The sequence below is a fragment of the Ixodes scapularis genome, unplaced genomic scaffold (assembly GCF_016920785.2).
Source record: "Ixodes scapularis isolate PalLabHiFi unplaced genomic scaffold, ASM1692078v2 PGA_scaffold11__112_contigs__length_91849675, whole genome shotgun sequence".
NCBI lineage: Eukaryota > Metazoa > Arthropoda > Arachnida > Ixodida > Ixodidae > Ixodes > Ixodes scapularis.
The window spans coordinates 50,195,702-50,267,790 of record NW_024609837.1 but is presented as its reverse complement, the minus strand read 5'-3'; the positions used below and the strand labels follow the sequence as shown (position 1 = coordinate 50,267,790).

General features: G+C 43.4%; 1 protein-coding gene across 2 annotated transcripts; it reads right to left on the bottom strand.

Annotated features, from left to right (window-relative positions):
* Positions 1 to 17,036: 17,036 nt before the first annotated feature.
* Positions 17,037 to 49,047, bottom strand: LOC115318864 (endothelial lipase). 2 transcript variants are annotated; one of them, XM_029978573.4, is made up of 6 exons: positions 48,984 to 49,047; positions 40,645 to 40,713; positions 40,103 to 40,584; positions 33,340 to 33,586; positions 20,800 to 20,976; positions 17,038 to 17,771 (listed from the first exon to the last, which is right to left on the bottom strand). In XM_029978573.4, exons 2-6 carry the CDS (start codon positions 40,679 to 40,681, stop codon positions 17,551 to 17,553), a joined length of 1,164 nt encoding a protein of 387 aa, XP_029834433.2. In that variant the 5' UTR covers positions 40,682 to 40,713; positions 48,984 to 49,047; the 3' UTR covers positions 17,038 to 17,550. The 2 variants fall into 2 exon arrangements, with proteins under 2 accessions (XP_029834432.2, XP_029834433.2); XM_029978572.4 differs by having other exon boundaries at positions 17,037 to 17,771; positions 40,103 to 40,713.
* Between the last annotated feature and the right edge of the window lie 23,042 nt (positions 49,048 to 72,089).

Below are 72,089 nucleotides of genomic sequence, written 5' to 3'. Positions count from 1 at the left end.
CACCAGCTCGCCTACACTATGACTATTTTTCCGTTAATAGTAAATGTGCACGCGAGGTTGTGTGACGTAATCACGCCATAGACGGTACTCAAGTAAAGAATACCATGATAAATCTTTCCGTCCTTCAGGCGTGCGCTATAGACATTCGCGTCTTGCCATGTGAAAAGAGAAGAAAAAACAGATAAAAATATCAGCCGCTGGCAAAAACTTTAAAGCGTGCGAAACGAATTTATGCTTCACGGAGACAGAACTCTGATGAAATGCCGTGGCAACCAACCGTGAACTCCTTTGTTTGCTGGGCTCACTTTGTCGAAGGTTCGTAAACCTGCTGAATTTAAAGAGAGATTGTTTCTAACGTACATTTCCTTACATTTTGTTGGTACAGGCGAGCCTTTGCGACATCAAGACCGCCCGGATTTCACACCGCCCTAGTTTGTTTACACATTCCCGAATACGGTGATGCTCGTGCGTTCGCGCGGTACACAGGACGGCTAAGTGACGGACGCAATAAGCTCGAATAACTTAAGTGATCAAGGGGAGAAAAATCAGCTGTTTGTAGTGGCCAGGCCTTATAAACGGGGCTCACAAGCTCCGCACAGGGTAGATGGTTGGGTCGGTATCGAAACTGGTCACCATTACTTTCTTTACAAAACACTCTGCGACTCTGCCTTGAAAACGAACCCCTCTTTTACTAGACAATTGCAAGACGCGATACAGAAGTGACGATTAAGTGGCTCCGAGTCGATGGTAGAAACTGACGCAGCGTCGGATGTCTATGCACCCTTGAAGGTATAAAAACGAACGAGGTCCTCTGTATCGTAGACAGTAGCTTTTGTTAATCCTCCAGGTCGTCCTCAGCCATATCGAAGAAAATATGCACGCCAAACGAAGTCGGAAAGACACGTTCAGAGTGGGGAAAGGCAGAACAACGCCACCAGAGAAAATACGTAAACACATGGACCGGGAGGCACGCCAGGCCTGGCGCAGACGACGGAGAGACGGTGCCAGAGCCACCAAAAGTGTTTCGAGCGATTCCCGCGAGGGCGCGCCACGATCGTGGCCGTACTATGAAAAAGGTCAATTGCGTGCGCATGCAGAGTCTTTGCGCTCCTCCAAGGTGGATTCGTAAAGAGAAATTGCCAAGACAACCAGCGTTAAAAAAATGGCGGCTCCCAGACCCATGGGTGCGGCCGCTTTGGCGGCGTCGTAAGCGCGACGTCGGCGGCATCTTCGCGACTGCAATATTCAATACGGGACGATATTTCACTCGGTTTGGAAAACCCAGTAATGAGGGCAACGATAACCGGCAACTTGACGCGTGCGACGCGCGAACATTTCTCGGCGAAGGTATGGTGTGCCAGGTCAGTACTCGAGACCTCTCTTGCCGAGGCGACGCAGGCAGACACGACCGGACGACCGCTCGCGTCGTATTCTCATGTTTAAACATGATCTAGTTCCTTGGACCAAAAAAGCTTGTTTTTTTTTGTTTTTTTTTCTCAAGTTTTAGCATTTCTTGTGTTAAATGAAAATGGTGACTATCTTAGTGGCGTTGCAAGCGCGAGATGCTTGGGCTTTTCCGTCGCGGTGTTGAAGCGCTGTTCTAAAACTGCCTTGCGTATCGTGAGCTAACGCCACCGCTAAATCTAGCACTAGCGTGCGCTAAAACTACGTACGTTATTAAAAAAAAACTATTATTTTCTCTCACGAATTGTTCGGTCGCGAACTCCAAACACCGTTTGCAAACACCGAACCAAATACCTTCGGCCGAACAACGAACGCCGTAACGCCGGACGCCGGCGTCAGGCGTTCGATTTCGAAGAGTTAAGCGCGAGACACATGCGCGTCAAAGCTGTCCGATCCGGCGTGCGAACTGTCGGGAAGATGGCTGCTCCGAATCGCCGAACCGGACGGTTCGCGACACATGGTTTCCGACGCGTCGTTGCGTCGCTCCGTTATGCTCCGCCCAGTTTTGGGTGTCCCTTTACTAAATGGATGGATAGATGGATGGATGCTAATGGCTATATTTATAACGGGCGGTAGCTCGCGCCACCTAGCCTAGAAAACTAAAATACTTCCTTGCCCATCTTAGTTTTTTTTACTTTAAAACAAACATAATATTTTTATTACATTCTATTAAAGTGTGCGTGTGTGAAGATTTTCCGTGAGGCTATTTTTCTGCTCAATATCACTTAATCGCGAAGGACCACAGCGGACCTTAGAGCCATCCCAGCGAAACGAGCACTGTGTACAAATCACGTGACTACGTACCGCGCGCATTGCTGCGTCCCTCCCGAAGCTCACATTGGAATGGTTCGTAACATACGCTACGAACCCCCCACCCCTCCTCTTTTTCCCCTCGTAACCCAGAGTAGACGTAAAAAGTTTTGCGTCGCCCAATTCCGAATTGTGACTCCATAAAAAAAGAATTCGCTAAAAAGAGGTTCTTCGCCATTTTCTTTACACTGGGTTTCCCTATCTAAATTTTGATAAACGGGGGTCTCTAAACTGGCGTTTGCTAAAATGAGCTTCATAAGATGAACGCCTCCGTTTGTCAAAGGCTTCGAGTGTGAAGCGTGCAGACAATGACAATGCCTGTCTGCGTCAGACCTCGGTTCACTATGGGGCTAGGTTCGTAGCAGACGATGAACTTTTTATCTGGTCTGTTAGCAGACGACTAACGTGGTTTGGTTTTTTTTTTTTTTGCCTATTTGTTTCGTCCGCTAATGATTTTTCGCAGAACACGAGCCGCATTCTTCGCTAGCGTAAGTAGACGAACTGTCTACGAACGCTATCTTAGCTCGCTACGCGAGAGGACGATTAGATCTCGTTCTCGCTTTCGCTTTCGCGGTAACTAAAATCAGACCCCTTGGACGTATCCCCATCTTGAAATTTTACCGTGTCCACAAACGTAGTCGCTCAAACATAACGCAATTACAAAAAAAAAAAAAAAAAAAACTTTAGCGAGCTTAAAAGCATTGTTTCCGCGCGTAGAGAGACATACGGCTTGAATTCATCAACATGGCGACCAGCGAGATTTCTAGCCCGGAAGTACGTCATCTAAAACCGGCCTTTAATTTCTTCACAACCGACAATAGTTTCTAAAAAATGTGACCACTGGATAACAAATTTCAATTAATGTCCAGTCGAGACTATATATAAGATAATTATACATATATAGTCTGATTACTTCAGTGCAAACAGAGTTGTCTAGGAATGCGGATATTATTTCTGAAGGTAATAAAAAATTTTCTTTGCTTGCAGGCAAGGAAAGGCATTTCGTTTTACGAATTTTTCAACAGTTTTTGTCTTCCACTTCTTGTTTCTGCGTTGCTTTCCGTTGAGTTTGGCACATGCTGAAAATGACCGAAGCTATTTTTCCGGGTGTCCAGCTTTGTCACTCCAATAGACCCTTTTTAAAAGTCAGAGCCACCTTGTGGCAGTCTCAAAGGCTCCAATATTGCCGCTCTAATGGCGGTTAGAGGAAATCATGCTCAGCTAAATCAAGCACCCTTGATTTCGTGAATCGAAGGTGACGTCACCAAACGAACATCTTTTCCCCTTTCTGCCCAACGCTTTCGAAGACGTTCGAAAGCGGAAAGCGTGTGGAGAAGTTGTGTAGCGCCGTCATTAGAGCGTCGGGTTTGGCTCTGCACAGGGTGGGTAGATTAACTTTCGGAAAGGGTCCATTGTACTTGTTTCCGCGCCTATGGGATTCTTAATTGTCACTCAAACAGGAAATCGTGTGCACGCTTGAGTACGGCTCACATCAATAGGTTCACAATTTCTCGAATGAATGCAAGAAGTGGTGGTTTCATGCATGGGGGCCAGTGTACCTGAGCGTGAGGAAGGCTCATTGCGCCCTTGAGAAGGTGTATTCCTTCTGGCTTCACTATTTTGATGATCATTTTCGCAGAGCAATAATTGCACTTTGTACAAAATATACGTTTGTCTGTGTATGAAACTCTTCCAAGCATCCCCTGGAAATTAGTTCACAATACGTTGAAGAGGAGACAGAATATCTTGACGACTTCATTCTAGAGCATCTTCGTTCCCTCCCATGATTTTTTTTTTTCTGCCTAAAATAAACTATATGATCTCCCACATGAAAACGTAAAACCAGAATATGAACTTTAATTTTATTTCCAAGCAGAACTTTTTTTTCTTCTGGTTGATTAATAATGTCGTGTTCCTTCTCAAATTAAAAGCTAGCTTGAGCGTTTTCGAATTGAATATGATGTTGAGAAGAACTTGAGCAAGTCGAAGTTCGGCTTTAGATCAAGTCACATCAATCAATTCGGGGATTAGAGTGAAACGGAGTTTGCTTATCATGAAGATCTTGTGTTTTCGGCACTCTTTTTTTCGAATTTAGGGTATTTATTTTGGGTTTGTTTATCTAACACATGTGGTGTTTTTGGTGTCATTTTTTGACGTCTGATATAAACATCGATGTTTCCGATAATTATGTGGGTTTAAATTTAAAAAAAAAATAAGCAAGAGAGCGGCATGGAATTTCCCAACATCAAGAAAACGTCCACGTGATCCTAGTACTTGGAATGCGTTCCGGTACCGATAATAGGGGGTAACGGGAAAATGGCCGAAGGTTAGGAAAACTTGAAAATATTTATGGATTATGGAAGCGGGAGAATGGTACTTGACGCATAGACCCTTTTACTCATAATCCAGATGAAAACAAGCTCGTGTTGTATAATCAAGCTTGACCAGTTAAATTTAAAAAAAAAAGAAGGAAGCACTTAGATGTGTTGGCTAGAGGCTTGCTGAAATTGTTTCGCCATCGTCTTTGTTGGGGTGCTTTGTTCCTATAGTACACCATCCAATAGAACTCATGGGCCTCAGATTTTGTTCATGTGAACAGGCTGGATAAGTGCATAGGCCAATTAAAAGGCTTTGTGAATCATGGAAGCATGCTCGACCCGTGGAGTCAGCGACAAGCTGTTCTCCTTCATTGTCATCTTGCAGTCGTTATACGTAGGCGAGGTTCCAAATGACGTTATATACTGATTAAAAGAAACAACTCCACTTGTTTTCTCTGCAATAAAGTCGGTAAAGCTACAACTTCCTACGGTTTGTAGTAGTGTTTAGTTTAGCAGGTGCTTTGCTTTGTCCAAATTTTGCATAAACAAATCAAATCTACAGTTGCGGAATGCATTTATCGTCATGCGATCTTAAGACATGTGGAAGTACTCTTTATCTGAACGCTTCTTAGAGCTACCTTCGGTAATTCAAACCGAGGTGCCAAGGAATCTCATCTGATGTGTCCGTAATATTATAAAAGTTTAGTGCGTAGTAATTAGTGTGGGTTATATTCAGAACTTTTCAGCGTTTATACCTAAATTAGCACCTCTTTTGGGACGTCCCAGACCCTGTCGTTGAGTATAGAAAAAGACATTAAACATTTCTTTTTTTTTTGACAATTTAAGTTACTGGGTGCATGGTTAGAAATTAGAATGCATAACTCCTAGCATGGTCACAATGTTTTCCTTGCTGTTGACAGCCTAAAGAACTTTCCAAACAGGATAAGTAAATGCAGTCATGGCAAGCAAAAACAAAACACTTCCTCAACAAAGAAGTGAAAGTTGTGACGCGCGATTCCGTTTTAAGTTTGGACACCAACCACGCAGACACCACGATTTTCCTCCTCACTTTTCTTGTCGTCGGGAGATCGTTGACCCGAAACAGCCACGGAGGCCTTGGTGATATTTAGCAGAGCATGTGGGTGGCTTTCCGAACCTCTGTGGCGGGCGTGCTCTAAATGAAAATTACATTGGTAAACCTGGAATGGTTTTTAAAATCTGCTATTAAGGCGAAAACACGCTTCATGTGACATGCGCATTTTTGAAGCGGCCCGCCGCAGACTGTTTGATGTTCAAAATGGCCGCTACTCAAGCTCGCCTGAGCTCGAACTTCATAAGCCGATTGGACTCCCCGAAGAGCAATTACTACTGTCCCCGTCCAGCTACGGAAGCAACACGTGACACGGGTCGGGTGCTTTATCTTGAGTTCATGTAGCAATTAGAGGGGAAGAGGTCGGCCTTTGCCACTGTCCCATGCGTTTCGGCACCATCGGAACGTTGGTGAAACACAGCGATCGCTATCGATTGCTGATAAGGCTTTGATAAACAGAAAGCGGTAGCAAACCATAGCTTGCACGGTCGCTGACCTGTATAAATAATTTTAATTGTGTTGTGTGAATGTTTAGCCAGCCGGACAACCTCAATTGACGCCTCTCAGCTCTGGATTAAAAGTTTAGCCAGTGCAGTATACAACCGCTAGCATATGGTCTTTAACGTGCGCCACGCAGTAGTGGTGCTCGACCGCATGCCAGTGCGCGTATTGCAACTTACGGAATAGAATCATAGAGCCAACCCAGCAGGAGACGAAGGTGACGATTTCGCGCTTGCTGTTTTTTATTTGAGATTAAAAAAATGGCTCTCACGGAGGACGGCAGCGCGGACGCCCTTTTCGAAGATGCACTGGTGGACGGCAGTGTTGCGGAATGGACGCCCCCATTCCATTCTAATTCCATTCCGGAGAATTAGAGTTTCCAACCATTCCATTCCTTTTAAACTCTCGGAATGCAGTCACTGGGCCCATTCCCACTCCTGGAATGGCTAAATTCCACCATTTCATTCATCTAAATCCTAAACGTAAAAAAAGGGCCATTGACAGCCGCGTTTTGTTACTAAAAAAAAAAAAAACCAGCGTAAAGCTGCTGACACCAAACGCGGAGACGAAAGCAAAAGTGTTCAAAAGCTTCATTAAAGCGCTCATTCTACTAAGCCCAAGAGTAGTCGCACAAAGCGCTCCGTGCCACTTCGTGTCAGTGCAAACTTCGATCGCGCGATCAAGTGTAAAAAGCTTGCGAGTCGCAACAAAAGCTGAAAATTAAAAGCACAGTTTTCTTCGCACACAGACCGCATACCATCCGCAAATAGAGGGTTAGCGTGTTGTTCGTTTGATAAGTCCTTAAAATGTCTTGTTCACGCGTGGCGCAAGAATCTAGCAATTACTCTCGGCTTCGAGTACTTGCAGAGCAGCGCCTCTAGTGCGCTGTTAAAAGCGACGCAGACTGTACCTTTACTAAATCTCCATGCACTACGGCAAGCACAGAAAACCGCTGGCAAAGTGCAATCGGTACACTGCACCAGCACAAGCGACTGTAGCGCCATATTATGGAGCCTGCCAATAGAACGTAAACTTTTACGTTTGTTGAACCATTCTGGTGAATTTTTTTAACATATTCATTCTAATTCTTTATTTCCTTTTCCACGCAAACACTAAAAGATCGGCTGGTTTAAAAGCACGGAGTCAAACCAGTCACTGTTCCGGTCCAGATAGGGTTCTGGTTCAGTATCTTTTCATTTTCTTCCGGTCCGCTTCTGGTTTATAAATGCTTTTGAAATAACGGTTTGGTTACCGGTTCCAGCAAGCGCGAACTAGTTAAACCGGTTTTTAAAGAAATAGTTCCAAGCTCTCAGGCATTAACAAGAACAGGAGAGTTTAGTAGGGCACGTCGTTGGGCTAGTTGGTTCATCTTAGTAAAACATAAAATAGCGCAACAGAAAGACAAGGACAAGATGTATACAAGAAGTATAAGTCCTGTATACTTCTTGTCCTTGTCTTTCTGTTGCGCTATTATATATGTTTTACTAAAAGGAGAGTTCAACGCGGCCTCATGTCCATTAAAAAAAAAAGATTCGTTCTTCACAAGTCGTGCTGCCGAAACAAGGACAGTAAAACAAATCTGTGCTTAATTTCGTTTTAGAATCTTAAATTGTTCACGCGAACATCGTTTTATGAGTTTTACGTGGTTACACAAGATCTTGGTAACTATCAAACTACTGTACTCACATGCGAAGTCAATCAGCCAACACGCACAGTGACACCGTGACAGTAGTACGCACCGTTCTTGCAAACTACTCACAAAAGACAAATTAGTTGTTAGTTGTTTAGACGGCACGAGTTTAGTCTGCAGAGTATGGCGACATTGATACCCACAGTAGATGAGAAATTTAGTCAGTGCAGTACGACTGCTAGTCTGGGGGCTTTACGGGCTCACGCAGTATTGAGACACGATCGCACGCCGGTACGATGATCATCCACATCAAAAAGGCAAACTACCCACGCCGCACGCCCAAATGACTTGCTTGAACGACTGAGTTGAAAAGGTTGAAGAGGAGAACGACTTCGAGCGCCCATCGAAAAATGATTAATACAAAACAAACAAAAAAAGGACAACACTACAACGGTCGGCTTGATGTTTCTAGAAAAAGAACACACACAAAACCAAAAAGTCTTCAAGCAGCGGCCAAGGCACTGGGTAACTGGCGACCGGCGACGCAGTGTCGCACTTGTTGCGGTTTCGTCAGAGGCTTCGCCTCTTGGCGCCTCCAGATTTCGTCACATCGGAGCAAACGCGCCGACAACGTTCGCCTTCGTTGTTTTTGTTTTGATATTTATGTTCGCTTTCTGTTCCCTTGAGGAATATTCAGTAGCAGCAAGAAAAGCAAACATACACACGAACGCGCACACGCACACACACATACAAAAATATATCTTAAGACTTTCGGCATAGTCAGATATATTCCGTTTCACTGCGACTGACGCTACGAACAACACGAGCCAATTCATAGTTCACAGCTTGTCTCGTGATTTCGCGTTCCCTGCGTCTCTCCATTCAACCGGAAGGACACGTGACACCCTCCGAGCGATGGATTGGCTCCGGTGGCTCGTAGCGTCCTTTGCGGTCCATCGTAAAGCGAGACAAAGTGCAGAAATGTAAGCCTCCTCGCCAACGCCAAAATGTCCTGCACATTGAGCTGTCTTCATGGCGTCGCTGTCGTTTGTTTAGTAAAAACTTAGCCGCTGACTCCAGCCTCGCGAATATTTAATTGGCTTCGCGCCACCACCCACGAGAAGGCGCGGCTTACATTTTATTATGCCAAACCGTTTCTAATGAAGCGGAAACCGTCACATGAAATTACGAGTCGTTTCCGGTTCGGGTTCAATATAAAAGTCTTGATTTCGGTTAGAGTTTTGTTCCGGTTCAGTTAAAAATAAAGGTTTTGCTCCGGTTTCCTCTTGGGGTTCGGTTCTACACCCTGGTTAAAAGCTACAGCTAATCGCGCATAATTACAACAGCCGCTTTGTAGTGCGAAGCCAGAATTTTTTTCAGTGTGTGTTTGTGTGTGTGTGGGAAGGGGGGGGGAGGTGGAGTTGAGGCGGCTGCGATTTACATGACTTGCTATGCAAAGCGGGAAGCGGGGTGGGAGGGGGGGGGGGGGAAAGGAGGGGTTAAAATGCATGTTTATATTATAGGGTCGGCTGGATTTCGGGAGGGGTGGTGGGGGCTGAAGCCCTATAAGCCTCCACTCTGGCTACGCCACTGCCACTTCGCCGAGTCTAGCGGAGCCAGAAACAACACCTTGATTGTCTAGAACTATTCAGTTTTGGTTGCTTCACTGAGAGGCAGAGTGCGCCATTTTCATCCTCGAAGGAAGATAAGTGAGCGAGAAATCAAGCCGCCAGGCCACCTCCAGTGCAATAATGCTGTTTCAAGAGCCACTTACCATTCGCTAGCGGATTGCGCCATCGGCCTGTAGGCCCTGGATGATAATCGACACAGCTCGCATAAGAACCGAGCCCACTCCATTTACACTTCAGTCCGAGCAAAATAAACCTAATTCCATTCCCATTCCATCCCGGAGCCGCGAAAATGTGAAATGATTCCGGAATCATTCCGATACCGGAGTGGCAGCTCTGCAACAGTGGTGGACTGCGATGTGCATCACTAATGTCCGTGTTAACCGCGACCCAGTGATACATTCCACCGAGTGAAGAATCAACTACATTGATTCTGCCAACCTCCGGCAAGCTCCGTTGATTTCTGTGAAGCCACTTCGGCGGGGTTGGAAGCGCTCCAAGGGACTGCCGCCTGCACAAATCTACGAGCGGATGACCGAATTCAGGCGTATCTGCGAGCGAAAGATATGCGCTCCAAAAGGGGTACTTTTGGCACGCTCCAAATCTGCAAGCAAAATTCACCATAAGCGTCTGACCAAGGTTGCAAATGGAAAAAACTTTCCCTCAGGCAAAGGAAAAATGGCAGGCACAAATGGGTCGGAACCTTTACTTCCGGTACAACAGATGTTGTGGCCGCAGATAACGCATCCTATTTGGAACGGCGTTTCATTGACAGATAGTTTTGTCGATATTGTGAAGTTTCATCCTCAGTTTGTTGCGTCGAAAGGCTTGCTACGTTCGTTACATCCACACACCTGGCAACATATAGCCGAACACTTCCTAATTATTTTCTTTTGTCTCCTTTGTTTACGGGTGGAGAGACGGAAAGGAGAGGGGGGCGATATTTATGTAAACAAGCTTCATTGAGTTACAGTTTCTAAAATAAAATATGTTGTTGACAAAACGTCGCAGGAGCATGTGTCCACGAAACGCCGTAGTGTCGACGAAGTGTGTGTCGATGAAAAGGTGTCAAAAAAAGTGTTTTCACAAAAGGCGTTTCACCGAAACAATATGGACTCCTCCCAAACCTTTGTCAATCGGACTCCTTGAATCTTTCTGTACAGGAGATTCTTCAGGGCATATCAGAAAACAAAGTTTTGGAAATAAAGACCGAACACAAAATTGTGCCGAGGTCATACGGGTACGAAGGAGGGTGCACAAAAGAAGGAGTTAAAAGATGGGAAAAACGTTTATTTGATAATACGAGCAGGGAGAAATTATAGCACGAAGTAGGTGAACAAGTAAAACGATGAGAGTGGCACTGCCGAAATATCGACTCCTGCCCACTAAGCCCTCTTTTTCATTTTTCCAGTAATGATTTGCAGTAATTTCTTGCATGTAAACTTTATAAATTTATATATTCCTTTACGGGGGTTCGAAGTTTTTAGCTTTTTTATGCTTTTCAAGCTTTTTTTTTTTTACTCTTGCATTCTTGAACTGCTGCTTCCGTGCCACTGATCTGTATGTCTATTTGCTGGATCGCGTTTGACCATCTCCGCCTATGAACGGGAATGCGGCCGCGGTCGGCCATCTTTTTGGTAGAGTTATATTTAGGGGTGTGCAAATACTGGAATATAGAGTTGAAGTCGATTAGAAAGTTCCCGTATAACTCGATTCGCGAATCGAATTCCTTGTATTCGGTCGCTCGAATATCCTATATATTCGGCCAAAGACGCGCGGTCGGCGCGGGGCTGACAAAGAAGGAGTTTTTTCTCCCGGTGTAAGCGCCGTGATGTTAGGCAAACCATGCGAGAAACACTTCTTGGTCCTACCATTCCACAAAAATCTAACGCGCACGTTCGAAAAAAAGAAAATTAACGAACGCCACAAACTTTATGGCACGCACATTTACTCACGATCGTGACACAATCGACCTTGAATCACAACCGAAACATCCCGTTTGTGCCGCTTCCAGAGAGAATTGGTTGGGAAGCCGGAAATCCACGCCATGCCTAATTCTTTTTACGAGTAAAGCCCCTCGTTTCAAATTTAAGCGCCGATGTGGAACACACTTGCCGCATTCACAGAATTCGGCGACTGCACAATCACACAAAGAAAACTACGTTAACCACGCCGATGAAACCAGCCGAGTTATCGTCATATAGTCGTCAATCTTTTGGATCCGCAAGCGCCACAAACTGCAAATTCTGATTCGGAACGAACCGAAAAGGAAAAATAGTGTGCCTAGATTTGAGAGGGTTTCCGACCATTCGGTTGCCGCGTTTGAATTACGAACTGCGAGAAGATGACGAAAAGACGAAAGCGTCGATCGGGATCAGGCAGGTAGGGCAGAGGTCGTCCCCCTTCTGTTTGCTAGCCTTGTTTCCACGCGACAACACATCAGATGCGCACTTACGACCAATCTGCGCTGGAGCCGTCTCCGTAATTTCAGTTTCGCTTGCTCCCTCTTTTAAATCAAAGCTTTCTAAAACAGGATAGGTAGGCGGAAAAAATAGATGCATAGCGGCAGTTTGACGGTGACTTGCACCACCTTACCAGGCTCGTTTTTCTTACTTTAGATTATATTGTTCAAGCTTGTTTACTCAGATTTAACACCTATCTGTTTATTTATGTGAAATGAAATCCCTGGTGTCCTTTTTCTTCCTTAAAATGGAGACTAAATACCGCCAAATGCCCCTTTTCTAAGATATACAACTATTTAAAAAAATGTCGCGATGTTAGGTTGTGCTTTTAACGAGAAAAAAAAAAAGGCACGCGTGGCTGTAACTTTGTTTTTTCCGTGACGGTTAGGGTAGATAGATTGTGTTTGCGCCATAAAATTCGATCTTTAGTGCCCAACGTCCAACAGCAACTGTTTTTTTTCACCAGTACCTTTTTACATCTTAGCTTTTGTTCCGTACAAGATGCATATTCTGCACGAGGCGCATACTCTGCACATATATTAATCTCATTCGCAGCACCACTTTGTAAAATTCCTACAAATCAAATCGCCATTCGATTCGATATTCGGCTTTTTTTTTATTCGATTCGGTATTCGATTCGAAAACTTCTATTCGGTACTCGCACCACCCCTAGTATATTATCTCTAGCCATCATAATAATATGGCGGACAGCGCTGTCGTGGCAGGCTGCCATAAAAGTAGCCGTGGGTCTAATACACTGTTTCGTGGGTGATATTTCGTGCTTGATTGAAGTTTTTCGACGAAGCAGATTCTTGAAACCCGGCATGAACGGTAGCCGCCCATCTTTGAAGACCCGGCGAAAGTTTTACGAAAGGGCTGCACCGGGGAAAGCAGCGCAGCTCGCATCGAGAGCAGACGCCGCACCTTGGAATGGGCCCCTCCGCGGTTCGACATTGTTGACAGGTGGTGGTGTGATTTCGTTGGTGGTGAGGTCTTGTGCTCCCGAACGCTTGGATATGGACCAAGACACGCCGTGGATGTGCTCGCGATCATTTGGAGAATCCTCGCGAGTGTATAATATTCCCCGGGGTCTCTCCACAAACTTGTGTGCCGATGTGCCCGTGAGTGATTCATATATATTTTTGTCCCCTATATTCGCCTGCGACGTTTTACATAAAATGCATTTAAACGAAGCGAATTGATGTCTTTTCTCGATCATACTGGTCAAAGCCAGAGGCCCAGAACGCCCTCAGCTCGATCGTTCGACCGATCGCGACCGATCGAGACGGATCGACCGAAAGCGCAAGAGTGCTATAAGACATAGGAGCCAGAGATCCGCAAAAGCGTGTGTGCGCCCCGCCATCGCCAAAATCCGCTTTCGACGCGAGCTGCGCTGCTTTTCCCCGGTGCTGGGATTTCATTAAACTTTCGACTGGTCCTTAAAGATCGGGCTACCGTTCACGCCGGGTTTCGACAATATGTTTCGTCGAACAATATCAATCAAGCACGATATATCACCCACGGATATTTTTATGGCAGCCTGCCACCATAACTGCCGCAACGCTGTCGGCCATGAATGGATGATAGTGGCTGCACCAGGTATACCCTACTAACGGGTGGTAGACTGCGCCACCATAATACTATGATGTGGCGAGGGGTAATATAACTCTACCAAAAAGATGGCCGCCAGTGGCCGCATTCGCGGAGCGGGGAAACGCGACCCAGCAAATAGACATAGAGATGAGTGGTCTTTGCACACTGCTTCGTACCCATATATTTATCGAGAGCATCTACATGTATACCTTTTGCCCGTTACTCATATATACCGGGCGTTGCAGCGAAGATTCACCAAATTGCCTAATATTAGTGTATTCGAGGTAAAAATACCGTTTTCTCGGGACCCCATTACTGGTAATGGCTGACGTCAGAAAATGCGTGATGCTTACTAATTAGTTCGCTAATTAATTAAAACATCTACATATCTTTAAGTAGTGAAAATGGACATATGGTTCCAATTAGAAACTTGCTGAGCGTCATCGAAAACCACTAACTGAGCAATTTTCAGAAAGCGTTTGAGCGCGTGAGCGTGTGAGAAGTGTAGTAGTGCTCTAAAGTTACCATTCGTGGAGCAGGTACAAGGCTGGGGCTCTGCTAAGAGACGGAAAAATCCCGCGGGCGCCTTATCGCAACCGCTAACTTTGTACCTGCTCCGCGAGTGGTAACTTTAGCGCACGAAGTACTACGTTTCTCACGCGCTCAACGTCTGTCTGAAAATTACTGAGTTAATGGTTTCCGATGACGCCCAGCAAGATTCTAACTGGAACCATAAGTCTATTTTTCTTAATTCAAGACTACATTAGTCATTTTTATTTATTTAACGAAAAAATTAGCAAGTATCGCCGGTTTTCACTTCGAATACACCAATTTTAGAAATTTTTGTCGCTCTTCGCTGAAAAATTTGGTATACATATATAGGTGAAGTAGGGTAAATATATTATAATGGACCGGGAAAAGTTAATAAGTCGAAGATTTGTGCTGTCGGAGTGACTAATACGAAGTAGTTTTACGATGTTTCAAGCGGGGACCGCTTTTTATCAGGTCACCGCTCAAAGCGCCCTAAAAAACTTCGTATTAGTAACTCCGACAGTACGAATCTGTGACATATATATATATATATATATATATATATATATATATATATATATATATATATATATATATATATATATATATATATATATATATGTAGAGTGTTTCACAAAAGGTGGACAAATTCGATATTGCAAATATTACGTGTCGCAACAAAAAAAGGCTTGTGTCGTTTTGTCCAGGGGCCTATTTAGGAAAATTAATAAAGTCCGGGATAATTAGATTGTTAATTATTTTTGCGTAATTGACTTTTTCATATTGTGTTTAAGGGCATGGCTTGAATTACAAAATTGCTCAGCATCATCAAAAAACACTAAATCAACAAATTACAGAACGATAGAAGGCACGCGAAGTTATTTACAGCTTTCTGAAAAACCGCAAAAATTCGACAGGTTTTTCCCAATGGGGGGCCCCCTCTAGTCTGGGAAGCCCTGGTCCGCGCTGGCTTTCCGGGCTCTCTCCACCAGGCTACGCTGGGCTGAGAGGTCGGAACTGGTCAGCTGGTCCACCCATTGCTCGTAGGTTGCGTGAGGGTTGGGGGCAAGGGATGGGGTTTTCTGACACTCCCAGACCATGTGGTACAGGGTGCCAGGCTGGGAGCAAAAGTTGCAGGCAGCAGGATATAGGGTGGGGTACATGGCGTGCAGTAGAGTGCCGTGGGAATACGAGTTAGTTTGTAGCCGACGAAAAGCGGTGGCTTCGGCTCTGGATAGGGGGATGAATATCTTGTGCTTTTAAATGTCTCGGGTTCCTATTGTATTGCCAATACTGTTTTGAGCATTCTATCCATCTTCATTTCAGCATCCGATGGCCTTAATTGTACCCATTAAGTGGCCGTAAACAGTTCCCTCTAGTTTTTAAACCTAAAACTAACGTTCACTGACCAGACATCTGCTGGTCATACCATCCCAGGACTAAAAGTGGTCTGTTGCCCTGGGACAGTGCCCACTGAAAGCTTGTTAAGAGAGTCATCATTATGTCTAGCTGTACCCCAGCCTTAGAAATACCAGTGTACATAAAATGGCGGCCAGTTTCCGCGGCCAGTGCGAGCGCCTTGCTGCTGCAGGGTACTCACAACACATAGTTTCTGCTGTGTGTGAGCTCCTTCTACGGGAGCTAGAAACCGATTCCAAAGAGCAGCGGCGCAAAGAAAAATTGCTTGTACAAGCCATTTTGTATCATCATGGCCTGCCCCAAAAATAAAAAAAGTGGCGGCCAGATACAGTGTCTAGCTCGCCTTTTCGGGCGTTTTGTACACTCAATAAAGTGTGCCCTGTGAAGAAGCCAAAAGCGAGCACACCAGAATGCAAAAAGGGGCACAGCAATCGATACACGGAGTGCGCTTCAGGTGATATTTATGAAGTACCGCTTTCTTGCGGGAGAATGTATTTTTTGCGAGACTGGGCGATGTTTCAACCTGAGGAAACGAAAACACTTTCTGTCCATAAAAAAAAAAAAAAAATTAGGCGGCCATCTGCCACTGCATTGTAATAGGTGCGGTAGCTACCCTGATTTGCCAAAGACACCCGTTCTCGCAAAAGCAAAAAAAGTTGGCGAAAGAAAACCCGTTAATGAATTCATTAAAAAGAAAGGTCACGATTGCATGAGCATGCCATCAGTTTCATTATCAAAAAAGAAATAACTTTTTGGATCGTCATGCTTAATGTCTCCATTTATCATCGCGAGCTGATTACTGCTGCTTATGTATTTTTCTATACATGAACCAACTAGCCCGCCAAAAATATGTTACTTCTAGCTCCCACTGGTGCTAGGCCAAGGCGCGCAACGTACGTTCGCCAAATCTGACTCGAATAAAAATGTATTTTTGCATTAAAGGTTATCACGTCGCTACGGCAAGGGGATGGTCGGTGGCCAGCAATAAAGAAACAAAAATAGTTCACCGGGTGGGATAGCGCACAGCAGCTTGGAACACCTGGAGCGAAAGCTCGTGATGCCGAAAAGAACCAAGGTATCTAGGGTTCAATCCCCGTCCCTCTCCGTTTTAATCTAGATGAGCATCGTACCGGCGTGTGATAGTGTATCGCTACTGCTCGCGTTAAAATCCTAAAGGCAAGCACTCGTGCTGCGGTGGATGGGTTTCTCATCTACAACTGAAACACCAGACGCCCAATGGATCTGACTAACCTATGACTGTCTATACACACATAAAAATGATTACAATTTTCGCTGATCATACAAAATATAATGTGGCACAACGTACCCGGCTAGCATCGAAAAGTACCCGATAAATGTTTAAGTAATTAGAGACTGCAACGCTGCTCTGTCAGGGCCTCCTATAGGGTAAAAGCCTGCGCCTTCGAGACCAGAACCGCCGCCATAACTGGCAGAAACAGAACTACAATACATAGTAGAAAAAGGATATAAGACTGATGGCGCCCTCAGAGACACGTAAGCACTTTCCAGAACTTTCCCATCTGTTTTTTATTGTTTTAGAGCGCAGCTCTTAGGCGCCTCGTTCCGGCTTGAGCGGCGTCGCCGTCGGCGTGACGGTAAGGTCACGTGCCCCCAGGTCACGTGACCCCCCCCCAGGTCACGTGACCCCTCAGTACCGTTCCTTTCAGTACCCTGCCGTCAGTACCCTTCCCTCCTCCTGCTCAAGAGCTGCGCTCCAAATCGGCGTTACAGGGAGCTGTAAACGGCTTTTATTCTATTTATTTTTTCTGAACGTACGCTTTTTTCCCCAATTGATCTAAACTCACGACTAATCCTATTTTCCCATTCCCTCAGCGCATCATCTTATCCTCTGTAAAAAAAGGGTAAGCAGCCGGTTGCAGTTTCTATTTTTTTTTCCTTCCCCGCAAAATACAAAACAAAGAGCGGAGTAGCTTGCCCAGCGACACCAGTGTGATGCGGCAATCCAGATGCTTGCGTTCATGGATTACCGCTACTCATCTCTTTTTTAGCGTTACCCGACTGTTTATTGTTCTGGCTCCAAAAGCGCAGGGCCCCCACTCCCAATACAAGAGGCTCTATGGCTCTACGAACCGCAATGCGGGGAGTCCGAATCAATTTCCAAATAGTGCACTCCGCGTAGATCACTGCTTGCGTGATGGCCCATTCTTCCGCCGGAAGATTCCCAACGCCTACATCTCATCTTGAACCAGGAAATGTATGCGCCAGTACGACACCATCGAGATGGATACAGGCATCTAGTGATGGAGTTGAGGTAGTAGATCTTGGCCCTCTTGTGAGAGCAACCTAAAAGAAAAAAGAATAGAAAAATAACTGAAGCTTTTTTTTTTATTGCAACACTCTTCAAACTTCAACAACATCTTCAAAACTAAAACCTTTTTTTTGTCGTTTTTTTTTTTGGCCGGCGTGAACGAGCGACTTATCGCACGAATGAGAGAATAGAAATAGAGAATGCGAAAGTTTGAAACCATTACGTTAATGAGATCAAAGGGGCCCAAAATATTTTTATGAGCCAGTTTTCACCTAAGCCTAATATCGTTAAAACAAAAACTTTATGCACGCACGTGGCATTTATATCAGTGTGAAGAAATTACGGCAAAATACCAGGCTATTGTGTTGAATACGTGAAACGTTATTCCACCACAAACGTGTAGCGATACTCTGTGTTTTCAGACGCCAGACGCTGACGGCGCTCTTCTCTTTTTGTTTTAACAATATTAGGCCTAGGTGGACGTCGGCCCAGATAAAAATAGCACATATTTTTCATCCAGGTAACAAAAGTTCTTGAACTTTCGCATCCAATTCCTAGAGCTAGCGTCGCATCCTCAGGGAATTTCAGATTCCCGCTATGCGTAGTTTATTCACGCTTGCCGATGAACACGCTTCTCTTGGCTAAAAAACACCCGGTATTTAAAAAGTGCGAAAGCCGTTGATTGTACATTAATGAACATAAGATGTACCGTATCTGCTGGATTGTAATTCGCGGACAATACATGTAGAAAAGTTGAATTTTACGGGGTTGCGGATGACCTACAGGTGCTGACTATACAAGGATTTGTTCTTTAGAGCGCAGCTCTTCGGCGCCCGTTTCCGCATACAGTGGCCTCGGCGCCGCCCTCAGTGTAACCGCTATATACGGGAACGGTCGCTTAAGCTTTCCATGATGCAACACAGCGTGCGTTCCATGATGGGACGACACACACTTATACATCAATTCACCTACCCCGCTAAATTTATTGGAGAAACTGAATTGGTGGGTACGTCTGTGACGTCCCCTAAAGCAATAGTGCGCGTGCTGCATTATGGGTACCCTATGTACCCTGCTAGTCCTGTCTGGCCTACCTCCAAAGAAAAACGAAACACGACCAAAATTTTAAACACAATATATGTATCTCAGATTCTTTATCACGGTGCATAGCAAATTCAAAACACCTCAAAAGCTGCGCCCTAATTTCGCCTTACAGAGAAGCATGAACGTCTGTAAGTTTTACATGTCAATCAATCTGATCAGACATAAAAAAATAATTGTGAATTACAGAGTGCGTTAATAAAAATATTTGGATAATCCAAGCTTTTTTCAGGCCGCACTGGTTATACCACGTGGAAAACAGGATGTTTGGCGACTTGCTCATTGCGCGAAGTAGTCCTTGCAGAATTTGGTTGTCGAAGGAAGAAAATGCTTTTGGCGTTTGAATTGTGTGCGCGTTCATGAAATAACATAAAGTTAATTTATGTTGTATCTATGTATACCTTAATTAAACATATGAAGGTGGAAAATAGTTACCCTCTGTGAAGAGCCGGTTTTGACTACGGTTCCTGAAGTGTACACAAGTATTCACGTTTGCAAGTACAAACTCTGGGCGCCGCCATCTTGCTGCTGGGGTACCGACCTTAGCAAGGCGTCGTAATCGAATTTGGCGGCGCCCAAGCGCACCCCACGGGAGCAAGATGGCGGCTTCCGGAGCTCGTACTTGGAACCCTGTACAGAGAAGCGGGCAGTTGTCGAGGTGTGCTAATTATAGACTATCACCTCGCAGAACCACGTCGCTGAAATTGATGTCACGAGACTCGATGTAACACGACGTTGTCACGTTGTCAATTTGCCTTCTAAATTTAGTAGGCCTCTTGACATCACCTGACACGAGGTCGCATGACGTAGTGACTCGGAGTCAATTTCACGACTACATTCAGCGAGGAAATGGACGCAACAGCTCCTCGAGACGGCTATTCTAGCCAAATACGGCTGATAAAACACTTTCTGCGATAAAACCTTGCGGAAGAAATGGCTTTTATCTGACGCTGTTCGTTGCGCTTCACATGTGCACTTTGCTTTCAGCCTTAAATCAAAGACTAGTGTTGGTTGAAAACGTTTTCCGTGTTTCTCGGCCTACGGATGCTGCCAGCTTCCTGCGCGAATTGCACTGGTCATTTATAAAGTGTGAGGCGAAGCCTCGCACGTTTGGAGGTTAGTGTTACTGTTGATATTACCTTTCGTTTCAAGTTAACTTCGACCGGATTCAACGCTATGATCAGATAGAGCCAATATATCAGCGCCAAAAGTTCGTTGTCACAACACTCGCCTTTTTTGTCCGGCTGCTTTCGATATTAAGCCAATTACTTACAAAAAGAACAAAGCGCGGGATCAAGCCGCATTCACTGTGCGCGATTGTAATAGCCGCTCATAGCCAACCTATATAGACAATGAGCGCCATGACAATGCACTTTTTGGGCTGCCTGGTTGACTCGGTCCGATCGTGGCTTTCACTTCGATCGGAGTTAACGTGAAACGAAGCGGAAAGATGTTGAGAATCCGCCGAAATTAAGGTATAGCCTGGTTAGACTTTTTTCTCTAACTTCTATGGCGAGGTTGAACAAATTTTGACTCAAGCCTAATTGTTATCCGCGCGCGCAAAAATTTCTAACAAACTGCATGACGCCAAAAGGCGAACTCAGATATATATTTTACTGGTTCACGTCAATAAACGAACTAAAGAATTACGAGTGTATTTGTTGATCTTTATAATGCATAGACATTGGCAATAATTTTATTAAATATAAAATAAACTACATCACAGTTTTCCTAAAAACTCTGATTTTTTTTTGTGTAAAATGTCGGACAACACTCTTCGTAAGTTAAACCTCGGCTAGTTTTTGCTGGGTGGCGCAAGTGACCGCCGCTATAAAGGCTAGAGTCGTTATCATCCATCCATTCCTTCGTATACAGTCTCCGTTTGATAAATGCGGGAATGTTCGCCGAACTAAATTGAACCCAGGGTTCGAAAAAAGTTCTTGACATTCGACAATTTCCACGTACCAAAGATATAGCATCCCGATTGGCGACCTCCTCCATCTGGATAGAAGTCGACATGGCCGATAGTTTCGCGCATTCCAAGTTTGACAACGCCGTTGCTGGTGTGAATGATGTCCACGAAGTCGGCATCGTCCGTGTCCAAATGCTCGCCTTCAAAATCTTTGCTGGCTGGATCTAGGCCTGGACAAAATTTTCACGGAGATTACAAGTGTATGCGTCGCACTAAATCTAGTTTGTCTAAATCACAAAGTCCTTCCAACTGCTCGATCATAATCACGTGGTATGCGAGCCGCGTTTGCCATACGAACTGCAAGGAAGTGGGGAAAGCGTTGATTGGCTGCAAACGTCTTCACCCTTTTGCTTGCTTACCTTCTCGCAACGCAAAACGAAGCGAAAGCACACTTCCGACTAATTTCCATGAGAGAGGTCCGTCATTGAATTGCAAACGCTCGTCATAGTCTGACATCATCCCTCACTACAATCCAGACTCTCACTAAATCAAGCTAAACTAGCTCCATCTAGTGCACTGGCGTGCGGCTAGAAAAATTCCGACTGTTATGGTGTTTCATTCCGGTACATCTCCAGAACCAGCGGAGACCATCAACAACAGCACTGTTCAGTGCTGTCGGTTTATGCGCAGCAGAAAAGTTAAACGAATTGCGTCCAAACCTAAAATAAAGAGATCCGAAGGGTCCGGGGCGGACATTATTGAATGGAGACAATAATTTAGGAAATATCCTCGAGATACAATATGTTTACTAAATTCAGAATCTCTTTATTTATCAAGTTCGTTAGGTATCCATAAGCGCAGGGATATGCAGTATTTCAAATACAAGTATTTGAAATACGTATTTCAAATACTTTGTGTATTTTGCATTTCTATTTAATTACAAATTGGGTAATGTATTTGACGTCTGCATTTAAATACTAAAACGTGCGAATTTCAAATACAATTGCAATTAAGTACAATTTTGTGGGCTAAATTACATCCCTCAAATTTATTGTCATGACTCAATTCCTAAGACGTGTCCAGAGCAGGAAGAAAACAACGTTCTGCACCGAATGCAGTGTCTCTCAATCAAGCAAAAGCGTTTAGTGACTTAGTCATTACAGAGCTAGTCCAGGGCAAGAATAGTGACGAAATCGACGTTCACAGGCAAACTGGCTAAATAAGTGCCTGTGACAACTTGTGATGCTTTCCAGCCTGATTTCTATCCATACTTTTGCCTGGAACATTCTAAATGCGCGGGTCGTCCAGATTTTCGTAACTGGTGCGAGTTGCGACAATAAAAAATTCTCCAGTTAGTGCTCCGCGTCTTGGTCGTCTCGGTTCTTTGTTGGTCTATACCAAAATGTAATCGAAAAAAAAAGCTTCTTGAAGCTCTGTACTTTTTTCACCTATTACGTCCAAGCTGATTCCATTTTTTGTGATTATATTTCTATTACGTTACTAGAGCGTCGCATACCAACTCCAGAGTTTGCGATGCAAAATTAAAATGAGATACCCAGAAACCCGTTGCAGGTGCCCTGAAGTCGCTGACGGAAATTTTGAGGCATGCATTTGGAAAAGTATTTGGAAGAGACCAAATACATTTGGTTGTATTTGTATCTTGTACTTAAAGGCTTTTTTGGAAATGTCATAAGATTTGTGATTACATACATTTTTGACGAAGTATTTTGTATTTGTATTTCGATACATATTTGCATGTATTTTGCCCATCGCTGCATAAGCAGCCCATATTCGAACGCAGGAGTGTACCTATTTCAAAATTATGTACATGAGATGATGCTTTGCGAGAATATATGCAGAGACAAAAATATATTACTCCACAAACAAAAATAAAATTAGGACACCTCACATTAAAAGCTCACTAGCTTGTCAAAATACCAATGCTGTCCAGGACAATTGAAGCGCTACCTTAAAAAATACCTGAAACTGAAAACCCGTCAAGTGTTGCCTCATACTAAACAGCTTTCGAGAGAACATCAACTTGAGTCATATCAACAACGTTTTACGTGTTAAAATTATACTTCTTTATGAGTGATGGGTTGCAAAATGATTAAAATAATACTCGGCAAAACGAAAGCAATGCATGTCAGTAAAAAGACTCGATGGAGGCCTGCTATTTATCAGCCACTTAACAGTCAAGGAGGCGAATGTAGCATCGACGATACAATCGAAAAAAGCGGCCACATCTCCACGTGGTGAATGATGTTGATTGGGGCAAGCTCTGGTGGCGCCGATGATACTGATTTTACAGTTCATATGTAGTGGTGATGGTGCAGATTTTTTTTTTATTGCTCATAGGTAGTGCTGAGTTCCGGGTTGCCGTTTCGACTTTATTATTACTGCTTTATTGTCGGTGAAGTGCAGAGCCAGTGGTTCTTCTAGCGGATCAGCTCGGATCCGCTAGAAGCCATGGGTACGCATCCCCACCGCTTAAGTCAACGGTCCATGTCAGAAAGAGAATGTGTGTTATGGATCGTGGTTATTAGCCCCGAGAAGTTCGCGTGGCGCCCCCTTACGGCGAACCGGGGTGACGTCACAGCGAGGAGAGAACTTTTCCCCGGCTCGCCCCGCTCGCCCTGTGGAGGCTGTGACGACGCCAGCTGTCGGCGCGCTCGTTTCTATTTAATTCTTTTTGGCGTGTTTTTCGTAGGAAGTGTAAATTTTTTTTATGTGCCTTTATTGAGGTATGGCCTGTAGCTACATGCGAAACTTCAACCAACATTTTAAGCATGGTTGACAGGGCACGCAACGCATGAATCGCAGCTGGCATATGAAAATAAAGAAATATGACCAGAATTGCAGGAGCATCACTATAGATTTACATCTCACAAAATAAATACTGCTTATGGTCTGAATGAATTGGCAGGTTATGTATACTATTTTTTGTTTTGTATCTTCGTTTTTAAACAAGATCGCCGAAGCAGAAAAGCTGCATGCTGCTGGGGCAACATGCTAAATACAGTCTGGGCCATGGGGAGAGAATCACAAGTAAGACAGCTCAAGTGCAGGGGCAAAGTAAAAAAAACAAAAACAAGGAACATTATATTATACACATTGCTCGCATTTGACCCTTGCTGGATTCGGATAGTATTTCAATGGACTACACGGGTGATATCTGTAGACTTGTTTATATTAAACCTCAAGTAATGTATAACAAACGTAAGCGAAGGTGTCTAGCTCGTTATTAGTCCGTTAAGCCCTAAAATTGAGATTTTGCTTAAATTGAATTGTCGTGAATCTAAAATTTTCTCACGTAGACTGTCGCCCTTCACAGGTTCCACATTTTGTGCTACTAGTGCTGCAACTACCACTGGACAGACGTTGGAATGCTTGCTTTTACTCCTGTTTTCCTCTGCTGTAAGAGAGTCCAGCTGTAGGGAGTTTGGAGGCTGAGGAAGCTTTCGGGGACCTGCAGCAGTGTCTCTTTTAATTGGAAATGACAATTCAGACTAAACGGTGCTTTTTTCGAATACCCAAGGCTGGAATAAAAATGTTAGGAAAAACTATAAACATTCCGAATTACGGCACTATTGCTGTGCATATTTTGGGCAGTTCAATACATGTCATACAGGCAACTGGGGGCCATTCGGCCGTTTTTAGCTGCTACCATACAAACTAATTTCCAGTAATTGTGCATAATTAATATGCCTGCGTACGTGTATAAACTATATACTGTAAACGACCACATTTTCGCGACGGCCTAATTTTCGCAATTTTCCTGAATCAACTACAAACGCGAGAAATACATCCCGCGAAGAATTCGGCAAATATGTGAAGGCTGCGGAAGCTACGCTCGATTCGCGAAAATTAGAACCCGCGAATAATTTCAGATTTTTAGCTTTGGCCCGATTCGCGAAAATCTTAGCCCGCGAAAATGAATTCGTTTACAGTAATTAATTTACGAAGAAGCTACATTTATGTAAAACAACCCTGTTTCATGAGCACTTCAAAGATAATCAGACACAGGGCCTTTAAAACATCTGCGAACCAGCACATGCAGAGTGGCAGCGCAAAGGCGGAGTCCCGAGCGAATTTGCCGACCACCCAAAGGCCCATGATGTAAATGCCACTTCAAATGCCTTAAAGCGGGATGTAATATCGTCCTAAATTATGAACATGCAAGGAACAGAAATCCAGCGTCTGAAACACTTGCGCCATCGCTTCACCGATCCCTCGCAAAATTGCCTTGTGTCGTGTGGACGGGCGGGGAGGTTCATCGGCGGAATTGCTTCCGCCGATGGCTTTCGGGATTTGTAACCCTATTTTAAAGGTAAAGGGGACAAGCAGGCTTATAAAATGTACGGAAGCACTTCAATATCGGTCTAACTCAACGTCTTGTACGCCGGGTAAACGAAGTCCAGCTCCTCGAAGAGCTTGCGGCACACAACGCCAAACCAGGAAACCGGTGCTGGGAAGCGAGCCGATGCGAGATCGCGGAGCGGAGTCCCCTCCGTGACGTCACGGTTCGCCTCACCCAATCAGGGCGGGGCGACCGCAGCGACGCTTGTGTTCGCTCTCGGGGCTAATATACTCAGCTGAGCATTTGACCGCAGCGCCCTCTCGTTTATAAACGTTGAGCCAATGCATGCAAAGTTCAACGCGATTATTTACGCATTTAACCGCAGCGCTTTTCCTGTATAGACGTTGAGCGTCTACATGCTACTTTGGAGTGTAACGTAGTGGTTAAGACGTCTGCCTCATAAGCAAGAGGTCCTCAGTTCAAACCCCCGTGCGGGCGTACGCTTTTTTTTTTTAAAGAGTGGGCCGATTTCGGGGGCACTGCAATCGATGCAAGCACGGACGCCGGACGAATCGACAAGGCTAGACCCTAAGGAGCTTCGCCCCTAAAAGCAGTTTTCCAATATTCATAACTACACGAAAATAGCAGGTTACTTTAAACGGACACTGACATTCCCCAATTTTTATTTATATTTTTGACAGGCGATTAATTATGGCGTCAAAAGACTACCCGATCCATATTTCGCTACAGCGTCACGTGCATTTTGAATAAAGTCAAAAGACGCAAACTGCTCGAAACTGAAACAGGACTGGGGAGGAATAAGAAATATAGTGGAGGAGAGATTTGGCGGAAGTCACGTGGTTGCGAAAAATATTTGTTGTCCAATCAACGGACTTTTACTTTGCAGAAGCCACAAAAAATTAGCATCTTATTTATTTTCTATCTTTAATATTTTCTGTGTGCCTTCCTTCCTACTTTGATTATAATCGGTTGTGGTGTCTAAACCACAGAAAACTGCACGTGACCACGGACAACAAAGTGAGCCAGCAGTTCTAGTTTCGCGGTTTTCGGGCGGGAAGAAAACGAATTTTAAACTGCGAAATGTTTTCTGGGTAGTTGGGCTCTTGTATGTCATGCACAAATAAAAAGTTTGGCGAGCATAAATATTCTGTCAGCGCCCCTTTAGCAGTTACTTTATAAAGGGCGCAAAAAAAAAAAAGCAAAGAAAAACAATAGATTGAAACGGATTTAGGCTGAGCTAGTTGGTTCATTGCTTACGATGGTCCAGCTGAACAAGAATTACACCACACACAAAAAACACACCCTTCACACTGCTGATCTGAATGGTACGTTTACCAGCAGTGTGAATGATGTGTTTTAGTTTGTGTGTGGTGTAATCTGTTCAGTAGACCCATTGTAATGAATAGACTGAAAGAAAGATGTTCCCATGTGTAGTTGCGAAATCTTGACAAACTTCCCGCTAACATGTAAAAACGACCAGGTAGGCATAGTCAATTCAATATTCTTAAATTATTACAAGAATTTGTATTCACAGTGTACCTTAAAAAATCCAAAGATTATATTACCACTGAGAGAACTCCAATAAATTTAGAAGTTTCAGTAATTAGGCCCTTATGTAAGGGTGGAAGTAAAATGAACTTTGGAAGTTCTCTAATAATATATTAAAAGTAATTTAGTATATCATAAACATATCGGTCCAAATAAACACGAATAGGCCCCATCATATTGTTTCGCCAATTACCGCTGTACAGCATGCTTTCCACAGAAGTATTACAAGTACACCAACAACCAGTACGCTGTTCACAAAGATAAAAGTACAAAAGCTTCCCCGGGTTGCATTAACCGAAGCCTTGTTACCAAATTGCTCTGGCATTATTGTACCACCTGTCGAAAACGTTCGACATATTGGTGATTTATTTAACAATATTGAAGTTAACACAGGGGCTCAAGGAGCCATTCAGGACAACTATTATTAATGCTTCAGAGATCAAATAGAGTTGGCGAAAATTTAAAATAGCTCCCGTTACTGGGTTAATTCACGTACAGTATGAAAGCATTTTGTGCTTAATGTTGTTTAAATATTACATAACCTATGTTTCCCTTGAATAAGGTGCCGTGTTCTTTCGGGGTTTATCATTTGTGTGAATCAGTGTTTTTCGGTCTTTATTTTCAATACCAGGCCATGTACTGTTGTTTATGGGGCCCAATGTTATAAAACATTTGTATATACATAAATTTTTGACGCCCAATACCCCCCCCTTTTCGTGCCCTCTTCTCATCCAGGGTCCATGGAACTTACGCCCCTGACCAAAATACTCGAGAAACTTCATCTCGGCACCGAGAAAGGAGAAGGGGCAAGGGAGGCGATTCTTCAAACAAAAAGACCAAACTCAAGGACAGTTAGTGCGGGTTGTGTTTCGGTTCACGAGAAAGGACTGCTGTAGATAAAATGTAATTTCCTAAACCCGGGATTTTCCTATTAAAAAAAAAAGGCACCATATCAAAGCTTTTTGTTTTGTTTTGTCTTCCTTAATTTTAAGAAGACCACTTCGGGTATTCTTTATCGCGGTCTATCGCACTTTGCTGTAAATACGGAACCCTACCTATAAAGTATAGCAACTTCCCATGTGCATACAATACAGCGGAATTATCACCATATGGAAGTCGTGGAAAGGCAACTACGATACTTCAAAAATACATGGACATGCTATCAGATAGGTTCTCGGACAATGTCATTAGAGTAACAAGAAACACCGCATAGCTAATGTGCTACCGCCATCCCCACAAACGTGTTTAACGACAAGCATTCAATTAATTTTCGTCAAGGGAGTGCATGCAACTGTACATTGTTAACCATGTTGAATATACCTGAGACTGGGGTAGAAAAAAAGATAAAAGTCGAAGAAACAGAACGGGACAGGACGACGTCCCAAACTCAGCTACCAGGTTTATTCAGTCCTCCTCCTTATATAGTCCACAAACAGCCCACCACCAACACAAAGGGGCAACTCTAACCAGTTCAACCGCCACACCCTCCAGACAGTCACTACCAACACAAAGGGACAACCTCTAAACAAATGGCATGTTCACTTGGTACATTGTTACCAAATGAACATGCCGCCTCGGTGGCTCCGAGGCGAGAGCGCTGGCCTATGGATGCCCATGTGGCGGGTTCGAATCCCAGCCGAGGTGCCCGCAATATGACGGAGGCTTATTGCGGAGGAGGAGCCGTGTAACTGAACTTGAACTTGCACGTCCAAAAGATCCCCAGGTGGTCCAAATTAATCCTGAGTCCTCCGCTGGGGCCTGCCAGATGCCCAACGTTGGTTTGGCACGTAAAACCCCCCAATTTGATTTGACCCAATGAACAATTGGCAAAGTAGCTAGGTATATGTTTTCCAAAAATATTTTATAAAACCAGCCAATGGAGTTCTTTAACAAAATGGGTGTTACCTTTCTCGTTTAAAAAGTGCGTGTGAGCTGAATGATACATATACGGTTTATGTGGCCCTAGACTTAGTTTCAACGTAAAGCGCGAAACACATGTACGACGAAACCGTCCGATCCGACGTCCGACCGCGCAATACGACGGTCGGAGGCGAGGGTTTTCAACGCTCTCCGATGCTACGAAAACCCTCTCCCCCCTAAGGTCATTCCGGCAGTCCGCACGTCGGATCGGAAGGTTTCGTCGTACATGTGTCTCGCGCATAACTCCCGACACAGCCGACGCTACGGGCTAATGGGAACAAACATGCAGCGTGGAAAGCGCAAAGTCATTATGTTTTTTTTTTTTTTTTGCTTACATGCTTGCTTCAGTTACAATGAAACATGGAAAGAAACATGACAAACACCACGATGGCGCGTTTCGGGCGTTTTCTGACTTGTCTTATCAGGTCGTAGCGTCGGCTGCGTCTGCATTTAAAATGAAACGGGATATAGTAAGTCGTGTTTGTAATACGGTGTTATCGTGTATAGTCAATACCTAGAAAATAAGAAACTAGGCCTACACACGCTCCTCAAGAAACTTGCTTATGACATTGCGTATGGGGGCAGTATTAGAATGTAGAGGGCACTGATAAAAATATTGGATTGGGTATACTCTGATGTCCTAAACTGCACGAGTATTTAATATTAATTGGGCATTACAACGATAAAAGCTTAAGAATTGAGGTAGAAAAAGAGAAACCTCAAATGTACGAAAAACATGCACTAAACAAGGTGTATTTTAATTAAGGTATATAACTTATATATATATATATATATATATTACATATATTGCGTTTTTTTTAATTACCGAGTAACTTATGAGTATACCCTCCTTGCGAACACCGAAGAAATCATTAAGATTTCGTCAAAAGTACGAAACGTGATTTCCGTTTTCTTTTAGTGCGATTGTTTGAAAATCATTGCAGTGTCACAAAATGTGGTTTTAGATATGTATTCCCTTACGTGTTTTATATTGATGGCGTAATAAGGCGTTTGCTATTTCTTATGACTATGTTTTTAATTCTGTATGTATACGAGTACTTTAAATATTTCGAAATGTTTTGCGTAATTACTTTGCATGAGTATTTGCTTTTACGTCGCAGTAAGGCTGAGGTTGAACCTTCTGGTTAAAACTGTATTTATATCGTTTTTTTTAATTTTTGAGGGGGGTTGTTTTAAATTCTGCCTAGCCTGGGTATGCACAAAAACGGCGAAAGTAAATTTTGTGTTATAGAAACACTGCAATACCCATACCATTAATAATTTGCTGTACAATGTCTTGCCATGGAAGGTTAGCCTAGTCAGTGTTCAATATAATATTTATATTGATTGGAGTACTTCATCACCTGATAACATTTTGAAACTGCAAATATCCTTTATTCACCATCCACCCCATTAACCCTGGTTTGCCGCAAATCTCTCATTCTGTACATTTTTGTATTTTTGGTTTATATTTACGACTTGCCAATCCAAAAGTCGCGTTCTGTAAGCCAATGAATGCTTTACGCGATTCTTTTTTTTTTAATAGTCCAGTATAATTTACAGGCTAGTTGCTCTTGACGTGATGCAAGAAAGAGAAAGTTTATTGAAAATAGTGCGTTTCCCCTGGGAATGTAAGTCATCTGAACTTTCGCCTATGAACAGGCTTTTGAAAACGCCTCCTTGTACAAATAATTTAAAGAGTGTATATACAACTTTCCTATAAAATAAAACTCACACTGAATGTTTTGTTAGCAAAAAAAAATCGTATGCTTGGATACTTTTCTTAAGCCCCTTGATTATTAAAGTAGAAGCGTTTTGTTGCACTCATACTGAAAAACACAGGTTCATTCTAAAATCCTGGCGTATAAATCTCTATTCAGTCTACGACTAACATAGTACTTAAAATGTCACGTACATCAACTCCAATCTCTCACTCTACTGTAGTATTGCCCTGCACGTAACCTCTAGTTTATATATATATATATATATATATATATATATATATATATATATATATACAGGGTGTCTTTTTTTTATTCTTAGAGATTTGTTTAAAAAAAGCCTTGAAAGCTACACTCATGCGGTTTGTGCAGGTGGGTTATACGGCCAGGCGGACATTATATGGATGGCTAATCTTTGGGACAAGGCGGCTAATTGATTAAAATTTTTTAATTCACTTTTTAAAATAGACATATGGTTTCAATTAGAAACTTGCTCACCCTCATCCAAAACCCCTAAATCAGTAAATCAGTCATTTTCGGAAAAAACATTCCGCGCGTGAGAAGCGTAGTAGCGCACTAGAGTTACCACTCGTGGAGCAGGTATAAGGCTAGCGGTTGCGGTATGGCGCCCGCGCAATATTTCCGTCTCTTATCTTGCCCCAGCCTTGCAATCGCTCCACGAGTGGTAACTTCAGCGCACTACTGCGCTTCTCACGCGCTCAAAGTCTTTCTAAAAATTACTGACTTAGGGGTTTTGGATGATGCTCAGCAGGTTTTCAATTGGAACCATATTGCTATTTCCATGAATTAAAAAGTTAGTACGAATTTTAATTAATTAGCCGTCTTGTCCCAAAGATTAGCCACCCACATAATGTCCGCCTGGCCGTATAACCCAGCAGCAGAAACCGCATAAGTGTAGCTTTCACGTTTTTTTTAAACAAATGTGTAAGAATAAAAAAACACTTTCTATATATATATATATATATATATATATTACAACAATTCGGGGATTCTAAATTAGCAAGTCAATGTACAATTTGCCTCACTCATATTGCAAAGCTGAGAACACCGTTTGTAATGTAAAACTACTTTAAATTATTTGCATCCCCAAGATGCCTCGCGAATAAAACCGCGTTTCGCCGAGAAGTTGTGAACTTTGTAAGCTTTCTTATATCAGCGGACTGTCGCCTTGAAGCGATGGCTTTACCGTCGTTTCCAGGCTATAGTCCGGGAATCGCGCATGTTTAAAAGTTTAAATGTTGCGTGGTGCGATCTATCTACAAGTGCGGATTGTACAAGGAATTCTCTTTTCCGGATTGTTTGTTATTAAAATACTTGACAATTTTTGAGAAGTAGAGATAATGTTAATAATGATATCTGTATTATACAGTCTTGTTCATGAGGTGATGAGGCAGGCATTCGCCAACATGTTCTTTGTGTGAGATTGTTTTAGGGGCACCTAGTTTTTACTAAGGAAATTTTTTTTTTCAAGTGACATTTGCCTTAGCGTATTATTCTACACCAAGTGCGACAAGAGTTTAAAAAAATATGGTAGAAGCGCTCATGCGCATGCAGTAACCAGCCCTCTCTCTCTACATGTGCTCTCTAAATTCTGGACGTCAGCATAAAATACGGTACAATATAATTTTATTACAATTTCTGCACCTTTTGGGAAGTAATGTCTACAAACGCCAAGAAGGCTTGAGCGGGGGACGCAAAAGATGCGTTGCGGAGGAAAAAGTAAAAAAAAAAAAAAAAGAGAACGAAGAACACATTTTGAATGTCCAACGAAATCTCACATTCGAAAGAAAGACGACATCTTTAGACATATTTCGATTTGTTTCCAGTAAACGCTGCGAACAAAGCCCAAAAGGAAGTATGACTTATTCTTGCCCTTTCCGAAGGTTTGGTGGAACCATATCGGTTTGTATGAACACTGAATTGCCCGGCTTTGAAATGATACTGTAAGAAAAGGGCACGCTGCCACCACTTATATAATAAAAACCGCGTTCATTTTTGAAATTATTTTTAAAGTGACCGTTCGGGACGCAGAGCAGATTAGAATATTTTGGGCTGTCTCAAGCAGCGTTGGAGGCGTTACCCCAAAAAAGTAACGAAATAGGTTACTCGTTACATCCAAATAAAAGTAACAAGTCGCCGACCTACCTTACCTCAAAATAGAGGCCACAGGTTAACGTTACGGGTTAGCTCAAAATAGAGGAAGGCGGTAACCGTTACGGATAAAAGGTAATGCACGCTCTTTTGAGCTACTTTATTTATGAAATAAAACGTTTACTGCTTTGACGTTACAGGTAGGCATAAACGCCATATCTATGTTGCATTGCAAGAGCAGCGAAGAGTGCGCCTTCAGAATTTTGTTGGCCCGCAACAAAAAGTAATATGACTTGAAACCTAGAAACACAAAAAAATATATATATAAAGTGGATATTTTTAAGGCTCTGGGAAGACGATGCAACGAGAAACGTAACTAGGTTACCCGTTACCCGAAATAAGCAGCCTAAGTACGTTATCTGTTACTGTCTCAAAAACGTAACGAGTGCTAAACTACGTTACCGAAAAAACCTAACCTGATGGGCAACGCCGTTACTTCTGATGCGTTACCACCAACACTGGCTTTCAGCCGCCCGATGGTGATGATTGCAAAAATGAAGATGATGAATAATATACCGATGATGACACGGCTGACTATATAGGGAACGTCTAAAGCCCTGAGTAAGAACTGCTCACAAAACTGAAAAGTTCTGCTGTAATTATATTGCACATATCCCCAACAAACACATTTTCAATGATTAACTGGTTCATAAAATTTGTTTTTGTTTTTTTAAGAAAATGTTAAGGGCTTATTCTTTCTTTTTCTGTTTCAAATTTGTAGGCCTGCGGCCTGTTTCTCTACCGGTGGTTGGGACACGGTCAGGTGATTTTGATTACCTTTTTGTCCCACCCTCCTTGACAACTGTGTCAAAATAAGACCAATGAATCATTCAATATATCAAGTAGTTCTCCGTAAAGATGTGATTTGATTTGGTGTGACAAATGTAATCAGGAAAGAAGAGTTGGCTCACCTGTAATCCTGCCTATCTTTTGACCATCCAAGATTGACTTGAGGCTCTGTGCGAAGTATGCTGCCGCCTGGGCCCCGAGGCTGTGACCGATGTAATGCACATTGGACACTTTGAGAGCACCGGCTTCGACCAGCGTCTTCACGAGCCACGCCAGTCCGTAGGCCATATTCCTCGCAGACCGCTTCGCATCGGAATAGAAATCCTTGGCTTTTTCGAACCAGTCCACCACGATAACAGTGGCGTTTTCCTGCGCGCAAAATAAAAGATAAAATGTGGGTGTATACTTTGTCTCACCTTCGCTTGGACTATTGTTAGCCGTGCATGCCAAAAACGCGAGATAGTTGCTTTGGATTAAGTGTCGGCGCCTGCACGAGAGATCGTGCAGCGAGCGCTCCAGTCAAGGCAGTCAAAGCTAGCCGTTCGCGCTTGCACAACCTTCGCAGTTAGTACATACTAAGGTGAGACAAAAGTATATTGTATCGACTTCGAGGCTACGCCGACGCGAGCGAACGAGTAAGTGAGGCCCAAGCCAGGGCCACGCTTCCACGTGCCATGCAAGGGCATTCGAACACCGAGCCACCTCCAGCGAAAGCTGTCTTCCTCCCTAATAACTTTATAGTAAAAGCTTATGACGCGACAGCGTTTAAAGACGGACCAACAAGCAGAAAGGACAAAGCCCTTCCTCAATTCTTCCTTTCCATTCGAGAAAGAGGGAGACCCTCCTCCTTTCTATGGGGAGTAGCTGAGAGGCTCGCTCCTATGGGAATAGGAGGAGAGAAGTGTGCGAGAGGGAATGTAAAGAAGGAAGCTGGGATCCGGTTTTCTGCCCGGCAGAAACCGATTCTGTAAAGCGGCCTTTAAGCCAACGATCTGTTCCGCTTACTCGGTAGATAATAGCGGCCACAAATATAGGGTGTGTTGAATCGCTTTTGGGGATTAAGAATGCATGTAATTAAGCTAATATACTAAATGCAATGTAGTGTTTCTACAAAGGTGTCTTTAGGTGGTGCATTTCTCATGCTCAACATTCGTGAGTGTATAATTTCTAGTAGGAAAAGCAAAAGAAAAATTTTTTTTTTCATACTTGGGAGGAATTCTGAAACTAACCGTGGGGTGGGCACTAACACTCAAGTATAATACCACATGTTACACAAACTTGAGAGCTTATCTGAGAACCTAAAACAAATCCAGCAGACCCGAACCTGCGTTGTGACATAGACGATTAGAGCACTTTCAGCACTTTATGTCTTCTGGCATAGATTTATGAATGGATGGTTGGTATGTTGCATTCTCCCCTTTGAGTGAAGCGGTGGCTTGCGCCACGTAGCCCGTAAACATTTACCAAACCCCATCCCTCCGCTTTAAATTTGGCTACAAATTCCGTTCCTCGCTGAATTATCTGCCCCAGATTTTGTGTATAATCGTGCTCTTCTAGACCACATGCAACAATCGTCTAACCTCTGTTTTGGGATTATAATCTCCTGCTTCTTCGTTTTTTCACCTATCGCCAGCAAAATCCAGCGCTCCCGCCACTACTGCTACCATTTCAGGGAGCCCAGAACAAAGTCCCGTGCACTTCAAAACCATATGTTCATTTATACCTCAGACCACGGTCTTATGGAACCACCTTCCAGCGTCTGTGGCATCCATTTACGATTCCATCGCTTTTAAACAATGCCTTAACAGTGATAACTTTTAGCATTTCATTATTATGTATTTCTTTCATTCTTAGGATTGTTGTTTGTTTGCTTTTGATGTCGCCTTGTAACCCACTCCTCTCTGCAATGCCCTCGGGCCCTTAGGGTATTTGAAATAAATAAATAAATAAATATGTTCTTGCGTTTCGCTACCATTATAAAATGTGGCACATACGTGTCTATTTTTTTTTTTTAATTTAACAAGCCAGTTCTAGGTTCACACACTAAAGATCTTCGCTGTGAATTATCAAACGCCCGTTTCTGTCTTATGTCCTGTTCTTGTTAACTATACATCGCTAAACCGAAATTATGTTGCCTCCCCCGCCCCCCCCCCCCCCCTTCCCCCTGACACACTCAGAGACACACACAATTTTCCTCCTGCTTCTTTTACTTCAGTGTCCACTGAGCTAGACCGCTTGGCCCCATGATAGAAATTTAAAGGTCATCTGGGGGTTGAGTTCGTTGGTTTTGTATTTTTTGTTGTTGTATATATATGCGCTTGACACCCAGCGCAGTACCCCATTTAAAAAAGAAACTCCAGGCCAATCACAACTTTCCACATACCCCTGACCACTTTGTATCTAATTCCTGCATTGAGTTTCGAGAAAACTGAACGTATTTTAGAGCGCAGCTCTTAGGGGCCCGTTTCCGGCTTGAGCGGCGTCGCCGTCGGCGTCGGCGTCGCCGTCGGCGTCGGCGTCGGCGTCGGCGTAACCGCGCGGTGCATCATGGGAAATGTCCCATAATGCACCGCGCGAGCCCCCCACCGGGGTCACGTGACCTCGTGGGGGGGCACGTGACCCCCCCAAGATCACGTGACCCCGGTGCATCATGGGAAATGTCCCATAATGCACCGCGCGAGCCCCCCACCGGGGTCACGTGACCTCGTGGGGGGCACGTGACCCCCCGAGGTCACGTGACCCCGGTGCATCATGGGAAATGTCCCATAATGCACCGCGCGAGCCCCCCCACCGGGGCCACGTGACCTCGTGGGGGGCACGTGACCCCCCCCGAGGTCACGTGACCCCCCGAAGTCACGTGACTCCCCTTAGGTCACGTGACCCCCGCCGATGTCGCGTGACCCCCCAATGACGTCATCGCGACTGATGACGTCACCGACATCCACATCGTCATCGTCATCATCACTGATGACGTCACCGGCATCCACATCGTCATCATCACTGATGACGTCACCGGCATCCACATCGCCATCTTCATCATCACTGATGACGTCACAGGCATCCGCATCGTCATCGTCATCATCACTGATGACGTTACCGACATCCGCATCGTCATCGTCATCATCACTGATGACGTCATCAGTGACGTCACTGATGTCGTCACCGGCATCCACATCGTCATCGTCACTGATGACGTCACCGGCATCCGCATCGTCATCGTCATCATCACTGATGACGTCACCGGCATCCGCATCGTCATCGTCATCATCGCTGATGACGTTACCGACATCCGCATCGTCATCGTAATCATCACTGATGACGTCATCAGCGACGTCACTGATGACGTCACCGACATTCGCATCGTCATCGTCATCACTGGTGAAGTCTTCAGTGACGTCACTAATGACGTCATCGGTACCCGCATCGTCATCGTCACTGATGACGTCAGTGATGACATCATCGGCATTGGGGGTCACGTGACCCCCAAGGTCACGTGACCCCCCAAGATCACGTGACCCCCCCTGGTTAGTTTAACCCCCCCCCCCAGTGCCCTTCCCTCCTCCTCCTCAAGAGCTGCGCTCTAATTCGGCGTTACAGGGAGTTGTAAGCAGCTTTCACTTTTCTCTTTCATAATTATATTTACTTTATCTTTCTCTAGATATTTGCTTCACTCACTGTGCAATACCTTCAGATATTTGTATTTTTCGACGCGCTCTATTAATATGTATAATGTTTTCAGTGGTTTCATTTTTTCGTCGTTAAGCACCTTTACTCCATACTTGTCACAACAGAAACTGAGGCCCCTGATGTCGCTTCTTCTCTACAAATACCAGTTAGTTTCTGCGGATATTTGTGAGTGGTAATATATACCATGATCTCCTTCGAGAGTGGGCCCTTTGTTGAAAGCTGTGCAATCCTTGCACAGTGGCGGAAATGCGCGCGGGATCTTTCCGCTTGATTGCGCCTTGGCAGCACGAGCCCACGTACAGAGAGAGAAAACGTCCGAGCCACCCGCTGGCGCCACTTAATGTTCCGCGGTGCGACTTGGAGAACGAAATATTCACCAACCGAAGCTGCGGTTGACGAACTTTTACTGACTACCGCTTCTAAAGCTTTCCATCTTGTGGTCCTGAGTTATAAACCCGTAGGGGAACTTTAAGGTGTGTTCTGGATTTTATATTTACACACTTACAACGCACCCGCCCACGTGGATTCCTTTCGTGTTACAGAGTAGAATTTTCCATGGGGAACTGACCAAACAAGTGCTTTCGCACTTAACATATGAACGGCGCAGGGAAGATCTGCAAATGAAGTCATGCTTATCGCCCCAGTTCGCGCCACGCTTTTTTCATGTGTAGTCATATTCTTGGTTTCTGGACTCGTCAAACGCAAAGTTGGAGCCGAAAGTTTGCGCAGCGCGCGGATTGGACTTCGGAGAAGAAAAGCGCGGTGCAATCTTCGTGAGCGTCCAGTCGGCTCGCTTCGTAAACGTCAACCTCAACTTTCTGTTTAGCGAGTCGAGGGCCAATATAGCTTAGCCATTTAATGGGGCCCTTAGAAGTATACAACAAAGCAGGAAAACAAATTTTCTCCTGCGTTCTGCAAACAAATATATATATATTTTACTGACTTATTTTTATGTGAAAGCGTTTTCTCTCTTCATAACAAAAAAAAAAAATAGTTTATACGCCTAAAGATGCCCGTGCATGTACTTTCCCGCACATTAACTTGAGAGGCTCTTTCCTCAAACCTCTAATGCTGAAGCCGAAGTTACGTAACTAAATATTAAGTTTTCTATGAAACACTGCGAAGGGCGTTTCGAGTTGCTCAGCTTCACACTTCATATTTCGGTGGAAATATATTTTTTTCAGGTCATTCGTGGAACTCCCGACGTAGATCGCAGTGACTGGCTGTTCGAGTACCCTGGGGTATGTTAGGCGTTCGGGCATTCTTAGGGTGTATCTTGATAATAACTCAAAGAAGCGGCTGTTTGAAGTATCGCGAATGCGTCATGATTCACACTGTTTCGGCGAACTCACTGTATCATTTCCGCCTGTGATCACGCCTACAATTGTTGTGAAACGAACGGTTAGACCTTTACGGCAAACTTCTTTTCAGGTCCAATGAAACCCTCCGCTTGACACATGTGATTAAGAAGCATAAAACATAACCTTAGCTACGTAAAGAAATACAATATATATCACACATGGAATCTACCTGTAAGAAAATCTTTGAAATGTGAAGTTTTTCCGGGAATGGTCACGAAGAATCGCTAAGTTCTCGCTTTGATTTATTTTAATTGTCCCCGAACATCAAGTGCGTGTGTGTGTGTGTGTGTGTGTTTTATTGTCATCTTTATATCTGAACAATATGACATCGTTACTACTTACACTTCAGTCCGAGAAAGTGAAGACAGCCACCATTTGTTTATGATTATCGGATTCTACGCCAGGCCAAGTTTTGATGCGAGCATGAGACGTCCTTCTGATGCGCCAAGGAGTTATCGTACGCAAAGACAAAATCTCAGCAAGACACTTTAAAAAGCTCCGCAAATTGTCATCTCAAAACAAAACTTACAGCTGCACCATCAGTACAAAGAAATCATAAAGTTCCTTAAAAAAGGAAGCTCAGTTTAGCTAACAGTTCCACAATAAACCTTAGCGAGGAACATGCTTGTCGAAACTCGTCCCCTCCTAAGCGTCCCGTAGTTTAAAAAGCCTGCGGATACTTAAAAATAAATATAGGGCGGTTCAACGGAACGCTCTTTCACTTTTGGTATGGTACCTGGAGTGCGTCTCTGACTGGTGTGTTTAGCGTCTCATGTCGCCCATACAACAAAAAGTGGTTCAGAAATGGCAAACAAATGACGTCGCAGACGCCTGAGTGTCGAGCTGTCGGTGGTCGCTATTCTGGCGGTTGGCCGTAGAAATGCTAGCGAAAAGCACGAGCGACCGCGAGTGTAGCTGTCGTCGCGGCGTCCCAATTTCGGACTGTCCAAGCTTCCGCGGACTGCCATACTGGGGCCCTAAGCTGGACACTTGGCGAAGACGACGGCGAGAAATCTGGCGGCAGCGATTGGCCAATGCCACACTTGACCTTGGCACCGGCCAATCATAGCCGCCGAATTTCTCGCCAACTTTTCCGCCAAGTGTCCAGATTAGGGCCCCTGGAGAGCAACCTGCAGCGGAACAGACGTCTGCCACCCGCACCACAGCTATTGGGACGCCGCCAGGATCGCGACCAGCGACAGCAAGACGCTTCCATGACGTGGTGAGTCGAAAATCGGGGGACCACTGTTTGGGGCGCTGTAAACACATCAGTGGGAGACGCGTTCCAGGTACCATACTTTCGGTAAGCCGTGTTCCGCCATGTTGATGAACCGCGCCCACCGCTCTCGCCATTTTTTTTTTATTCAGACGCTTAGTTATTGGCGTTGTTTTTGGTATTGGCGAGACGCGCAAGGATGGCGAGTGTCTCTGCCGATTACGGAACTCAGTATATACGACGGGAGACGTAATTCGAACCACGGAAAGCAATGTCTACCCAGTTTTAGTTATACATTCGGAGTCGACTCGGCGGAATCGGTAGCGACCATTTTGGCAATCGAGGAGTAAACTTCTCGAACGTTTGCTCGTCCGATGTTTAAATAAAAATTGGCATGTAGACAGGTCAAGTGCCAGCCAGCGCTTGTTTTACGTTCCTGACAACTATAACAAACGCAAACAATCATAACGCAAAAACAGCGAGATTGTGTAAACACCACCTCGGCGCATAGAAAGACATACGACAGTTCATCGTCCGGCGTAATTTGGAGCCGGAAGTACGTCGTGTGAAACCGCCTTATACATTTTCGAAATTGTACGTGCATTGTTGGTTTTAACTTACCACCCGAAGGAGCTCGTCCTTAATGTCTGCCAGTTCCTCATCCTTGACCTTGCCAGATGAAGACGAAGAGCTTGAGATACTTGAGAAGGACGCAATCGAACCAAGCCATCCGTGGACGAGCAGGTAAAGCTTCTGGTCGGGATCCAAAAGAGCCGCAATAGAGGGAAAGTCGTTCACGTGTGTTGCGATGATAGCTGGATTATAGTAGTCAGAAATTCCGTTACGTTTCCGATTCGTGTAGACTTCATATATAGCGCTAATATCTCCCGGGCTTCTCCTTGTCCGGTTCATCCTGTCCCTGAAACGTATTGCTTCAGAATTTAGGTCCAGGTTCTGACTATTGTATTTGGAAGTTAGATGACCCCCTCTTGAACGAGATGCACTCATGTCATCTTCGGTGTTCACCGGAGTTGTCACTGCGATTCCAGAGCTTTCAGAGATATCCTGATGAGACGAATGCCCTTGGTCGAAAAGAAAGACACCTGGAACATGGGTAGAGAGTAAATCACGGACATCGGATGCGAGCTGAGCTAGATGCTTACCAGAGAGTGCCAAAATTAGGGCAACAAAGTTGCGCATGGTTCTTCGATTGCCTAGCTGTTTCACTCGCGCTGTAAGTAGAGATTAATATAATGTATGTAATTAAGATCAACTGATTTAAATTAAAATGTATAAAAGCGCCGAAAACTACAGGGACTACACACAAAAACAAAAATACAACAGTAATAATAATAATAAATATAATAATCTTTTATTGTCTCTGTGCCCCAGAATAACCTTACGGTTTTGAAGTGGTGCACATACGTACACTAAAACTAAAAAAAGTGCATTGTAACAATGCCGCCTTAAACAGTAGGCAACATATGTTTATGCCTGAAGAGGCCAATTCACCAAAAATATTTAAATTTGGTGACGCTAAATTGCTAAGTAACATTTGCATGCGTATTATTGGTGACTTTTTCTTCTTGAGGTGAAGGGGTTCTGGACAACCGAGCTAGTACTTTAAAATTAAAACAGCACAAGTCAACGTAAAACTTTCCGTCTATAATTTTGTGTAGAAACAACAAGTTACAAGAGAGTCTCCGAGTTGATAAACATTAAGGACGCAGAATTTTCAGTGAGTATTCGTAATTATAACATCTATTAAAATACCTATCATAAATAAATAGAATAAAACATATTGGCATGGACTGATTACGTCCCGCGTCAGTAGTTGAAAAAATGAAAGCCGTTTACAACTCCCTGTAACACCGAATTGGAGCGCAGCTCTTGAGGAGGAGGGAAGGGTACTGAGGGTTGCCTGTTCTCGGGGCGGGGCGGGGGGGGGGGGGGGGGTGTCATGTAACCTTGGGGGGTCACGTCACCCCCCAGAAAAATTTTTCCGCTGGACTGAGCGGGGAATATTTTCCGCTAGACTTAGCGGGAAAATTTTTCCGCTAGTTTTAGCGGGGAATTTTTCCCGCTAGATTTAGCGGAGAAATTTTTCAGCTAGATTTAGCGGGGAAATTTTTCCGCTACATTTGGTGGGGAATTTTTCCCGCTAGATTTAGCGGGGAAATTTTTCCGCTAGATTTAGCGGGGAATTTTTTCCGCTAAATCTAGCGGGGAAATGTTTCCGCTAAATCTAGCGGGGAAATTTTTTCGCTACTTTTAGCGGGGAAATTTTTCCCGCTAGATTTAGCGGGGAAATTTTTCCGCTAAATCTAGCGGGGTAAAGTTTTACGCTAGATTTAGCGGAGCAATTTTTCCGCTAAATCTAGCGGGGAAATTTTTCCGCTAGATTTAGCGGGGAAATTTACCCATAATGCACCGCGCGGTTACGCCGCCGGCGACGGCGACGCCGACGCCGCTCAAGCCGGAAACGGGCCCTTAAGAGCTGCGCTCTAAAATAATTCTAAACTAGACTGCCAAACTGAAGCCTTGTACGTACCAGACAGGAAAAGAACGAACAATGCATAGGCGATTAGTGAAATCATAAGACAAGCACGATAACAAGCCCAGCATTCAAATTGAAGAGGCGATTATCTACATGAATTTACACCATCTGTTTTACCACAAAAATAAACTAGGCATCGCCGAACGCTCATTCTTCGCCCAAAGGTAGCGCTAGACGTCACAACCAGATGCCATAGTTTCAGCCCGATCCGATAACTTAATCAAATGTTATAAGGGATTTTCTGAAAACTTCAATGGAAAAATGGCGGCCGACTGAGTTTTCAAACACATGGGGCTCTATGGCACCAGAAAACGAAAACGGGCGAAAATGGGCTCCATTTTCCCATTGAACTTTTCAGAAAATCACTTATAACTTTTGATTAAGTTATCGGATCGGGCTGAAACTTTGGCATCTGGTTGTGACCTCTAGCTCTACCTTTGGGCGGAGAATGAGCGTTCGGCGATGCCTACGTTATTTTTGCGGCAAAAAAGACCGTGTAAATTTTCTTTTGTGACACCGTGTAGTTCATCTTTTAGAATTCGGTTAGTATATTATATTTTAGGGAAAAGACAAAGACGAAAGTATTTACGCCGTAAAGCGAGGTCAGGTAAGTCCGAAGTTGTCTTCATTGACGAAACACTAGCAGTACGAGAATAACTAGGAAGGATAAAACGGGCTGCTCGCTTCTGGACTGATTCGAGAATTTGTGATAATGTTCCATGTCCCGGATCCCAAACGGAACCGGCGTATTCAAGTTTTGGCCTGACTAAGGCTTTGTATAATTCCAGTTCGACCGGAAGATTAGCGGAACGGAAGTGGCGGCGCAAAAACCCAAGCATACGATTAGGATTATTAAAGAAATATTCGACGTGCATGTTCCAGGAAAGGTTATGAGTTATGTGAATACCAAGATATTTGTATGCAGCAACAGTATCTAATGGTGTATTATTAAGGATGTATATGGCAGGGTCAATGTTTTTAGAAAGTTGGAAAACAGGCATGCTTTTACATTTAGTAATGTTAAGCTTCATTAGGGATACAGCGCACCAGGAAGAAACTACGTCGAGGTCTGACTGTAGTATAGCACACTCTTGGCATTAGTAATTACGCGGTAGAGCACACAATCATCCGCGAACAATTTAATAGAGGAGAGAATTTTCGATGGGAGGTCGGTAATGTAGACTAGAACAAGAAAGGCCCCAGGACAGATCCCTGTGGTACGCCGGACGTTCAGGAGTAGTAGAAGAATTATGCCCGTTGACAGAAGCATATTGTGAGCGGTTAGATAAAAAAAAAAACATTTAATACAGCCCAAGATGTTAGGATGAATATTAAGTTTACTCAGTTTCAAGAGAGGTAGGTTGTGCGGGACAGAGTCGAAAGCCTTAGCAAAATCTAAGAAAACGCAGTCAACTATTAGCCCGGCAACAATAGCAACTAACAGGCCATTAGTAAACAATACGAGCTGTGTTTCACAAGAAAACAATCTGCGGAACCCGTGTTGACAATTAGTAAAAAAATATTTGGACTCGAAAAAGGCAACAAGGTGAGAGTAAATGACATGTTCAAGTAATTCACACTGCACACTAGTAAATGATATGGGCCTGTGAAAAAAAAATTTCGAAATGAATGAAAAATGAATAGGTGGGGGTGCTCTTCAGGAACTTTGAATTAATTCCGTCAATCCCAGCACACGCGGAAATTTTAAGCTTCTGGATTTAACAGTCGACACCGAATCAATCAATACAAACAGGAAACATAGGACTAAAATTAGCGCTGAAAACAATTGTGCCGTGTATTGTGTGCGTGTTCGCCTCGCAAAGCGAGCAAGACCTTCGGCCCAGGCAACGGTCGGCTGATGTAACCGGAGAGAGCCACGGAGAAGAACGTGACGCCTGGGAAAGAACAGACTGGGCGCGGTCGCAGACCGAAGAAGACGCTTCTCAACCGAATGTTATCTAACAGTTAAATAAATATATCCTGCATTATTCCCAATTACCGGTACATCACAAATTGGATAACAGGTAGGAGTCGTGTGGGAAAAATAAGAAGCAAACACATCGTTCAGGACATTGCAAAAATTGTTTAGATCTACAGGAACATTATTCGCATCACAAAGCTCAACCGCACTCGATCTAATACCGCTGACCACGCTCCAAAACGTTCGTGGGTTATCTTTCAAAATAAAAAGAAGTGTACACTGATAAAACTCCTGCTTTGATTGTGCGACAGCTTGTTTATGATCCGTATCAGCAGCTTTGTAAGCGTGCCAGTGCTCAGCACTTTTTGTTAATTTTGCGCGCCGAAATAACCGTTCCTTTTTGTTTCCAAGGTGCCTGTGACTTAGAGCGGATGCGCTTCAGAGGAGTGTAGTGGTTAGTTAGGTCACTCACTTTTTGTTTGAAGAGAGACCAATTTGCTTCAACCGTTCCCGTTTGAAAACGTGAGATGTAAATGGTTAGAAGCGTGTCTAATTCATTATTAATTGAAACAAAAGCGGCATTTTTGTAGTCGCGAATAATCGTAAGTGCTTTACATGAGGAAGCAGATGCCTGCAGGTCAAACTGAATAACACAATGGTCGCTTAAACCTGGTAAATAAGTTAAGGGAGAAAGAAGCTCAGTGGTTGTAGTGAGAATGAGGTCAAATACATTGGAAGATTGAGATATAATAATAAGAATAATAATGTGTTTTATTCCCTTTACAAATACATATAAATAATGCTGGCCTACAAAAGCAGTATCCTGCTTGTGCGTAGGACCAAACAATCCAGCGAAATACATATCAATACATCAAGATAAAAAATCGAACGAGTACAATGTGGCCATTGATACCAACATTAATACAAAACAGAGCCGCAATTCGGCACAAAACAAAATGAACACAACTATCGAAATCATTAAGAGGCAAGTATGCAGTGATGGGAGTAAAGCAGTGTTTATGGAGGTAATGAGAGGAACCAATTTTTTATTTCTTTTTTTAGTACTTTTATTGAATTTATTTTCATTAAGGACTCAGTGAGCTCATTATATAAGGTGGGAATAAAGTGAGCTCTGCATCTGTTTCCGTATCGAGTGGAAATTCTGGTGAATTTAAACCTTTCTTTGCGCCTTAGGTCCCTAGGTTTGTCCACTGGAACCTTGAACGTTGCATCGTAGAAATAATTTATAAACGTAACATATCTATGAAAATATTTAAAGAATAAAATTTGGAGCTTCTTTGCTTTATCTTCCATATCTAACGTTCCGTACGGAGTTCCGTATGTAATGTTTTTCACCATATGTTTTAAAATTCTGTCTAATGCATTTGTCTTGTATGGAGAACAGTAACCATATAATGTGATTCCATATCGTAGAATTGATTCAGCTAACGACCCGTACACCAGTAGTCTTATCTTTACGCTGCATAAGCTTCTTATTCTGTACAGATATGCTGAAACGACACGTAGTCTTTTAGTCACAGATTCCACATGTTGATTCCATGATAAATGTTTATTCACTTATAATCCTAGATATTTTACACAATTATCGTATGGCAAAGGTTTACAAGTAAAATTATTACACGGTGTCGAATGCAGTAAAATCCTAGGTGACATATCAACACGTTTATGATAATTTCGGATACACAGTAACTTAGTTTTGGCAAAATTTACTGAAATGGCATTTGAGTTAAACCAACCTATTAGTTCATTTATATCTCTATGGAAGACTAAAACAGCCTTATCATAGTTTTCATAGGGTAAACCTAGCACCGCATCGTCAGCATACTGAAATAGCTTAGATTGTAGAGATAAAATACCCAAATCATTTATGTAAACATTAAATAAAATTGGTCCAACAGTGCTACATTGTGGTACGCCACATTCGACTTTAGCTGTACTACGTATATTATTCATAATTTTAACCATTTGTTGTCTGTCGTTAAAGTAATTCTTAAAAAAAGTTATAAAACTGTCCCCTGAAACCCAATCTGTAAAGCTTTTCAAGTAACAGAGAATGATCAATGGTACCAAAAGCCTTCGATAGATCTCTAAAAAGTGCCAGGCCAATCTTGTTATTGTCTAGTGCTTGATTAACACAGTCAGAAAAATCTTCTAAAAGTGTAATAGTACTTTTTTTGTTGTCGAAAACCATATTGCATACTAGAAAATAAATTAAATTTATCACAAAAATTGGTCATTGCTAGTTGTACCCACTTTTTGATTATATGAGCTAATGCAGGTAGAATGGAAATGGGCCTGTAGCTCTCCAATTCTTGTCTTTTCCCCTTTTTATACAGTGGACGTATAATAGTTATCTTCAAGCCCTTAGGAATTCTTCCGGTATGAAAGGTGGCATTAATTATTTTCATTAAAACGTGTTTTAATTTTTTTAAATTATACCAAATATCTCGTACTTTAATATTATCAAATCCTGGTGTTTTAGTTATTGGCATAGCATTTATAATCCTCAAAATTTCGCTCTTCGTCATCTGAGGTAAGTGCGCCGAACTAGAGCATCTGACCTGTGAAGTGACGGGATTGGGACCATTCTGTGAAATGTTATTTTTTATGCTTCTTACGGAGTCAACAAAACACTTATTAAATGATTCCGATAACGTTAAATATGAATCTATTCCAGGAAAGTTTTGTTTTTAATTGTATCGTCCACGCTATTTTTAGACTTCCATGTCTTTTTTTATATTTCTTCTCGAAGAGGTGAATTAATTTAAATAATGTTTCCCTTTTTCTAAACGTATTTTTGGTGTCACTTTATTGCGCACTGCACGAAATTCATTTCTTAGTTCTGTGGTTTCGGGATTTGGCTTACATCTGCTCCAAAGCCTTTCCTTGTGATCACACAATTCTAATATTTTCTCGTTTATCCAAACATTCTCAGGTCTTTGTTTCTTCAACTTTATTTTTCTAGTACCTTTAGAATAAATATCTTGAAACGTGTCCACTAGTATGTCATAGGCTACAATATGATCGAACTCGCATAAAGAGTTCCAATCGAACGATTGTATTAAATTATCGATTTTTTTAGTATCTAGTATAAATTGGTACCCATTTTCTAAATCTACATCTTCAGCAGTAATTTCGTCTAATATTGAGAGTACAGTAATGTAATGGTCAGCTACCTTTTGCTTAATGACTCCAGACAGTGTTTTCAAATTACTAATTCTTATAACAATGTGGTCAATACATGATTTTGTAATTTTATTACAATAATATTCCTCCCTAGTATAATTTTGAATGACATTTTATAGACCAAATGAAGCGAGGGTATCAAGATAACGCGGTACTCCTTGTTTATTCTCATTCAGAACATCAATATTGAAGTCTCCTGCCAGAACTAGGTACTTGTTGTTATTAAATTTGTGAAGGAATTGTTCCAATTCATCACAGAATATAGGTATATTTGAACTCGGTGGCCTGTATACGGCACACACAACATAAGAAAAATTCATTTTGTGAACAATAGCAGCACACACTTCTGCTTGTACAAATGAAATATCTATTTTTTTCTGATGAATTTGTCATTTATGTACATCATAACTCCGCCACCTTTCCTTTGTTCTCGGCACAAGCAGAAAAAATGAAAGTCTGGCAAGGAAAATGTAGCGCAACCTGCCTCATCAGCACTGGCCTCACTCAAGATAAGTACATCCAAACTTGGAAGTCGCGTAGATAAAATTAACATTAACTGATCCCAATGTCTGTAAATACTCCTAACATTTATATGAATTAAGCTTAGTTTAGTGTCAGCGTTACTTCTTTCCGCTCTAGAACTTTCCGTATATCCGTCCCACTCACGGAACGATTCAAAAAGCGATTCCATGATTACCTAATTTTGATTAAGTCTCTTTCGCTCTCAATCTGAATCACCGCCGCTCCCTCCTTCTGCCTTACGAATATTTTTCCGTTCCTCATCTAAGTATACACGTACCCTTTTTCCTTCGCACGTGCCTTGGTGGACCACAACAAACTTTTTAGCGCTCTAGTCAAGTTTTCATTTATAAAAATGTTCTCATTTCTAAGAGTAGTTCGTTTTCTCACCCACAAGTCCAGTGTACGCCGCTCGGTGAATATCACCAGTATAGGTGTGATTCTTCCTTCTTTAGCTTTTAGCCTGCGGGCAGCCCCGTTGTCATTCGAAGTCACTGGTGCTAGGTCCAGCTTCGTTGCCACTGCGTTGATTACGCTCATGACATCTTCATTCGGTCGTTGCACTATACCATGGATTTCAATATTCTGGCGTCTAGAGTACAGCTCTGCATTGTCGATAGCCTTTCTTAGTTCTCCAACCTCTTCATCCCTTTGTGAAATCCTTCCCTCTAGTTCACCGATTTTCCGCTGTAGTTCATTAATTGTTTTGTCTTGGTTATCCAAATGAACGTTCAATTCCTCATGCCTTGCTGTCAGATCATTCGTGGCTGTCTCGATTCCTGCTATTGTTTTACTCTGATTTTCTATTTTGAGCATCATCGCGTCGGACCTCGCAGTCTGCGCCTCGAGAGACCTCTCAATGCAAAACATCCTATTAAGGACGGAAGTCAACTTTTCACTGATAGATTCATTTTGTTTGAGTAACCTTTCAAGTTTTTCCTCATTTGGGGTCAGCTCTGACGCCCCTTGAGATACCTCGGGAGTCGCAGACTGTCGTTGGGAATGCAACCTGCAGGTGTTACATTGCCATTCAGAAATTTCTACGTCGTTCATTGACTTCACTACAGTTTTTGTCATTCCAGAACACTTGCCCATGTGGTAATAATTTGTGCACTCCGAACACTTAATACATGCAGCATCATGTCCAATTTTTTTCAGGCAAGAGAGACAGTCACTTTTTTGAGCCATTTTCGTGAAAGCACCAAACAAAAAGCAAAAAAAAAAAAAGCAAAAAGCAGACCAGTGAAATGCACACCCGCGCACTTACAAATAGTAAGCGAGTGAATATGAAATCTTACCCACAAAAATTGAAAACTTAGTTTTCGTGGCGATGCAATCCGCTGGTCTGCGAAGAGTTGTTCAGCGACTGCCGCTTTTATAGCTCAGAGATTCCGAGGATAGGCTCTCTCGATGCGCTGTCTGCCAGCAGCGCGAGCAATAATCCGCTGATAACTGGGTATCGATGCGGTGGCCGTCGACGTTCAGCTATCTCTTGATATCGTCGCTTGAATCCAGGATCGGCCGTCTCGTTCGTTTTGCGGGCAGATTGGAGATTGGAAATCGCAGATGGTTACGCAATCGGGGGGCAAGAAGACGTATTGTCGAGGAGGTCTGTCGAGTTGGGCGCTGTATTTCCGGGAATCGGATAGCGTCTTAATTCCAGGCTGCTGCTTGAAATGTGCGTATCTATTGCAGTTACGGTTTTCTGCCGTTTTACATTGTTCTGCAGTGCATGTAATCCGTTATGTTAGATAGCTTCAGTACTACGCAGTCATGTTTCGATGATACGGAACGCGTTACTATGAATGCACTGCTTTTAGCCAAGTTTTTTTTGGACGCATTGAATAAATGCATGCATTCTTGTCTCGTTATTATAGACTACCCCCACTATAGACAAGTTCAGGGGGAAGGAGAAGGGGAAAGGTGATCATATTAACGGGACATCGCCGTAATTATTTCAGTTGCACTTCTCTGCAGCTTTCCTTTGTTTTGTCTAGCCGCAGTTATTTTCCGCAGGTCAGCTATCAGCTACTGATTCAGCTAGAGACCTGATCCTCAAAAGGTTTGACGCTATTTTTTAATGAAAAACATTTATTCTCTACCTTTGATTGATGCCATTGCCAGACACGTTTTTTTTTTTCCCCTTTTGAAAAAAATTGCCGTTTTCTGCGTATAATAGATTTTATATTTACAAAAGAATAGACGTGCAAGACCGCGATGATATTGAAGTGTACCAAAGAGTCACATTTATTCAGCGCCCCTGTCATGAAGTTTTGCGTATCACAATAACGATCTCAACCTCAAAATTAGACGAGACTCCATAGTACAATACAATGTTATTTCATTATAGTTTGCACAGTTTATGAGCTAATGGCCATATAAACCAAGAACGCTTGCGCATGGGACGTGGCAGTTGAGGGCACAGAAACCAAAGCACACAAACAAAATCTAACGGGAAAAAATATTTGGAGGCTCAACAAAATCGTTCACAATCTGCGAAGAGAAATTTTATTTTTTCGTAATATTTATAATGTTGCCAGCATTCGCAGTGACCAATGCTTTGAAACCGATCAGACCTATACGTGCGCATTTCTAATATTCCATGAAACCTAATCAGTTTGCATTAATGCTGAGTTAACCTCCTGCAGAGTGTGAAAGATTTTGTTTAGCCTCTACAAATGTGTTCTCGTTGGATTTTTGCTTTCTTCTGCGCCGCAACAGCCACGCCCCATGGCCGTTGCTGCGAAAAGAGGGCTTCTCTGTGGGTGGCGTTCCTTGAAACTACGCCACGCGCAAGCAAATGGGGTGGCTGCTACAGACTACAGGCTTCACTCCACGGGACAGGGGAATTTAGGTGCCGTTTGGAGCGGCTTCAGAGCTGACAACGCCGGTTCACCCCATAGGACAGTTAATGCATTGGCATTAATAACGCACTTAGGATCCTTCTCGTGGGCCATAAATTAGCAACGCACCGAATTGGAGCTTCCAGTATTCAGGATCAGCCATCTGACTAGTTAGAATGTGACTTTTATTTGTTCACATGGGCAGAACCTTTTCAGTTGAAAATTTTGAAACAGCTTATTTGTCGTAATCTAAACCCCCAGGCACCGAAACATAAAATAACGGCCAAGAGGTGTACGCGTTGTCCGTTATTTTATTTGTCCTACTCTAGACGGTGGTTTTAAAAAGCGCAAAGGACTAAGAAGAGAAGGAGGGGACAGGTCAGAGCGCTCTGTCCTGTCCCTCCTTCTCTTCTTAGTCCTTTGCGCTTTTAAAACCACCGTCTAGATGTTCAACCAACTAGCCCCCCAATTAATTCTGATGCAATTTATTTGTCCTTGTCTCTGGGTTTGGATTATCCTGTGTCCTAACCAGATCGCTTGCATACTTTTGCTTCTTGCAGCTTTTATGCTCTCTTTCCCGCAAACTTATCCTCAGGGTTCTTTTTTTTTAAGTGTGATACAATTGTACAGCTTTACTTCGTTTAACTCCGAACACGTAGCCGACGCTACGAAATGATGGGGCCAATCGAAGAAAGTCAGACCGCAACGTCAAAGTGTTCGTCGTGTTTCTGTGCGCGTTCTACTATCGCTAAACCATTCATGCCCAGAAAAATCCCAACAACTTGCACTTCTCATAGGTGCATTCGTGCCTCTGACTGATATATATATATATATATATATATATATATATATATATATATATATAGCGTTCGCCAATTCTCGTTGATTCGACTCAAATATTAAAAAACAAATTTGTTTTCAACATGTGGGGCAGCTAACGTGATTATTCTTTTACATTTTAAGGCAGCCTTTGCGTCCTGCTAAATTGAACTGCTGGCCGAATTGGCACGAAGTTACACATTTTGCACGCAGAGGTTAATGAAAGCAGCATTCATTAAAAGGTTCACTTGGTTAGTACACTAACATTTGCATGTAGCAGATTGCAGCAAAAGTTTATATTAGCCACACTCGTCAAGGAAAGCAAACCGGTTTTATTAATGGCACTTCTGATATAAGTATAATAAATATAATATCATCACAAACTTCAATAAGAAATGAAAAAGATCGCTGTAAAAATATGCTGTAAAAAACGCTGTTAAAATATTGTTTAATGTATGACACACTCTATAAATGCTCTAGGAGTTTTTTTTCCACATTACGAGTCGCACAGTCGGGACTCTTTCTTCTTTTCTCGAGGCTGTTTCTTTGCATCTCGGTTTTTTCCTTTGCAGTACTGTCGCCTTCTCATGCGATCCGAACCCTTTTGCACGTTCTACCGAAACCGGAGAAGCGTCTGCCTTCCATGGAGGCATCTGCATTTCACGAGAACGGCAGACAGAATTCGACCCTGAAGTCGTGTCTGCGTCTACCGTTTGCAAGGTAATCCCCTACAAGGCGCCTTCAATTCGGAGAGAACAACAACTGAGCATGTGACTGATGCATTCGGCAGACGTCTTTATCCTGATCGTCTCTTTTACTAATATTTTCATGTCGTTGTTTTCTTTTCCTAAAATGGGTACGTTTCCCCAGGCTGTAGAGCAGTCGGCGCATACATTCAGATGTTTCGCTATTTCCAAATTCGGATCTTTGGTTTTTATATTTCTTTTATGCTCAGTTCACCGTTGCAAAAAAAAAAAAAAATAAGTTGTAAAGAATTAGAGGGGGCGTAAGCAATGGGTAACTTAGCCCACGTTCCGGCGGAGGGCCGGCGGCCGGTCGGCCTGAACGTTGTGGCGCCCTCTAGGGGCAGGCGGAGAAAACATAGGAAAGGAGGGGACGTGATCTGTTCGCCGTTCCGACGGGGCGAGGAGAGGAGTCTCCACACCTGAAGAGCCTTCCTACACCGTGTCTGTGACCATGCAATGGGAAGCAAAAACAAAAAGTTTGACTCAACAGGCAAGGTCAATGCAGACGTGATAAAGATGATATGGCACGAGCGCTACGACGAAATCAAGATCTTGAGCGCCTGCCATTGACGCAGTTGAGTCGACCGACATCGTCGGATATCTCCATGCGTTTAACTCCGGATGCGTTAACTGCGATTCCCAAGTTCACCGCAAGTGATGGTGACATCGTGGCAAAACGAGTGGATTACCGAGTTTATCCACATCACTGAGTTAGGAAGGTGGGCCGATAAAAATAAATATAACCGTGGCCAAATTGAAGCTATCAGGACCGGTGCGTCACTGGCTGCAATTCTCGGGCGAAGCTTGCAAGACTTGGCCATCCTGGAAGCCGCTTTTCGGGACGCTTACGTCTGCCTACCATCGAAAACTCAACAGTGCAGAATCATAGAACGCCGAGTGCAACAGAAGGGAGAACACCACGAAACCTATGTTCACGACAAAGAAAAGCTTTGCATTTGCCTGGGACTAAATTTAGAGGAGATGAAGGCGGAGATTATCACGGGACTAGCATTTAGCGAACTCAACTATGCTATGCGGAATCGATCTCTCCTTTTTATTGATGACCTTTTACGTGATATTAACAGCTATGACCATTTCCAGAAGAATCGCGACGCAAGATTCCTGTTGGACCGAAAACAACAAGACGTGAGGCCACGGCAAAACTTCGAAAGCCAAGTTGTCACGAGCTGAGGATGACGATTCCAACTATGCCTAGAATAAGGGGCCGAAATGTTTCAATTGTCAGAAATTTGGCCACATTGCACGAGATTGCCCGGATTCACAATGGGAGAAAATGCGCACTCGCTGTGGGGAGCAAGGACTCAGTACAAATAATAGTCATGAGTGAAAAGAAAATGCACTACAAGTGGTCAAGGATAAAGACCGGCACAAAGTTTGTGGGTCGTCGCAAGCATTCATATCAGTGAACATTAACGGAGAACCAACAGCTGCTCTTCTTGACACCGGTGCGCGCATCAGCCTGATCAAGACGAAACTTGCCGCCCAGCTAGGCAAAAAAAGTAGCAGTTCCTAGCCGAAAGGAACAAGTAAGTGGCGAAGGCGGAACATGCAAAACCTTAGGGGAGATCCAAGCCGACCTTGAAGTAGACAGCAACTTTTTCATGGCTGTGAGAACGCAGGTGGTTCCAGACAACATTTACACGGGCCCTGACATCATTCTGGGAACAGACGTCATTGACACCGCAAACATTGTGCTACTTCGGAAAGAGGGAACGATTATGCTGCTAGATGAACGAGACTCCATTTCTCAAAGGAGTCGAGGTTGACCATATGCGAGTTGCGTTGTCCACCATAGGGTCAAGCTTGAGAAAAACACTGTACAATGTGTACAATGGGTCACACTTCTTTCAGATTATGACAAACAAAACAGTCATAATTCCTTATAGCTGGGGAGAACGAGATGGACTACATGTGAGAGTTAAAAGACGGGAATACAAGTCTTCCTATCTTGAACGTCACCAACTCTGACATCATCCTCAAGAAGGGCCAGACAGTTAAGCGTGGAGACCTGGTCGAACTTCAGAAAACCGATGAGCTAATGCTTTCACAACGTGTAGTCCACAACGTTTGAGTGTGGAAAGGCGGGCCTGTCTACAATCAACATGGAAGAGAACAATGTTGGACCGTCTGTGACCAAGGGACACAAGAAAGAAACCTGTGAGATGTTGAACAAAATTTGTGAACGCTTTGCAATGAGCACCGAGAAACTGGGATGCATGACAGTTGCCGCCATGACTATACAGGAGAAATCAGGGAGTTCAGACGTGAGTTGACCGATCCTTACCGCGCATCATGGACAGAGCGGCAACTTACTTCGGCAAATCACCGACGAGCTTAAGACCAATGAACACGTAAGGGACAGCAAGTCGGAGTACGGCAGTTCAGTGATCCTAGTTAAATATGAAGCAGAAGAAAAAAATCATAGTCAAAAAGAAAACAAGAAGAAAAGCAAGAAAACAGCCAAAGCGTTTCCAAGACGTGAAAAACTCTGACTGAGGACAGCCAGCAACTCAAATTTCGCCGATTGTTGTCGTGTGGTGTATAGTGTGCGCCAACAATCATCATCATGGTGTTTTTACGAGAGCATCTGAAGCCAGCACGAGACCGAAAAACATGTCTGTCTCGTGATGTTGGACGGGTCCCATGATGTACTACGTATTCTCCTTTCTTTAATTATTTTATATTTTACTGAACATATTTTCTCAACTTTTAACAGTATCGACAGTCACATTCCTGCTGATTTAATTCAACTGATCCTCGGTAATGCGCTTGACATGCTCGATCACACCGTCCTGATCAGAAAAGCCGCTTGGGTTGGTGTCCGAGGCTCACTAATAGTCTGGTTGACTCGCTTTATGGTGGGTTATACGTAGAGCTCCGTGTTTTCGGATAAATCCGAAAAACTCCGAAAAACACCCGCCGGTAAAATGTTTGGCAATTCGTATTTGTCCAATACACTCCGAATATTTATGTCCCCACAACATTTTTTTTTTTTTTTACAATTTGAGCAGCGCAGGAAGAATGGTGCTGGGAAAATAATACCATAATTATATTTCAAACCTCGGACCGTTGTCAAAAGGGGGTCTTACTGCTTGTCTCGTCAAGATTGGTTCAGGGTTATATCAGGTCTGTTCTCGGGCACGCGTGTACAGTCTGGGACCCACAAACTGCTTTTGATAGAAATAAACTTGAAAGAGGTAAAAACTTAGCGGCTAGATATGTTCCCGGGAATTATGACAGGCAATTCAGCATGACAAGTCTGAAGGAATTCTTAGGCTGGGAATCTCTTGGAAAAAGAAGGAAAATCTACGGATAAAGTTATTTCATAACATTTATCACTGCAGAATTGTTATACAGCGCGAAAACTATATTTTTCCCCCGCATTATACTCTCATGGTGTCGATCACGAACGAAAGGTGCGTGAATATAAATGTAACACAAACCAGTTTAAATCTTCGTTTTTCCCCAAATCTATTAGCGAATGGAATCAATTGCCTTCGGAGGTTGTTGACATTTTGGACAATGACGCTTTCTTTGCTGCATTGTGAGAAGTATTTTCTTTTTTGTTTCCCGTATACTGGGTATGCATGAGCGCGTTCTGTTATGCTCATTTGTACTGCTTAAATGTATCACATTGAAAGCAACATTTGTAGAGCACGGCCAGCGGTGTGCCTGCCTTTCTGTTTGTGTGTGTGTGTCCTTAAAACGTTCAGCTGGCAATTTAACAAGTATTTAAATACTTTTTTTAAAATTTATTGCGTCATAAAACTCCTGGGGCGCCGATGCGAAATAATTACAGATGGCGAGCAATAATAAAAAAAATATTCCTGCGTATGCAGCATAAATCGCCGTTCCATATAACGTATTCATGTCCTTGACTGCCCCGATAAAAAAAAAAATTTTGGTACAGCCCTGCCCTATTGCCGTCTTCTCGCATTCTGTGAATGTAATTTATTAATGTTAAAAATAAGGCAAGGTTAAATTGCAAAATGATATATTAGTACGAATCAAGTTACCGAAGAAAATTACAAAAACATTTGAAATTCGTATTTTTTTTGCCGAAATCCCAACGGACACCTGGTTTGTATTTCTTTTTGTTGATAATATGATACTTTGAAATCGGTCGTATTGGCCCGGGACCAAGCGGGTGCCAGCATTACGCCCTTTTTCGAAAGCATCAGTCTGACAATAAAACGAAGTCTTCGACACAGTAGAAGCATATTCTGCAATAGGCCACACGTAGGCAAGGTAATCGAGTTAATTTCTTTCCCAAGTGAGACTTTGTTGAACAAAGCCAAATGCTCGAACCCTCTTTCTAAGCACCTCGCGTGCAGTCGGATGATAAAGTAGTACAAGATATCTTATTTTACTCTCATTCAACACTTTTACGTGGAACCTACTTTCATGAAGAAAGAAAAGTTCTGAGAAAGACTTTTTTAACAAAGAGACTATTTCTAACAACTACCTAGCACTCTAACGTTACCTTTACAATCAGAATTTCTTTTTAGTTAAAGATTATCTGATGTATGAAGCATCCGAGGAATCTTCGGGAGGATTACCTACAAAAAAGGTAATAAGGTAATATAATTTTGAGGAATGTATTTCGGGTGATATGACAGAATACATTATATGTCGGATAAAAACAAGCGACTACTCAATGATAAAGCAAAACAGAAAAAAAAAACTCCACCGAGATGGAGAAATAATTCTGTAATAAAAAATGGTGTTTTGAGACTGTGTGTGCGCTACTCCATTTTTTTTTAATTTGTTCCCAGTCTCGTTTTTTTTTTATTATCGTGCAACCCAATCACGAGAAACAACCACCCTTACAACGTGCTTACCCTAATTGTAATAAACAATATTCCGGTTTATCTTTCAGCCAACGCTTTTGAACGAAATGGGCAATATGTACCGGGAAAAATGTCATATTTGACCTTCGAATTGAAGTCAGATATTTCCTACGTGCCCGTCATGGGAATATTTGAAAGTCGGTGTTTGGAACAACGGCTAGAAATCTCTAAATCATCGCAACAGCGGGAGCGAAGGTTTCCAATGGGCAAAGCTGCGTCGTAATTTCTCGTATGCGTTGGCAGTGACATCTTCCCTTTTTCGGCGTCTTGACACCCTTTTCAAGTTTCAGAGACACTCAGAAGACTGCAGACAAACAAAAACCGCCTGCCTTTGTCAACCCGTCAAATGGTTTTCGCGCATGACAAAGACAAAAGATGAGGCAGCAAATAACTGAAGGAACTAAACGTTTAATTGGGCGAATTTGTGCCAAAAAAAAATAAGAAGGTTAGCATTCGAGGCTTCGATGTCGGCGAAACAGCAGGATCGAGCGCTAGAGCGAGACTGACTCCGGCTTGCCACGCGGCGCTCCTTACGTACTATGACGACCAATACGAGCGCTAACACCGCTCCGCGTCACCCGCGTGGGGTAATTGTATAGGCTCTGCTTGCAGGGCCAGAGTATCGCGTTCCTTTTCCTTGCGCCGCCAACTTCGTTTTGGCGAAGAAGTGGTCACCTGAGCCGAACTGGATCCAAACGTCATTAGTGAAACCGGCCTTGCAGGCGCCGAGTTTCGGTCGGAGCATGTTTCGCGTTTTGCGTTTGCGAAAAACATATCCTACACTAAAATAGAACGAACTGGAAGGTTCCTTGACCATCGAACATTATGTGTACCCACTCGGCACAGTATAATCGCGTTGTTTTATAACGCGAGAGATGTTTTAAAGCATGTTACAAAAGTCTGGGAAGCAGACGACAAGGAGGACGATCGCGTAGCTCTGTCGGCATAGTCCCCCCAATATTTGAATGCAGCGCAGCGCATAGTTGGAACCCGAGCATTGCCTGAGCCAGCACTCGAGTTCAACTCGGGATGATCAATCGCTAGAGACAAACATTCGGGTAGTGGGTCGTGTCTAATCACTGCAATGACAACACGCGTTTTGTGCTTAGCCACCTCGAGTGCGTGGCTATGATAAACATTGCCGGCGCATAATCGACTCCAGATCATGTTTCTGCTTGTTTTGGCTGTGACATAAGGGGGCCGACGGTGCTCGTTTTTTTTTTTTTTTTTTTTTTTTTCGCGACTAAGATCCCACACGGGGAGAAAAGGAGACACACTTTTCACATGTAATGAGTATCATTAATTTATTCTAAGCGGTACCCTACTGAAAATTCTATCAAGGTACGTAATTTGTGACACTGACTGCCAGTCAGCAGCCCTGGTGGAACGTGCCCTGATGGTCCATCAGATGGCGTCTGACTGCCACTGATGGAATGTCCCAAATTACGTATGTGGTGGTCTTTGATGGAACATACTGTGGTGGTCATTTGATGGAACGTATTGTGGTGGTCTTTGATGGAACGTATTGTGGTGTTCTTTGATGGAACATATTTGATGGAAGGTGTGATTGTGATCACTGCTTCGCTGATAGGATAGGCTAACCAGATTGCAGCGTTGCCAGAGAAACTATTACATACTTTCAACTGCCACAGGATCACTGCAAGTTAACTTCAAGGAGAACAGCCAATAAAATGACAAGTAAAATGCAAAATCAAAGCTGTTGTATCTTCATTAGGTCACAGAAAACGCCTGCCTTGAGCGATGCTCGATCTGAAAAGGTAAAACAAACAGCACTGTTAGAATAAATTAAGTTAAAGCAAGTGGTAACTGCAATGGTGGAACTGACAAGTGGTGATTTGGAGCTCTTGTAGCAGGCAAAAACTGGTTTTGGGGCAGACATTCTCACTTTTGGAGAAAACATTTTACCAATGTTATTGCGTCATTTCCAATGCAGAAGTTCAAAAATGCTACAACAACTTGGAACCTAATGCCGGTGCTGAGGGTTTCTCAGCAATGGTGACAGCTGCTCATATTGAATTCGAACAAGGGAATTTCATCAGCAAGGGTAGCAATTATATAAAAGCTCACATTCCGAGATGGCCATCTTGAATGGCTATGAAACGGTTCATAAGCCGAGGTGGCCATCTTGCACGGCTATGAAACGGTTCACAAGTCCTTAAAATGAATGTAATTCATGACATGAAAAATCAGAAAAAGTGTGTACCCGTCCTTATTTCTTGTTTTTTTTTTCTTTCACTTTTGAAAATTACGTGTTTTTTAGGCAACAGGGACATTCCTTCACAAACGGGCCCACGTGCACCCAAAGCATGTTTCAGAGAAACTCCCTCGATATCTGAACCCTTCGGGACGACCATATACACTTTAATTCACAAAACGTATGCGACTCAGCTGAAGCTAGAGAGCAAGCATGCATGCTACGACAGGCAGCCCTGGCTTCCACGGACGAACGCGAGCAGCAGACATATCTGAACTACGCTCGCGGATGCTTTTTGTCTGCGCTCTTCAGGAAACAATAATAATGAGATGCGACATAGCAGTAATGCCAATAGCCAATCTGTAAAAGAATTTGCCCTCTTTTACGGAAAAATTCTCTGGCACCTATGCTGCCGGAAAGGTTATCCGTAATTCTAATAACGGAAAAATCCTTTTAAACACATACACAATCCGTAAATAAAAGGACATTCTGCAACTTTATTTGGGTCCTTGAGGAACCAAAGTAGAGTCCCCGAAGTGTTTTGCCTGTGTTTTCAGATTCTGCATGTGACATGACGTGCTAAAGAAGAGAAAACAGAGAAAAAATAATTAAATATCTATATCAGATCAACAAGATGTGCAAATTGAGCTTGTGCATAGAACACAGCCCCCCTCAGCCCATTTAATTATTAACCATGAATCTTATACAAAAGTCAAATGGACATTGCCTCTAATTGTTCACCCTGTGATCCGATATCTAAAACCAATGTTTGACTTGAGGGTCTTGTTCTCCTGTTCCTTAGTGAAAACAGATACACTTCAAGCCTAAATTCGTTCGAAACTTAGAAAAAAATGTAAGGCCGGAATAACAATAGTGATTTGGTTTATAATGTGAAGCATTTCTTGAGAACTGATGAACCAACCGCAAAACTGGATCCAGTTTGAGTAATGCTTTATTTCTAAGGTTCATGAGATGTTGTAGAAGAGTCTATGTACAACTGGCTAAGCTCATATCCCAGACTTTCATAAGTTTGGGCAGCCACTCAAAAACTCCCATTAGAACGAAGGGCTAGTTGCACTCTTTCTCGTTGTCGAATCAGGTGGTCAGCCTCGAGTGCTTAGAGTGTGTGAACATAAACTTGATTTTCTCTTTAGATATCCCTGAAGGTTTTCACAGAACTGAGCGGGTAAGAGTGCATGAGTACTAAAACTGCTATCAAAAGCTGGGGACTAAGCACTGGGGACTAAGCAGTAGCTTAGTCCCCAGTCCCCAATTTTACAATTTGGGAGCTCCATCCTACCCGCGTTTGAGCACACCTGTGCACATACACGCTTTTGAGTTGAGCGAGTGGTAAAAATTTACAGAGTATTTATATATGGCATGCAAGTCTGTTTGCAAGCTCCACACTTTGTGCACCTGATTACCCCCAAAATATGATCTAGCCATTCCCTTTACCCCAAGTGCCTACCACTCAAGGAGCTTGCTTGGCCACCTCGTCAGCGCATTCTGACTGCGCATTTTTTTGTTGCCCGTTGAAAGGCGGACCCTTCTTCATAATTTTCTCTGAGAGACTGTTCCGATGTGTGCAAACGATGCAATTTGGTGTACCTGCATGCCATATACTCCAATTTACAAGTTGGTTTTGGAGCTGAAAAAGGCATCAGATGCACGATTTTAAAAAGCTTTGTCTCTGCGTGAGCGCTCATACAAACCAAGCTGTCATCATGTGCCTCTGCCGTTGCCTGTGCTAGAGTCAAATCGGTCACACAAACCATCCAACAGACCAACCGACTGGTGGAAAGTGACAAAAAGGTATGCCCACAAATGCTGTCGAATTTAAAGTGAAGACAGGACGAGCTGAGACAAGCAACCCATTAAAAAAGGGTACCACGAAACTTTCATTACACCAGTTATTTTATATCTACAAGAAATAAATACGTGAAGCCAACTGCATAAAATTAATTTATAGAGACCATAATCGGGTCTGCACAGATGAAGAGGAAAAAGCCAATCTTGTGGAAGGCCTTCTTAATAACTGTGGCCTTTGATCTAGTGAAGCTGTACAAGTTAAGATAGAATAAATGTTAGACACAGATTTTTCTCCATACATTGTGGACAAATAGACATCCGACTATGACTGTGGAGGGGAGGGGGACACAGGCAGCAGCTGCATCTTTCTTCTGCGTGCACCTCGACCAAGTCGTATTAATTTGGGTTGTGGGGACCTGTACCTGCATGTCTTGGCACAGAAATCCGCCGAGCACAGCGATTTCTGTGCCAAGACTTGAAGGCCACAAGACATTTTTTCAAAGAATTGGGCGGCTAGCAGGACTAGTGGGCAGCGAAACCACTGCCACCTACCGTGGGAAAAACCCTGGTTAGATGTGATCAATATTGTCCAAACAGTTTTCAGAAGGGTGCTGTCAGTCACATCAAGTTTGCTTTTCTCTCAGACCATGCTAGATTTTAAAAACTGAACTATTTACTTTCCCGCAAAAAACATGTGCAGCCAACTCCACAAAATGACTTTTTCAAAGTGACCAATCGTCAAAAACTGCTCCACTTTGTACAATTCCAAATGTAGTTCCCGAAAAAAAAAAGACAAACACGAATGACAATCTATGCAAATGAGAGTTGCTTAAATCGTAGCTGGCTATAACTATCCAAGGTAATCCTGCAGTACAATGGCCACAGGAGACTGCCAGAAATCAGCTGACTTGTGCTCCAAGAAATTCCTATAAACAAGACTTAAGAACCATGCAGTTCCCTTTACGTAAAGGTTGCCTTATAATGTGTTAGAACATGTAAGAAAACAGATTTCAAATCTTAGAGCAAGACCTTGTAGGCATCGACATAAACTAAGCAAAAAAATTATGCAATTAAAGGACCCCTACAATATTTGTCGCCTTGGGCAAGATACTTTATATAAAAAGACTACCTAATTAAGCAAGTTAAGAAAAAAGTAACCTATAACTGTTACTGCTAAGAGGTAATTCCATTATTTTACTTTACTTCTTTTAATAAACAAATAAACAAGGAAAATTAGGAACCGGCTGTGCTCAGGTTTATTGCATAAAGTGTCTGTATCAGTGTTATTACATCTTATACTATAGCTGCAGTTGCTTTTCTAAATTTTCTTCCAAAAGTTTTACTTTACTGAAGGCAAGCACATCCATTTCCATCGCTGAACAAGCTTTCAACTGGCACACTGGGTGGAATGGCTTGCATGCACAAGGATTTGTTCCTGGTTAAAACCTTAACAATACACAAAGCCATTGCCTCTGAGGTTACCTTTTTTCACCACTGCTCCTCACTGTACGCACAGCTTTTGCAGGGAGTTCAAAAAAATATTCTCCTTGTTTATCAGTGTTTTCCCTGCATTGCCAGCTGCGCTTTGTCATTGGCACTCGTCATCCATAATCCGAAATGCATAATCTTTTTGGTCATTGTCTATCCATGACAATATAAATATAAGGTATGCATCAGATCATGCTCCTCAATGTAACTGTAATTAGAAAGATTAGAAAATTAACTACAAAAGAACATTGCTACTTTTTTATTCAGAAAAGACTAACGTGATACAGAACTTACTTCCCACAAACTTAGCGTAAGACAGTTAGTGTTACCAAGAAAACAATTGTTACATTAATATGTTGCTTCCAACTTGTCGCTACTTAATCCTACCTGCGATTCGAACGTGGCAAGTTCATCGGCTATAAAAAGCCAGCAGCAGGTGACCTAGTATGTTTGAATTTAGCTATAGTAACTACCATAAAATACCGGGCAAGCGCCCACTCAAAATTTCGAGATAATAGCGAAAAAATGGGGGATGGGCGCTTGTCCGGTCATCAATTTTACATATAAATGTACTGTGCATATTTCCTCAGATCTTCGAAACTTGGATATGGGCGCTTAATGTGGAATGGGCGGATGCGCAATATTCTACGGTAGATTCAAATGAATTTAGCATATTAGGCTTGAATCTAGCTATAGTGTATCGTAACACCAGTTGGGGTCAAAACAGTGTTACATGCGACGGACACTACTACAAAACTTGTCGAAAGTGACACCAGCTGGATCAGCGTTGTCTCCCTCTCAGAGTCATGCTCGATCTGTAATAACTCACTTTTTACTTGCCATGAAAATACACCAGCGAAGTTGACTCCGCAACTCGACTTGTTCAAATAGTTAAATCATCAAACGTTGCTCAACGTTTCGAGATGCTAACCGTATCTTCTGAAAAACAAGACATACACAAGACTGGCAGAATGCCAGTTAAAGCAAGTGAGAGTAGCTTAAATCGCAGTTGGCACTGGACATGCAAAGTAACCCTGCAGTTCAAGCATGGCTGCAGGAGGCTGCAAGAGATCAGCCAACTTGTGCCCTGAAAAACCTCTACAAAACAAGAATGAACCATGCAGTTCCATTTTGAAGTTAACTCATAATCTGCTAAAATATGCATTAGAAAAAGGCTTGATACATGTTCAAACTGAGGCTTTAGGGGCAACATGTTAGATGTGGCTGATACTGCTACAACAGTAGTCGAAAAAGTGACATCTGCTAAATCAGTGTTGCTTCCCCCTCAGGCCCATGCTCAATCTGTAAGAACTCAGACTCGTGACTGACCATAAAAAAAAGATAGCGAAGTTGACTCCGTAATTCAACTGGTTCAAATGGTTAAATCATCAAACATTGCTCGACGTCTTGTGGTGCACACTGTATTTTCTGAAAAACAAGACACAAGATTGTCAGACTGTCAATTTAATCAGGTTAGAGCAGCTTAAATAGCAGTTGGCACTGGACATGCTAAGTAATCATGCAGTGCAAGCATGGCTGCAGGTGGCTGGAAGACCGGCCGACTTGTGCTTTGAAAAACCTCTATGAAACAAAAAGAAAGAACCATGAGGCTTCACTTACTTCAAAGCTTAAAAGTTACTATTTAAAGCGGGGTGCAACGATTTCCGGACTTCAGTCAAAAATTTGTGGAAGTTGCTCTCTGACACTTCTGAAGTAAAGAACAGGAAACCGATTTCGCCTGCGCGTCCTAGTTGTTGCGTAAAAAAAAGATAACTATTGGCATTTTGGGCACCCCTCAACCCACTCCCAGTCTTCAGGGTCACACCTGGTCGCACTCCTAGTGACGTCATTCGGAGTGCCGTGTAGGTTTCGGTGTGCTATCTCGGAGGACGCTTCCTCTCCCTCTCTCTGCTGACATTAGCGGGCGTTATGCTGCAGCTTGGAGCCGAGCGAGGGCACGTAATCTTCTAGTCGTAGTTCCTTCGGCTGCCACTTGCGGCTGCAGGTGGGGGAAAAAGCTTGGCTTTTGTTTTCCGATTATGCAGCGGAATCGCAACATTCTTAATGAAGGAGATGTTTTCTGTATCCTCTGGGACATGATAATAACGTAAAAATGACGAGATGCAAATTCTCTTAATCATAAAATCGTTGCACCCCCCTCTAATAATAATACATTTAAATATCAAACGAATAATTATTTTGTGTGAGAGCAAGGGGCAAAAAAGTTGCAAGGAGATAATTTGTAAACTGGCAGGATGCCGGCTGCTGTAATTAAACAGACGCAGACTCCTAATTACACGGGATATGAATACCATATCATGTAGGCCACATGTGCCTTGACACTGTAGCACTCGCACTGCGTCGTGCATGCATCACCGGTTCACAGCAGCGTATCGCAGCAAATCATGTATTGGCTCTGGGGGCTCAAACATTTTACAGATCAACCATCTTTGTTTACAATTACAGGATGACTTCCCGTTTTAAATAAACGAGTTGAAATACGTTTTATTTGCATACAGTTCCCAGATTTCTGTGTGGGCTTTTGTTGGTCGTTTCAGTTTTTTTTTTCCGATGGTGTGTCCTGGAGCATTCTCAGATTGAAAATTCGTACAACTGCCGAACCGTCCTATCTGATGAAAGTATAAACAAAATATGACATCATTCGCCTCGATATTTGAAAGTTTTGAATACTTACAAAGCCCTTTGTTACGCTTCTCAAAAGATTGGCATCAGCCACATTAGAGTTGTCTTCCTCTCAGGTACATGCTAGATGTGTAGGAATTCAAATTTGCACTTACCATAAAACAACATACAGGTTCAAGGGATTTCTGTGGAGACTTCATTTGAAGCCCTTCAGCAGCCCTAAAATCTTGCGATGGGCCGTCGTTCGCTTCACTGCTCCCATTCTCTTCAACCCCTTCTCCAGGTTGATTTGGAAGATTGGTCTAGGAGGATATATTGCATCATCTAACATTAATGCCATGCCTGCTTCATGCATACTCAGCCTGGTGAAGGTGAAGCCATTTATTTTGTACTATCAAGTCAGACTATGGTAGTGTTGGAACATGTTAAACCTGAAAGACTGCTGAACAAGCACACATTCTATAGACCAACACCCTGTTTATAAACAAGCCCGCGTTTGCCCACACCAGGTGTGAGAACTGTGCGTGCGCAAAAACCAAATTCGCGTAAAGTGAAGCGTCTGCGCTGTGCCGCCGACAGCGCCACCGCAGCTGCATGACGTCAGTGCCGCGTGCTGGTCTATACAAGATAACCGTGCTTCCCTGCCTTGGAAGTTACAGCCTAATGACAACCAGTGTAGCCTAACGACAACCAGTGTTCCTACGTTATCAATTCATTATAAATATGCAGCAGCGTAATTCTTTGTAAAATTAGTACAGCTCAAATGTTTGTGCGAATTGTGAAAAAGGGCGATACGGCACGATAAATGATAGGGTAATATAGATTATGTCATTCTATGACACATCCTGTGGACTTGACGCATTTCAAGATTTTCTCACGGTTGCATAAACTCGAGAGTGGCCAAGGCTTCCTTTGGATAGGTAAATTCAACACGTAAAAAGCTCCAAACAAGACGCATACCGCCTTCAAGAATGGCATAGGCTCTTTAAACATTGACTGATGCTCAGTGACAAGGAAGCAATTGTCGTTGAAGACGCCTCCTGAAAAAAATATCAGCTTGCATCTCAGACAATTTGAAACTGCAGGAACGGTGGCTATGTTTCTTACAAACAGTCTGACTGAGGAGCCAAGATTAATGCATACAATTTTGCAGTCCGTGGAACAGTGGTATTACGTGCCCTCCTGAGTGGCGCCGTGAAAGTATTGAACGGAGGTATATTGCTTTAATATACACATAGAATATTATGAGCATAAAAATGATTATCAATACGATGGTCTTAGACCATGTGGTTGAGGGGAATCAGCGTACGGTGACACAAGTGCGTTCTGTGAAATGAGAAATTCATCGGCTGCATTATGACTGCTAACCAACCAGTGAACGTGCAATACGCAGTCGTGATACACCAATGGGAATTAAATCATCGAACGACGTTTTTTCGACAGATCGTTTCAACGACAGCTCAAATTAACCTTTTTTCTTTTATGGGGGGGGGGGGGGGGGGGGGGTGAGCTGCATGAGACTGTCGCCGCGAAGCGACCTGTACGGGTCGGTTAGGTGGGTTAACATTTTTGTAACGAGCAACCGCAGACTGTCGCCGCGAAGTGGTGTGAACGCAGGCGGGGGTTTGTGTTTACGCGCACTTCAGTGATACACGAGTGGCGAAACGTCCCTGCAGCATGAAATTCGCGTAACGAGTGTCGATGAAACGTTCGTGTTGACGAAACGTGTCCATGAAAAGTTGTCCACGAAACGTACTGCCGCGAAACGAATTTCAACGAAACGATAGGGACCCCTCGGCGAAATGAGAAGGCTACAGGGCGCGCGAACAACGATGCGAAACTCGTAAAGCGCACTCACGCACTCAAACGATGCGTTGTCACGTGCTTTACTGCAACACTCTTGCCAGCCAGCACGCGCGAATAGCCTCCCAATCGCTACAAACGACGAACCGCGCGTCCCAGCGAGCTCGCGACATGACACAAGGTTCAAACGAGCACACGACTTTAGCTTTCAACTCTGAGAAGAACGTCAAACACGAACTGAGATAGCGGCGACCGTCATTGAACCCGAAAGTTTAAAGCAACGCAAATCCGTGGTTTTGTTTCTTTCGAGGAAATAAATGTCAAAATACGAACGTATATACGACAGTCCCCAATCAATGTTAATAAAAAGAGCAGAACAAACTCACCGTTTTGATAACAACATGGAAAGCTCGCACAGAAACCACCAAGCACCTCTATCCCTCGACAAAACAAGCGTGGCAGTAAATGGTAACGCCGTTACTGCCGCTCTGATGGGTAGATGAAGAGATAGCAGCAGTGCGATTATACTGGACACACATCTCACCTCGTGCTTTTCAACTGAGCGGTAACTAGCGCCAACTCGTTTCGGAACGTTTATCATAAGTTGTTTGACAGTGCAATAAATGATCCTTTAAAATGTGAGAACCGTTGTTTATTAGCCTAAACCAAATAAAACAATTTTCAGCTTGTCGCAAACAAATTTAGTTGTTTAAAGATTCGTAACTTTACATTTACGGACAAGTCAATCGTATTTCAGATTACGGATGCTTCTCCGTAGCTTTTAATGAGAAGCTCTACGTTTTTTTACGGAACGTTTTTACCGTGCACATCAGATAGAAAGATATAAACTTTCTTGCCTAAACCTCTCGGACCGAGTCAAGAGCATTTCAGTATTGCAGCGAGAGGTTCCGACAATGAGTGCATCGCTCTAAAAAGTGCTTCGGCTGTATATGCAGTTAAACCAAGCAATCGTACATCAATCGCCGTACTTCAGTTCTACTCACCTGCCATGTAGAGTAGTTTCGCGTCGTAGAATCCTCCTTTCGTTGGAGCGTCTCCCGCCCAGTAGACCCGGTACACCTTGTCGTCTTCAACTACACCGCTAAAGTACCTTACATCGTCGGAACTCACAACAGGCTGGGTCTTGTCGAGTAGTAATTCTACTAAAACATAAGACATTGTAGAGCCCGGGCAGGATCGACAGGTTGGAGCAAGCGGGCAAACAAAACGAGTCGAGAGCGATCGTTCATGGAAGCTCGGCGAAGAAGTGGCAGCCTCGGCGTTTCGGCGGACTTCTGACCAAGGTTGTCGGTCGGTTGCGTGTTATATCTCTAACATCAGCGGTTTTATGGGCTCACGTCCCGAAATCGTTTTCTCGTGCATAGAATATTTTTCGTATTCATAGATTTGACGAAATAGTGGTATCCGAACGAACTTTACGTCCTTTGACCGTACGTCTGTCTGCACGTCAAAGCTTTTTGACGTACAGTGAGAGACAATCGATGTACAATCAGAATCGCCACCAAGAAATCTTGACGGCATTTCGCGGCGACCGACTGCCACCAGGAAACCATCAGAAAGCCGACAAGCGGGGTCTGACTGGAGTTTGATTGTCGGTCAGAGTAACTTGTTGGCCAGTCAGACATGCTTGACGTACAGTCAGGCCGGTCAGGCACAATCAGCGGTCCACTAGAAAACATTGACTGCCAAACAGGATTACATTAATGGATTTTTCCTTCGGGCACTTACATCGGCGAGACAAAAAAATTTAATGAAAGAATACGACAACACAAAAACGACGTTCGCAAGCTCGACCACGAGCGCAGTGCAGTCGCTGAGCACTGCGAAGTCAAAGACCACCGGATTGATTTCGACAACACCAGAATTATCGACGCAGAGACTAACAACCGACATAGGCTTTTCATCGAGTCCTGGCATATTCAAACGACGCCAGGCAACATAAATAGGTGCCTTGGTGCTTTACCAACAGTGTATGTGAACGGGCTTCGCCATATTCATGAAAGAAGAAGATCGAGAAATGCGCCACATCCCTGAGAGAAGAAAAAGAAGATCGAAAAACGCCGCTCCTCAACGGCCACAGTCGCCCCTGACGAAGAACCGAGTCGGTTCGAAACGCAGGGCTCCTACATGTTTAGGAATTGGTTGGTTGCCATATTTTAATTATTGTATTCCCCAACCAGAGAGATTTCTCTCAAATGTTTAGTTTCAAAGCAGAATCCATGTATTTAACTACCTCTAGCTAGTAACAAGCGCTACCTCCCGACGAAAGACCGGAAACGCAACTATTCACGTGATTTCCTGTGAAAAAAAAAATTCTGAAGTTATGCCACTTCCCACCAGGTGGGAAGCGCAACGAAAATTGAAACTGGAAATTGGAAACTGGAATCCAGATGGCACTAGTCACCGTCCAATCAAAGTACACAAAAAAGAAGCTGATCATTTATAGTTTATTTTAATTCTTCCACATTTGCAAGTAGATACACATATGTTGAATGCAAATACATACAAATACGACACGCTATGACACGCTTATTGCAAACTAAATAGCGGAGGAAGCTGGGATCCAACCCAGGAAGTTCCCAGCGCAAGCTTTCGAGCTGATGATTCGTTAGCCTACTCGGCCACTTTCTTTCCGCTAACTTCCTTGACTGCAAACTTGTCGTCGTGTATCAGCACGTCAGTCCTTCGTAGTCGCTAGGTCAGTTGCAAGACGAGGTAAACCGCATGAAAGCGACTGGAACAAGCGGCAAAAGCGATGAGAGACGTTTCCTAGAAATAAAAAAAAATAAAAAAAAAAAAAAAAACTCAACTGAGCGACGCGACGGGTGGCCGTGAGAAATCGCCGTCGCTCGTCGCTGTGTCCGTTGCTCGTCTCGTCGCTCGCTAAATCGCTTGCATGCGCTTCAGCCTTTAAAACAAATCCGGCCGCCGTCGGCGAGAGAGTGCTTTCTTGCCGTCTCCCGCAGCGAGCGAAGGCTGCAATTGACGGGGAGTACGACGGCAGCTTCACTCCTTTAGCGTGCTGCGCTACAGAAATGCATGAAATATTAATACCGCGTGCAGCTCGCATCTTAATTTTTGTAGTACACTGACGAATGCTCGCGTTTTTGGGGAAGATATAAGCAAATTCAGAAAGGCTCGTAGAATTACAATACATTTTTTTTGCATTAGTCCCAAAGTTACATACACTATTTACGACGCACATCAGCGGTTGTGACAGTGCACTGTACCGACCGAAGACGCTCAATCAGAATCATTCAACCACCGAACAGACACAAACCGTGAAGAAGTTCTCAGTGCCAAGTAGGAGGAGGCAGAAAAAAAGCCTCTTAGACGACGAAACTCAATTCAGAGACAGCGGCACCGGCTTGTTAGAACTATCCTCTGAGCAGTCCTCAGGTCCACACACACACTCGCCCCGTCGATCGCAGGAACGTTAATTACGCACTCCAACACGGGAACACGAGAACTGCACACGAAACAAGGCAAAAACGGAACGTTCAAATCCGAGAAATTAGCATCCTGCAAACTCCGACTGGCACCAACTCGCTTGTCGCACAAGGTTGCCAAACATCTCTAGTGAAAGAAAGACATGTCTTGAAAAAATACAAAAATAAAAGATATAAAAGAAAGATAATGAACTTTTTTGTTTACAGAAACATTTTTTGTAAGTGATACGTGTCTATTTTCATCCCAGTTGAAACCAAAATGAAAATATAAACGCTAACAAACGAATGCAAACGAGAAGGAAAGTAAGCTAGCCGCATGGCCGTTGCATCAACAAATGGCTGCTGCGCTCGCTACAGCGCTGGCTTTCACGACGTGCTGGTACGGAGGCTGCGATCGTTAGAAAGTCAGCTCCAGTCCTTAAACATGCCCCATCATAGAATATTTGACTCTACGATTGCGTATGGATACCCCCGCCTGCGATCCGAAACAGCAAGTGCGTCGCAAACGTTGGCAATCGGGTATGAAGCAAGCGCCGCCATCTTCTCCGCGCCTTTGCAGTAGTAAATTGCTAGTAAAAAGGTAGTAACGTTCAGAAAAAGGTTGTGACAGCTGCATTTGCCAACATTTTACTACCTATCGCGCGTTTGAGGTAGTAAATGGCTAGCGAAGGGTAGTAACAGTCAGAAAGAGGTAGTAACTGCTAAAGTTACTAGCTTTTTTTAAGAGTGTACAATATGCTCCGTGATGATCTTGGCGCGACTTGTTTAGAACGACCCTCTGAAAGCTTCGAAGTTTTTAATGGACCTAGATGATGACTTCAATGGCAGCGTAGACAGATTAGCCAATCGCCTTGTGAGGTTTTGGTCGTCTGTATGTTAGTATCTGTTTGTGTCCGGGTAGCCGGTGGGGAAAACAATGGGGCTACTTTCTCATGATCCAGTGACGTTAGTCTTAAAGGGCCTCTGACACGCCAAAAAAAACATTTTTATTTCATGCTAGGCGTTGAATTGGCATGTCAGGACATTGCAAAAAAATTGTTTCACTATAGAGGTGCGTAGTTTTTTTTTTTATAAAGGTAGAAATACGAGGCCCAATTCAAAGTTCCCGCCAGTGCACTGTGACGTAACAGTGTACCGCAAGGTGTCGGGGCGGTCAGAAGGGAGGCAGTATAAACGGCTCTGAAGGGAGGCATCGGCGGAAGTCACGTGAGTTGTATCCCTCCTCGAGCTTGCCGCGAGCGCGTGTAATATTTTTTTAAATATTTTTGTTGTTCTCCGCACCTCCACGAGCGGCCCAAGCAGACAAGGTTTCCTTTATCTGCTTTTCATCGCTTGACGTTGCTGTAAAGGGAGAAGAAGAGGAGTCAGTGAATTGACGTGATCAACTACGATGCCTAGAAGGTGCTGTGTGAGAGACGGTCCCGGTATTTGAGCAACTGAAGAAGAGATCACACTGCATGCATTTCCGAGGGACGGCAGGCATCTTCAGCCTGGAGGGTATACGATGATTCGACGACCTCGGTGTCCGAACCTTCAGCAATGCAATTGGGCGTGTCGTACGCAAGCAATCCTAATTTCTGCGAGCGTTCTAAAATTTTTTTTCAAGACTTGATAGCCTCTTTTGCGTGCAGTATAGCTGTATATCATCGGACTGATCTCATGCACTCGTACACTGGCTTGTACTCGCAACGCTTTCT

What these genes read in the sequence shown, in the direction of transcription:
- LOC115318864 (XM_029978572.4), bottom strand. Translation starts at nt 40,681, where the DNA reads ATGCGCAACTTTGTTGCCCTAATTTTGGCACTCTCTGGTAAGCATCTA. An exon ending in AGGACGAGCTCCTTCGGGTG is followed by an intron (nt 33,587 to 40,102) that starts GTAAGTTAAAAC and finishes TTTTGCGCGCAG; the next exon opens with GAAAACGCCACTGTTATCGT. An exon ending in AAAGATAGGCAGGATTACAG is followed by an intron (nt 20,977 to 33,339) that starts GTGAGCCAACTC and finishes AATTTTGTCCAG; the next exon opens with GCCTAGATCCAGCCAGCAAA.